Raw genomic sequence first — 66,386 nt, forward strand, 5'->3', positions numbered from 1 at the left:
GGAACCCTTTCCTTATTTTCTTTGTCCATTTGGCCACTGGAAAGGAGGAAGGGGTGGGAAACCCCAACAAAAGGACCTCCCAAATGCTATGGCTTTTGAAACCCCCACATTTTCATTTTATTTTTTTGGTTGCCCCTCCCCCTCAAGCCCCCCCATCTGAAAACACAACAAATTTTAATGGGGAATTAAAAAAATGAAGCAAAAATGTTTTAAAGTTTCCTGCAAAACAGAACAAAAAACATTGGCCCTTTCCAACCTGCTCTCTTAATAACGATATATCAGATCCTCAAATTGGCAAAGCTTCATGGAAATCAGTAGAACCAGGCTAATTTTCCCCAGCTGGGGGGTCTGGTCCAAACATTACTTTTGATTTACCTAGCGCATTTCATCTGTAGACCTTCAGGATCTTTACAAAGTCAGATGAATTTTACTTTCCCTGTTTTATGAATGGGGAAACTGAGGCACAGGGCTCCAGCTGGGGGGGAGGGATAGCTCAGTGGTTTGAGCATTGGCCTACTAAACCCAGGGTTGTGAGTTCAATTCTTGAGGGGGCCAGTTAGGGACCTGGGGCAAAAATCTGTCTGGAAATTGGTCCTGCTTTGAGCAGGGGGTTGGACTAGATGACCTCCTGAGGTCCCTTCCAACCCTGATATTCTATGATTGATTCTATGACTTGTCCAAAGTCACCCAGAAGGTCAATGGTAGAGTCAGGAATAAAATTTGGTGGCTCAATTCTTATTTACACTAAGGTCTATTTGCATGCTGGTGCAGGGGGCCTCCTTGGCTGGTATAAAGGCCTTGAAGCCAGCTCTTCATCTGGCTCCTAGTGGAAGGGAGGTGACTATGGTGTGTGACTGCACTACAGCTATTGCCTGCTTCCCGGAGGCCATGGCAAGCTGAGAGTAAGTTAGAGCAGCCTCTGGAGGGTTTGGCCTCTGCACGGTACTCAAATATGGAGAACCCAAAGGTGGTTCAAAGTCACCTTTGCCCCAGATGCAGGAATGGAGAAGCTGAGACTCAGGCATGAGAGCTGTTTATCCCCAGCCCCTTTGCTCTGGGTTGAGATCTCCGAGCTCATTCTGATTTGCAAGCAGTGAAGGCCTTTTGCGTTTGATAATTGACCAAATTGGGAATATAACCACTTCAAGCAATCAGCCTGCTAAAGATCTCTCTAGCTGTCAGAATGCATGAAATGTGACAAGGCAAAGAACATTAAGGGCCAGGGAAAAAGCATATGGTCTGTCAAGGGCTGTTGCTCCAGACCCAGGAAATACAAACCAATCTCTGTTTCAAATCTTCATCCCTGAAGTATCCAGTGACTCACTGCGCTCACCACTCCCATGTATCAAATGCGTGCAACTTCCAGCCACTGCTGGCTTATGGTGTGCAGGGAGCTGGGTGGAGAAGCTCAGGTAGCCTCTAATGAAACAGACATGGAGATATTGGTGGGAATCAGGCTTTTATTTATACAGTAAGAGAGTCCGTGTTTGCAAGATCCCTTGAGCATTTCTTCTGCAGAACTGCACAGACAAGCAGCGTTTGACTGCTGCCTCTGGGCTGATGGATGCTGTTGTGAGACTGGTATGGGGAAATGCAACAAAAGCTCAAGAACAGACCAAGTAGGTGCTCGGGTGCTGCATTTACACCAGGCCCATTACTGCCTGGATGGAGGCATAGAGAAGAGGCTTCTAATCTGGATTAGGGTGAAAGGAAAAGGCTGAATCAGCGCTGCTTGGGGCACTGCATTCCTATACCCCAAGAGGCAGAAATCTGTCCAGATCAACTCTTATCACAAGATTTCCTGACTGGCTGGTGTTATTTATAGTGCTGTAGTCCCCAGAGGCCCCGAAAGAGATTGCAATCCCATTGTGCTAGGCGCTGTACAAACTCAGAATAATCAATAGTCCCTGCCCCAAACAGTTTACTCTGCAGTGTGGCTAGTGTGCTGCTGTGCTCTGGCCATCCCTTGCTGCTGGACTAGCCCCTGGGAGGCCATCCCATTGCTGAGACTGCTCTAAGTTTTTTCTTGGGATTGGACCAGCTTCTGGGGGCCCTAGGTTGGGGAGACACAAAGAGAAGGGGGTTGGACTAGATGATCTCCTGAGGTCTCTTCCAACCCTAATCTTCTATGATTCTATGTCCCCCTCCATGGGAAGCAGTAGATACAGAAGAGCCAGTCTTCAGGATCTGGGCTGAGTCAATTGACAGAGGGAAATGAAGCAGGCAAAACCAGGAGGAAAGAGGTGTTTCTAGGCAGGGTGCCTCCTGGCACCGGCAAAACAAGCAGGTGCTTGGGGTGGCACATTTCTAGGGGTGGCATTCTGGCACTGGCCATCATAGGTGCTGACTCCGGGGCATGGGGAAAAAGTGACCCCGCTGCCCCAGCTCGCCTCCACTCCGCCTCTGCCTGCTCCCCTGAGTCAGCAGTGGGCCCAGGCCCCAGCACGCCAAGTGCGGGGGGCACTCTGCCGGCACCGTGAGGACCCTCCACAGGCAAACCGCGGAAGGCAGCCTGCCTGCCGTGCTTGGGGCGGCAAAATTCCTAGAGCCGCCCCTGCCCTGAGTGCGCCGCTGCCTCTCCGCTTCTCCCCCCTCCCTCCCAGGCTTGCTGCTTGGGAAACAGCTATTTTGCACAGCAAGTCTGGGAGGGAGGAGAAGCCGAGCAGCGGGCTCTCAGGGGAGGTGGCGGTGGTGGAGAGGAGGTGAGCTGGAGTGGGGAGCAGCTCTACCCCGCTGTTACTTTCTGCGCCCCCCCACCCTAGCTCCCCTCCGCTCCGCCTGCTCCCCTGAACGCGCCGCTGCTCTGCTTCTCCGCCCTCCCTCGCTGGAGAGGAAGGCGGGAGGAGCGGAGCGGAGGTGAGCTAGGGCGGGAGGTCGCGGGGGGGCCCCCAGGAAGCAATGGGGGGGGAAATGCAGCACGCCTGGGGGAGGAGGCGGGGCTGGGTATTTGGGGAAGGGGTTCGGAAGGGGTGGAGTTGGGGCGAGGCCGGGGGCAGGGGGGCACGAAAAAAAGGGAGGGCGGCAAAAATCCTAGAGCCGGCCCTGTTTCTAGAGTGGATCTGGCCCAGGTACAGAAGATCCTTCTAGGGGAAGGACAATAATTTGATAACCAGCATTTGTTGTTCTTGGGCCAGCTCCATGGCTGGTGTAATCCCGTTGACTGTGGCAGTGTTACTCCAGGGATTAGTCTGGCCCGACAGCCTTAATTTTGCTTGACACACTCTTGGCTTTTGTAGGTGGTAAGTTGGACCCTGAGGTTGCGTGGGCTGCTCGCCTTGCCAGGGTGATGGGGTCTGGTTTCACTCTGTGGCCAGGGCTCTTGGTTGCAGAGCCAGAGGTGGGGCGGCTGCTCCCAGAGAAATTCCTGTCTCCTGTTTTTTTCCCCCCACCTTCTCCCATCAGAGCCTCATCTCCGATACCCTATTGCGCTGTCCCCGGGATGACCCGACCCACATAGCTGGAGGTTTCCCTTTCACTCGGCCAACTCTGATAAGGAGACCAGAAACAGCTTTGACCTTTCAACTACAAATATCTTGGCAATGAACCTCAGGCGGTTCCATGTCTCGCCGCTCCCTTGATCACATGCTAGGAAATAAAACTGTTTCACTGAACCCTTAAGGACTGGACCCCAAAAGTCTAGGGCACCAGGAGCCTCGTTGCTTGCAGCAAATGTTCCCACAGCTCCTCAGCAAGTGTCAGCTCTGGCAGCCGCAGGGGGAGAGCTCCTGCATGTGCAGGATGGTGATGGCCATTCAAACCATTCTCTGCTCCGCCTGCCTGTGCTGCCCTGAGCCAGCTTGTAGCAAGGTGAGCAGTGGGCCAGATTCTCAGCTGGCGTAAACCGGTGTAGCAGCAATGATTCTGAAGTCAGGTTTAGGCTAGCTGAGGATCTGGCCCAGTGTTTGTAGCTCATGGGACTCAGGTCCCCATTACTTCAACCAAGGAACGGGTCAGCGAAGGGAAAATCAAATCCAGCCCAAAAATCCAGGAGAGAGCCAGACATGCCGTTTAATCAGTCTCATAAAGCAGTTGAAACTGAATCTCCTCTCACTCACCCTAGTGTAAATCAGGAGCAACTCCACTGAAATTGGTAAGCCAGCATATAGCTGATGTATGTGAGAGGAGAGTCGGGCATGAGAACATTTATAGACAAAGATGAAATCCGGCCAAAACTCTGATAATTCTGCCAGCGTCTGTAAGCCTGTTCCTATGAAGTCAATTGCCATTGCCTTCACTCAGGCCAGGACTTCACCCCTGGGGACTAAATTGGTGATCTTTCACTGATCTTGGCAGAAGGCAGGAGGAACTCTGCATACGTCAATGGAGTGACGCTGGCAAGTGCAGAATCAGGCCCGCAGGAATTGCTTTGGCCAAGTGCAGCTGGAAATGGGCTGGTTTATTTTAGGCAGAGCTTTCTTCTTAAATGGAAGCACATTGAGAAGTGCCCTTCAGGCTACATCCTCGGTTCTCATGAAATAGGAACAGCACACACCAGCCCATAGAGAGGGCCCCCAAGCCTCGCATGCTTTACTCTGGATGCCCCTGGGTCAGTTGAATGAGATTGTAACACAAACAGGGAAGTCAATGGAGCTGCATCTGTTTACCCCAGCTGAGGGCACAGCCCAAGCCCTTGTTTGCTCTGCAAGGGGCAATTCTGATCCCCGTAGCTTTTCTCATAAGCACAGGGCTATTTCCTTTCTCCCCCTACAGCTGTTGCATTGTGGTGGTTGGTGCCCTCCCATCCCAGGGGAGGCTGTAAGAAAAGCTATTTGTGAAATAATAATGATCTGTGTCTGAGGCTCACAGCACCCAGAGGAGGTAGGTCAGCATCACTAGCCCCATTTTACCAGTGGGGAAACTGAGGCACCGAAAGGCAGGAAGTGACTTGACTACAGCTCCCTAGCGAATTGGTGACAGAACTGGGGCTAGCCCCCATGAGTCCTGAGGCCCACTGCTGTGTCTTAACCACAAGACTAGATAATGTAGATCTTTTTGTGTCGACCACTGACACAGATTTATCTCATTTCTTACATTATTCAGCTACCGCTGTGATGATTATGATATCAATCCATAGACAGCTGGACAGATGAATAGAAAGACCGATCCTTCTTCCCCTTAAAAAAAACTAGTTCAAAGGGATTTTGGGGGGAGTGGGGAAGTGTTGGCAGGGGGCAGTTAACACCTGGAACGCTAACAGATGCAAGACACCATTACACAGATGATTCCTATTCTTGCATTCTTTCTTATTACCCCATAGGAGTGCAAAGTTTGCAGCCTAACAGAGTGTTTGCAAACCATTACGTTGTTTGCTCTGCTTGGGTTTATATCCCTTCCCCTCAACCCTTTGTCTGACTAGTCTATTTAGATTGTAAGATTTTCAGAGACGGAACAATGTCTTGTTTTATGTACAGTGCTGAGCACAAGGAGGGCCTGGTCTCCACTGGGCTCCCCTAGATGCTGCAATAATAATAATTAATGATGATGACTCTTTACAGGAACAAAATAGGTCCCAGACCACAGCAGCTTAAAATCTAAATAAACACGGGAGCGAATCCCTCTCTCAGGTCCAGGCTGATGACCCTATCGAACCTTTTCCCTTGGCTATTATTTTCTTAGTGTTATAGGGCCAGATCCTCAGCTGGTGTAAACAGGCATAGCTCCTTGGAAGAAGACACAAGAGCGAGGGGGATTTATACCATCTGAATACCTGGCCTGTAGTATCTGAATCTGATTTCACTCCGACTGGTGTAAATCAGCAGTGTCATGATTGTAATCACTGAAGTGACATGGTAACTTTCCTGGTGCAAAAAGAACAGGAGTACTTGTAGCACCTTAGAGACTAACAAATTTATTTGGGCATAAGCTTCCATGGGCTAAAACCCACTTCATCGGCTGCATGCTGCGGTGCAGTGGCCTATGGCCTCAGTTTAGGAAGATATTTCATCACATGCCTAATTTGAAGCACAGTGGTGGCATCTTAGACTACTTGTGTGTTTCCAGTTAAGCACGTGCTTAAGTGCCTTGCTAAATCAGAGCCTAAGTGAGATCATTTCAGGCCCAATATGTTTCCAGCTGATATTAAACCCAAACATTCACTGCTGCAGGTTAAGCCCATTAAGGGAGTTTGAAGCAGGTTCAAAGCTTGCTGAGCAGCAGGGGGCAAGCCAGAGGAATATGCCTCTATGACCTTTTGACAAGTTGCAATAAAAAAAAGCCGTCTTTTCTGTACTGTATAACACACAGCATTTTCAGATTAAACCTCTAAGGCAGGCATAGGGAAGGAGAAAGAAATCGGAATTGTGGATGACTTCTTTCCACACAAAGCCTGGGAAGTTCCCTTCCCTACAGTTTAATTGCTCATGTCTCCTCTGAAGGAGTGAGACAGAGAAGGAACAGAGGTTAAGGTTAATTAGGACCCTTTAAAAGGTATCTGGAGGATCAGCTCCTTGAAGGAACAGATCTCACTGCAACTGGTCAAAATTTTGGATTTTGATGAAATTCAAAATTCATTTTAAAAAATTGGGGAAAAAAATGATGAATTCTTGGAAAAATCTCCCCCCTTTAACATTAGACAAAAATTCAAAAGTTCATTGTATTTTTTTTTTATGGTGGGGGTAGGAGGGGAAAATTGGATTAAAAAATGCCTTTTTCCCCCACTTTTTTTTTGACCAGCTACAACAGAGAGTTTTTCTGCTACAGTACGATTCACTGTTCTCCAGGCTGTGTGATCACGGGACTAACCAAAAGTTTGTTCCCAGGAGGACACCTGAAGGCAGAGAACACACTCTGCCATGGATGAGCTTGGTGGCCGACTTCCATTTTAATAACACTAAACTGGACAAAATACTAGACTGTGTGGGGATCATTGGCGTTTACGAGTGAGTAAGTTGAATTGTTGATGAGCGAATGCCTAGGGGAGTGAATCACTTGGAGAGGCATTGTCTGATGGAGTAGTTATCTTGGGGGCTTGAGCACTGGCGGGTAGCCAGAGAGCTTAGACTGCAGCCCACTTGAGCAGGGACTGTATCAGCCTCTATGCCTGGAAAGTGTGTGGCACATTTTCCTGGCTAAGAAATAAGTATACTAACAATTTTGGGGAGGAAATGGCAGTGGCAGGAGATGGGTATGAGAGTTTTGGTCTATTGGGAGGCTGATATGGTCAGATAGTGGGCATCCATCTATTTTCTCTATCTGTCTAACCACATTTTAATGTGCAGTACACAGGGTTCAGTGTGTGTGTGTGTGTGTGTGTGTGAGAGAGAGAAAGAGAGAGGCCTGAATCGAGCCTTCTACCTGTCTGAACATCTCCTCTCCCCATAGCTTTCTTTTTCTTCTATCTATAGGGATTTTTATAGCACCCTACCAAGGGGAGTCAGTATTTTGTGGGATGGCATTGGCAGATGGTTGAGATCCACCGATTCTGGTAGCATGAGGCTCTTGGAATCCTGCTCTGGCTGGAGAGGTATTTTTACAAAGAGATGCAGTTTCTAGCTGCCTGGTTTTCGGGGAGATGTTTCTAGGCTGATAGGAAAAAGAATCCACGTCCTTATTTCAAAAGCATGTTTCCTGTGACCTAACAGATTGCACTCTTGCATCCAAAGGATGGTACTTAATGGGTCCCAGCTGTGATACCATGTTGCATTCGTCCCGCAGAGCCGCCGGGCTCGGTCTTGCTGAAATATTCCCTGGATGTTCTCCCCTTGGGGGCTTTTAGCTCATCGGAGTTCAGCGGGGGAAGTAAATTCAATAACTTCATAGAGGACATGAGCTCAGTATTTCTGGGGTGAGGCTTTCCTTAGGATTAATCCCACTTCCTTTGCTGCACAGAGCGGAGCCATGCCTATTAGCTACTAATGGCAAGGAGGCAAAGTGTCCCGGTCCATACATCTGTCCTGAGAAATCCAGGCCACATGTCCCCAGGAGCTGAATGCAAAGCAGAGGGGAAACTTGGCCCAGTTTCTCATGAACAAATAACACAATCAAATCCTGCCTGAGTCTTCAGGGACTAGCTGGGTTGTGAGACAGGATGCAACTGCGAGGGAAGGGAATTTTCTAGTAAGGAACAATAGATTTGATCCTGTATCTATCCAGAGTTTTATCATGCCACCTGTCACCGTAGTATCTGGGTGCCTTCCACGTCAAATCAATACCAATAGTGGAGTCCCTAGTGGATTTTGTGGAGTCTCTGGCACTTCTCCCTTTTCAGGGTCAAAACTTTGCTTGGCAACATTTTTCTTTCTTTCTTTCTTTCAAAGTTTAGGGGTCAAAGAGGGTGTCAGTGTTGTGAGTTTCATTCTTATGGTGGAAAGGGTTATTCAAAGAGGAAGATAATTGACACTGCTGATCAGATCTTTTCCCCCATGTCCCTCAGACTGGTGGTCCTTTCATTATATCTTACAATTCATTCACCAGACTGCAGACTCCATCAGAGTATGAACTGTTAATACTAAGGATCCCCAAACCCCTTATGGGCTAAATCTTGCAGTCCTTACTCTCCGTTGGTTTTAACAAGAGTTTTGCTTGAGTAAAGGCTGCAGCGGGTGAGCCTATACTGGGAATCACGACATCGACTACTGAAATGCAGCCACTTCTGGGGCAGAATGCAGCAGCTGCTTAGCAACGTGACACAACAGTTTATTAGAGGAGGTGAAGAAGAACAGTGTATCCCACTGAAACTGTAGGAGGAGTTTAGGGAAGCAGAATATATTGTCCAACCTGGAATTTGGCCTGCACACTGGAATTAGGTCTTGTAAAAAGTGGACCAGAGGTGGGCTTTTTTTGATAGGTGAAAGCTGCTGAATGTGGCAAAGCAAGACAATATCTTCTGGAGAAGGGAAACTTGAGTAAATGCAAAAAGACTTACAATTTTCAAAAGTGGACCCTGATTTCTGGTGTTTCATAGCTTGAGAGCCCCATGTGAGTCACTTACAGCTCAGCTCCCACTGTGACATTCTGGGCAGATTTTCCAAAAGAGCCAAGCACCCGATGATTTTTAACAATCTGGTCCTGCGGACTTGCTTGTCAGAAACGCCCCAGGCCTGCTGCTCTGTGTGAAGTCAATGGGAGTTGCAGGTGCTCAGCAGACACAAATACAATCATGACTGGGGGTTCGTGGGTGCGATGAGAATATGCAGCATAAAAATAACAATCAAGAATTTCGTTGACCTGCTCAGTTTGTGCCAAGGAAAAAGGGTGAAGTCTGTCAAATAGCTTACTAGCTGGAAATCAGTCAAGGGGACAAAGGATGAGACATACTTAATGACTAATAATTGTTAATTCATAATTAATAGTTCATCATTGATTATTCCAGATGTTTTGGCAGTCTACAAATATACAAGATATGGTCTTGGCCCTAAGAAAATTCAGTGCAATCCAATATAATAAAATGCAATGTTAAGCCTACAGTCATCAAATCATAGATGTGTAGGATTGCAAGGGACCTCGATGGATCATCTTGTCCAGTCCCCTGCACTGAGCATCCCTGACAGGTGTTTGCCTATGCAATGTAGTTGTAGCCGCATTCGTCCCAGGATATTAGAGGCACAAAGTGGGCCAGGTAATATCTGTTTTGGACCAACTTCTGTGGTGAGAGAGACAAGCTTTTGAGCCACTCTGAGCTCTTCTCCCGGGCTGGGAAAGGTACTCTGCAGTCCCAGCTAAAGGCAAGGTGAAACCTTGTTTAGCGTAAGTAGTTAGCACATAGTCTAAGGGCTCATTCATGATAGAGTGGCCCTGTAGTGGGGCAACTGCTCCACTCCAAGGAGAACAGGGGTTAAAAGCAGCCAAGCTAGGCTGACTGGGGAAGCAGCCACAGCTGGGGCCATGCCAATCAGGGCCCAGCTGGCCCTGATAAAAGGGCGGTGGGGCTAGGAGCCAGAGGAGTCTCTCTCCAGCCCTAGAGGGAGAAGGGCCAGCTGCTGGAGAGGCAGCTACCTGAACTGGAGCAGTGCTGGGGAGCTCCAGCCTGGGTGGGTAAAACCCCAGGCTGCAGGCCTTGTTGAAGGCCTACGGGGTACTGGAGCTGCAGAGATACAGCCTGGGAATAGGCAAAGGCAGCAGGTCCTGCCCCTTTGCCAATGATGAGTGGCCATTACAGACTGCAGTCTGCCCCAGTGAGAGGGAACTAGATGATAGCCACTGAGGCAAGGTGGGCTTAGAGGGTTGGGGGTTCCCCTGGGAGGGGAGACCCAGAGAGTGGGGGTCTTGCTGGGGCAGAAACCCAGGGTAAGGGGCATTGGGGTCTGGGAGGGACATGGGGGTGAGCCACCGGCAGGTGAGCCACCGGCCAGCAGAGGGTGCTCTGAGCTGGAAGTGAGCTAATTCCCAGGACAACCGCAGGAGGTGCCGCACTGGTGAGTCTCATTCTACTACAGGCCCATTAACACCTTTGCAGTCCTAGGACAAACAGAGGGTGTTAGTGGGTTACTGATTGTTGTAATAATAAGCCATAAATCCAGGGTCTCTGTTCAGTCTGATTTTCAGTCTCTAGCAGAGTTATGAATTTAAATTCCCAGGCTCATCCTTTGACAGCATTATACAGGTTTCATTTGAGGATGAGGACTAAGTCAGATATAGAGTGATTGCTTTGTGAAAAGTGTTCAGCCATGGGTGATTCTTATAATTTTTGTCTTATTTTTCCAGTGTGAGCTCATTCAAGCACATAGGGATTGTCTGGCTTCACCCACATTGTTGTTGCTAGGACATTTTTTAGTGCACTGGATGAGGTACGCCACATGTTGTAGTAGGCATCATGGCTCTTGAAAGGTGTGTTGTGTGGGGTATTGATCATTGTAGCAGTGGAGATTATGTCTGCAGCTTTTGCATCTGCTGTTCTGGCAGAGTCTGGGGCCTCTTTGAGGTGTTCTGTCCTGGCCTGTGGGGAGCTCATTTCTGATGATGAGCTTGGAGAGTTTAGGTGGGTGGTTGAAGGACAGAAGTGGGGGTTCAGGGAAGATTTCTTTGGTATATCTCCTATTATTATCCCAAATCTCCTAGAACTGGAAGGGACCTTGAAAGGTCATTGAGTCCAGCCCCCTGCCTTCACTAGCAGGACCAAGTACTGATTTTTTGCCCTAGATCCCTAAGTGGCCCCCTCAAGGATTGAGCTCACAACCCTGGGTTTAGCAGGCCAATGCTCAAACCACTGAGCTATCCTTCAGTGAGTATGGGAGTCCTATTGAGTATGGGTTGTAGTTGTTTGATACCTCCCCACACTGGAACCCCATATTGGAGTGTGCAGTCGGGGGGAGGGGGGATTAAGCAAGTTCTTGAGGGATATTTGCCTAATCTGTTCTTATAAACTTCCAATGATGGAGATTCAAATTACCTAGGGAGGGTGTGATCAAGAGGTAACCGTGTTAGTCTGTATCCACAAAAACAACGAGGAGTCTGGTGGCACCAGACTAGTCTTTAAGGTGGCACCAGATTCCTTGTTGTCTTAGGTAATTTGTTCCATTGCTTAGGTACCCTGACAATTAGGCAGTTTTCCCTAAAGTCTAGCCTAAACCTCCCTTCTACAGCTATGCAGCACAAACACACCATGGTGCAATGGGATACACCACAATACTAGGCCCGCCTGCTGAGCAATGAATTACAGCCCAGTGCAACACGATGCACTGCAGCATAACTTGGCTGTCTAACCGAAATCTAATCCAATCTCCCATCAATGTCATTGAAGAAGCCGGACGGTACTCTGATGCTATGCTCTGCCAAGTGTTGCGGGGGAGAGATTTGATGAATCGAATGGGGATGGAGGGCTGGGGGACTGGTGAGAAATGCTGCACTCTACCTCCTACCTGCGGTCACCTGCCCAGTATGTGTGAAATGACCGACTCGTATGGAGATCGGGATCTGGATCTGAGTTGCCCAGTTGCTGGGATGGGTGACGCTAGCGGCCTCAGTCAGTGTGGGAACTTGCTCCCGGCCAGTATGAAACCAGCCCAACCCTGATTTAATTGGGAGCTAAGTTCAGAAGCAGCCCATCGCGGTGCCCCTGGATAAGCAGACACAGTATGGCCATTCTTCTGCTTTCCAGACTGCCCCCATCGGCGCAGGAGCCATGCCCCCTCCCATGCCCTTCCTTGTGTCCCTCTTCTTCTCATAATCCCATGTGTGCCCTTTCCCCTCCTATGCCCTGCCCCTTTCCATGCCCCCAGTTACACCCCTGTTCCTTTTCATGTCTCTGTTCAGGACTCTCCTCCCTGCATGCCCTAGTTTCTCTCTTTCCCTGCTGCCTCTTAGGGGGGGAGAGATAGCTCAGTAGTTTGAGCATTGGCCTGCTAAACCCAGGGTTGTGAGTTCAATCCTTGAGGGGGCCATTTAGGGATTGGGGCAAAAATCTGTCTGGGGATTGGTCCTGCTTTGAGCAGGGGGTTGGACTAGATGACCTCCTGAGGTCCCTTCCAACCCTGATATTCTATGCCTTCATCCAGGCTGCTGCTTACAGCCTGCCCTGCCAAGACCCTTGTTCATGCCCCTGCTGCCTCCTCTGGCATTGCCCTTCCTTCTCCCATGCCCCAGTTTCTCCATCTGGCCTCCCTGCCTGGGGACCAACCAGATTTAGATCAGAACAGACATGCTGAGCCAGATCCCAGGAGGGGCCTGGCTTTCCACCATCAGTCCCAGGCAGGCAACCACACAGCCTCCATCTTGTGCCAGAGGGGAGAGCCACAGGGGACATCTTGGATAGATCAGAGTGTCTCCCGGCTGGAGAAGCAGCACCGGCTTGATTCAAGATGACATTCTTCAAGGGCACTTGTCTATTTTTGGAAGCGGCTGTGGCTTTTCCGGGAGCCCCTGCTCTCTTGGCCCACGCTACACCCGGCTGCTTGCTCCGGCTTTTCCGGGGGACTCAGGAATGCACAGGAGCACCTGGAGGCAAAGCCCATGTTTATTGTTCTAATAAATAAAGTACAGAAGGGTCTAGGGGGGGAGGGGACCTTTCCTTGGGTACGAAGCAGGGAGGAGGGGGAGGCCCAGGGCAAGGGCTGGAGAGAGAGGGGATGGGAAGGGCAGGGGAAGTCAGAGACCGGCAGCAGGAGGGAATGTGGGGGAGCCTGGGGCCAGATCATCAGCTGGTGTAAATCAACTCAGTTTTGACCCTAATGGAGCAACAGTGATTGACACCAGCTGACAATCAGTCTCTCATTTTTAAAGCAAGTCCATCCTGCCCACATGAATGTGGGACTCCAGCAACTGCAGAAAGGGACCTGAGCTGAGCGGAGCTCTGATGCCAGGTAAGAGGCAAAGCTCTAGGCTTAGGTGTGAGAAGGGGGAGTGGGCCAGCCCGGGGCTGATAATTTTAAATCTGTCAGATCTGAATCTTTGGGGGGTGGGGTGTGTTTGTGGAAACCCTCCAGGGGCTACAGTGGCCAGGTCTGACAGTGCCCAGCTGGTCCATGTAATTCAGCTGTAACAGCAACCAGGTCTCAGGCAGCTCCTCTCAGTCCATCTCCAATGCCCCATGTATCCTGCCCTGTGGGACTCACCCCACTGATGGGGGAAACCCAGCGAGCACTGGTTGTTCATAAGGATATTTGCTTCTCCCTCCTGGGTCCCTGATCTCATGGGCCTGTGTGCAGCAGGGACAACCCCATGGAGGCTGAGCTGCAGGGATGATCCTTCACCCGCAGACTCACTTTTGCGGCAGACTCTCTGCATGTTGTGTGTTAGAGGTACCTGTCACCACGGTAAAAAGGCACCGAGATGGGGTTGGCCTCGGGCCTCTGCTGTGCCTTGGACAGCCAGCCCAGCATTGGGGTCATGTGCCCCATTGAGAACGTGAGCAGGCTGCGCTCAGGTGGACGTATGCGTCTGGGAGCTCAGAGGGAGCAGGACAACTGGGTCCCTATGTCAGTCTGTGGCATCTGCTCCTCCCCAAGGGGGTCAGGTTCTGCTGGCCAGGGAGGAAAGGGGGGAGGTTACCCCTGATGGAGAGACTAGCACAGCTGTGGGGGTGGCACTGTAGTGATGCTACGAGAGAGCTGCGTTCGGTCCCTGGCTCTGGCGGAGAGTGTGACCTTGGGTGAGTCATTTCATCTCTGCCTGTTAGTTCCTCCACTGTAAAAGTGAGGTAAATAATCACGTCTTGTCTATTTCGATTGCAAGCTCTTTAGGGCTGGGGCTATCTCCTGCTGTGTGTATGCACGGGGGAGGCTCAGTCGTGGTTACATTCTAATGCAAACACTTAGAGGCAGCAGCAGTGTCATCTGGGGTCATGTTGCTAAAGGCCTTGGCCAGATCTGAGCACAACTGGCCCCTGTTAATGCAGCATGGAAGGAAGTGTATCCAGAACAGGGCAGAAGCGGTTCTCATTTATTTCCTTTCAACTACTTCAATGATCCCAGCATAACCCACTGATGAGTTTGTGTACTGGGTCCCCTTCTGTGTCAACCCACAGAGGGGACCCATCAGTCACAGCCATGGCGAGGGAGCCTTAGCTTAACTGGTAGCAGCTCCTCGTGTTCCTGTTTCAATCCCTGGTGTATTAGCCAAGATGGCATCCAGGATGAAGGTGCCGCATGTTATCATGTCAGAAGGTGATTTTTCTAGCTCCCCAAGACATAAACTCTTCCTGGGAGCTGAAATCCCACCTGGAATTCTCCTACCAATCACTGGCAAGAAGACTTCCACCATGGGAACTTTGGGTTGGTGAGTCCATTTCTCTCAGCCAATAGAAATGAAGCAGTGACTGTATTCCTTGCTTAACCTGAGTGCCCTGGGAATGGAGGAAAATTGGGTCAGCTCATATCCAAGTCACTAGAGAACCAGGCAGTCGGTGGCTTCATTCAGTATCCATCAAACTCAAAATCTGGGACTTGTTCCCAGTGCCCTCCCATCAGCATTGATTTCCTGCAGGCTGCAGCAATAGGAGGCTATGCCGGAGCAATGGGAAACTCTGTGCCCAAGTGTCAGGGACCCTGCATCCTGGGGAGTCCTAGAAACATGGGTGAGAATGATCTGATCTTGAATGTCCCCTCCTTTCCCACAAAAAATAGTGTGAATTTAGTGTAGCCAAGAGGTGCTGCATTGAGAGGAGAGCTGGCTGAAAATTTTTCCATGGAACAGTTTTCTATTGGAAAATGCAAATTTTATCAGAATTGAAACATTTTGTGGGAATTTTTTTGATTGCAATGAAATTTTTGATGAGGGGGAAAAAGAATGAATCACTTTGACCTTTCTTGATTTCATAAGGTGAAAAGATTTTCAATCATTTTTTATTTGACTTTAAAACATAAATTTTCATATATATCTTATAAATGATATTTAAGAGAAAATATTTACTATTTTACATTTTAACATTTCAACATGATTGTAATGAAATGACCTTTTCATAGATTCTGAGGCCTGAAGGGGCCACAGTGGTCATTTAGTCTGACACGGGCCAGAGACTTTCCCCAGAATAATTCCTAGAGCAGATCTTTGTTTTATTAAAAAGATTTATGCAAGAAAGAATACAGGTTCCACTAGAAACAAGAGTGACTGATGGAAACAAATGGTTAGAATATAATATAAATCAGAAAACATGAACTAGGGCCTACCCCTACCTCCAATCTTGACCTAGAAAAGATCAGTGAAGGAGAATCCACCATGGCCCCATAGTAAGTTCCAACAGCTAACAAATGATTTGACGTTTGTTGAAACAAAACATTTTGATAGTCCTGATAGGAATTTGTTCAGAATTCTTGTTGCATGGCAAATTTTAACATTGCTGCTGCTTGTTGTTTCTGGCTTGGAATGACTTCCCTCCTCCCAAATGTTGGAATTTCCCTCAAGAAGGGAAATTCTGTTTTTCCACCCAGCTCTAATTGAGAGTCCCTGGGACTGAGTCCCCTGCTGACAGGACCAGTCCTGCATCCACTGATCTCAATGAGAGGGTTGCCATTGTCTCCAGTGGTTGAAGGACAAGTCTCTCCTCCCCCCACCCCTTTCCCCAGGACAGGTAAATTGGGGCAGAGGTTTCCCCAGGGCACCCTGCCAGTCTGCATCACCCCAATGGCTAGGAGCTCTCTCTAGGGGAGCGCAGGCAGAGCAGATCAGGCCAGGATGATTTTTGTGATGTGGTCACCTTGGCCTGACTAGGCTCATTAACTTGTTTCACAGAGGCCACCTGATGGTGCCTGCTTTCAGAGTCAAAGCAGCAGCCTCATCTGCCATTCCTGTCTCTATTCTGGGCATCAGTTAATCATAGAATCATAGAATTCAAGATCAGAAGGGACCATTATGATCATCTAGTCTGACCTCCTGCAAGATTCAGGCCACATAAGCCGATCCACCCACTCCTTAAGCAAGCGACCCCTGCCCCATGCTTCGGAGGAAGGCGAAAAACCTCCAGGGCCACTGCCAATCTACCCTGGAGGAAAATTCCTTCCCGACCCCAAATATGGCGGTCAGCTGAACCCCGAGCATGCGGGCAAGACTCTCCAGCCATACCCTCTGGAAAAAGGCTAACAATATCCTATCATTGATCCATTGTACTAGTTACCAGTGTGGCACTTAATTGACCTATTGACTAAGCCCGTTATCCTATCATACTATCTCCTCCATAAACTTATCTAGCTTAATCTTAAAGTCATGGAGGTCCTTCGCCCCCACTGTTTCCTTCGGAAGGCTGTTCCAGAATTGCACTCCTCTGATGGTTAGAAACCTTCGTCTAATTTCAAGCCTAAATTTCCTGACTATTTATATCCGTTTGTCCTCGTGTCCACATTAGCACTGAGCTGAAATAATTCCTCTCCTTCCCTGGTATTTATCCCTCTGATATATTTAAAGAGTGCAATCATATCTCCTCTTATCCTTCTTTTGGTTAAGGAAAACAAACCGACAAGTCTCCTTTCATACGACAGGCTTTCCATTCCTCGGATCATTCTAGTGGTCCTTCTTAAACATGGGAGACCAAAACTGCACACAATACTCCAAATGAGGTCTTACCAATGCCTTATATAACGGGACTAGCACCTCCTTATCCCTACTAGAAATACCTCGCCTAATGCATCCCAAGACTGCATTAGCTTTTTTAACGGCCACATCACATTGCCTACTCATAGTCATCCTACGATCAACCAGGACTCCTACGTCCTTCTCCTCCTCCGTTACTTCCAACTGGTGTGTCCCCAGCTTATAACTAAAGTTCTTGTTAGTCATCCCTAAATGCATAACCTTACACTTCTCACTATTGAATTTCATCCTGTTACTAATACTCCAGTTTACAAGGTCATCCAAATCTCCCTGGAGGATATCCCGATCCTTTTCCAAATTTGCAATACCTCCCAACTTGGTGTCATCTGCAAACTTTATCAGCCCACTCCTACTCTTGGTTCCCAGGTCAGCGATAAATAGATTGAATAAAATCGGACCCAAAACCGAACCTTGAGGAACTCCACTGGTAACCCCACTCCAACCCAACAGTTCCCCCTTCAATACGACCCTCTGCAGTCTCCCCTTTAACCAGCTTCTTATCCACCTCTGGATTTTCATTTCGATCCCCATCGTTTCCAATTTAACCAGTAATTCCTCATGCGGTACCGTATCAAACGCCTTACTGAAATCAAGATATATTAGATCCACCGCATTTCCCTTGTCTAAAAAATCTGTTACTTTCTCAAAGAAGGAGATCAGGTTGGTTTGGCACGATCTACCTTTCGTAAATCCATGCTGTAATTTGTCCCAGTTGCCATCAGCCTCAAGGTCCGTAACCACTCTCTCCTTTAAAATTTTTTCCATGACTTTGCATACTACAGATGTTAAACTAACAGGCCTGTAGTTACCCAGGTCACTTTTTTTCCCCTTCTTGAATATAGGAACTATATTAGCTAATCTCCAGTCAAACGGTACAACCCCCGAGTTTAGAGATTTATTAAAAATCATCGCTAACGGGCTTGCAATTTCACTCGCCAATTCCCTTAATATTCTAGGATGTAGATTATCCGGGCCCCCCGATTTACTTCCGTTTAGCTGTTCAAGTTTGGCTTCTACCTCAGATACTGTAATGTCTACCCCCATATCTTCATTCCCATCAGTCCCTCTATCACTATTCCTTAGCCCTTCATTAGCCTCATTAAAGACCGAGGCAAAATATTCGTTCAGATATTGTGCCATTCCAAGATTATCCCTAATCTCCACTCCGTTTAAAGTTTTAAGCGGTCCCACTTCTTCCTTCTTGGTTTTCTTCCTATTTATATGGCTAAAAAACCTTTTGCTATTGGTTTTAATCCCCTTCGCTAGGTCCATCTCCACCCGGCTCTTTGCCTTTCTCACTGCTTCCCTACACCCTCTGACCTCAATAAGGTAGGTTTCTTTGCTGATCCCTCCCATTTTCCACTCCTTGTAAGCTTTCTGTTTTTTCTTAATCACCCCTCTGAGACGCTTGCTCATCCAGCTCGGTCTAAAACTGCTACCTACGAACCATTTTCCCTTTCTCGGGATACATGCCTCTGACAACTCCTGCAACTTAATACAGTAGCCTCTGTCTGCATGAGGGATGGACATAGCGGAGCGGGTGAAGTAAGAACCGCTCCCTGCAGGGTTTCTGATGGCTGATAGTTTGGTGGGTGGCAGGGTGGTGGCTCCAGGCCAGGGTGCCCATCTTTAATTTGGAGCATGGATGCTGAAGGTGTATTGGTGTGAACCAAAGCTGAGCACGGCAACTTCTCGGGTGGTCCTCACTATAGCTGTCCTCCTGGCTCCCACTAAGGAATGGCCTTCCCTCCAGTCTCTTTACGCGCAGCCCCAGCGAGCCACAGAGGAGCTGAGAAATCTTAGGTTATTCCCCAACATGATCCCCTCACCCCACCTCCGGGGCTCTCAGCATGAGATTCCCCCCTCCCGGGCCCTCTCTCGGTATGTCTACATTGCAGCTGAGGGTGAGCCCGCCACCATGGGTAGGCAGACTCCTGGTAGCTTTGCTGGTAGCAGCACAGGAGGTGGCTCGGGTTAGCCCACCTGAAGCCCTGGGTCTGAGCTCAGGTGACTAGCACGAGTCTCTGCCAGGGCCGCAATGTCCACGTTGCTATTTTTAGCTCAAGGGGAGCTAGCCCAAGTCTGTCTACCCGGGCTGGGATGTTTTCTCCCAGCTGCCGTGTAGATGTTCCCTCAAAGCTGGTACCAGCCCCATTCTGTGCATTCCCCATCCCAGAGCTGTGGTGCCTGGACTCTCCAGCCATGGGGGTCTACAGCGCAGAGCCCCGCTGCGTCCACGGTGATAAGGGGTCATTTGGTCTCTCTTCATCCTTTCCATTTTCTAGTCACTGCCAGCTAGTCAGTCACAGGAAACTCTTGAGTTGCATTAAGCTCTCCCTGAGGATCCATCTCCTTTTCCCAGATGCTGCCATGTTGCTCCGGGGTGGGGTTTGCCTGTGATTCCCTTTCCCCTGCACTTGTACAGCCAGCTGTATAGTTTTTTGCTTCCCATTCTCCTTTCTCCCCTACCCCCCTGCAACCATCCTCTCTCCTCCTTACTGACTGCCTTATCTGCTCCTCCGATCTGACCTGCCGGTGCACTCCGGACTTGGCGCTGCGCTGACCCAGGGCTGGCATTGCTGCCGAGTGCGGCTGCCTCTGGGCTCCCTCTCCCGTCTCCCCCTTTGAAAAGCCCCTGTCATGCCACTGATTAAAATAAACACAGCCAGTATTTTCATTCCTAATCCGATTCTGAATTCCCCCTGACCCTAATGCTTGGGACCAAAAGGAGTATTATGTGACAGAAACGCATTCCTCCTCGCTCCTGGCCTTTCTGGAGACAGTGGAGAGTGCAGGCCAAGCCAGTATTGAACTCGTAAAGCCGGGATGATGGGAAGTGTGAGCCCAGATCGGCAGACAGGCTGCAGATTAGCTAGCACAGACGAGTCAGAAACGGCTAGACCCCCAGTAGCGGCCAGCTGGTTACAGTTACCTCCCTCCTGCTCAGAGAGAAGTCAGGAATCAGAGAGATGGGGGCTCAGCACAGCCTAGATTAGGTGGCATTTACCTGGGGAGGTGCTTATATGGCCCTTTTTGCTATAGCTTCTGAGCATCTTGTAATTGTTAATGGATTTTATCCTCACAATAGCCCTCTGAGGCAGGGAAACCTTATCCCCATTTTTCAGAAGGGGAACTGAGACAGGGTTATTTTAAATGACTTGCCTAAGGTCGCAAAGGAAGTCTGTGGCGGAGCTGGCAATTAACCACATCTCCTGTGTCCCAATCCCAGTCCCTTAGCTACTAAAGCTTCCTTTCTACTCACAGCATGGGAGAATTTCAGAAGGGTTCAGAGGTTGCTTTGAAGATGCTTCCCACAACTCTTTACAAAACTGGGCTTAGAAGCCTCTTGAGATGAAGCTTTTCAGCAGACACACTTGAGGGCATTCAGTAGTGTGGACTCTGCCTATCTCCTGTAGAGTCAGATACTGTATGGTCTTTAATTGCTGCTGGCAGTGAGATTTGTATGTGGTTTTTTTTAATTTATTTTTTTGTCTACTGTAGAGCTGGGCAATTGTTTTTAGCCAAAATTGTATATACAGACTAACATGGCTCCCCCCTGATACTTGACAAGATGTTTTTGAGTTTTCAATTTGCCAAAATTTTCAGAATTTTTTTTGACCTGAAACAACGTGCCCCCCCCCCTATTTTTTGGATTCCTATTGAACCAAAAAGAATCTACAGTTTGCACAGATCTAGTCTACTGACTTTCTGCTATTATCTGGCTACCAGTGGTTTCAACACAGGTCCCTGGTCCTGGCTGAAGCTGGGAAGAGAAAGAACTGTAACCAAGTTTCAGTCCACGTTTCTGGTCTAAGGTTGGGCTAAATTTTAACCCATCCTCAGTCCTGAGATCTCCAATACCTTTTAACAACATCTCAGAATTCCCAGAGCAATGGGTGCCTGGGGACACATTTCTGGAAGACTTTTCTCCTTAACTCTTCTTACAAGCTGCACCAGGGAGCTGGGAGTTTGCTCTAGAGCAATTGAGTGACATTGCAACTGATGAAGTGGGTTTTAGCCATGAAAGCTTATGCTCAAATAAATGTTAGTCTCTAAGAAGGTGCCACAAGGACTCCTCATTCTTTTTGCTGACATTCCACTGAGTTGTTTGTTCTCTAGACAATCTCAGGTCCTGAATTGCTTGGTTTTTTTCAGGGTCCAAACTTCCCCACAGTTTCAGGGGATAGAGAGTCAGATCTGATGTTCTGGTTCTGATCTATTCTAGGGATGGACCCGAGCTGCATGGTCAGATCCAAATTCGCAGCTGGATCCTTAGCGCCTGACTTCAGTGGCCCTACATTGATTTACACTAGTTGAGGATCTGGCCCGTGGGGCCCTGCTCCCCTCCCACAAAGCATATGCATTTGAACTTCCTATAAAATTGGAGAGTGTTGGGATCCAGGCCTGCAATTTGGGGCTATCTCTGCTCTGAAGGGTTTTGACCCCGGGTGACCCTTTCAAGCAGCCTGCTCTGAGGTTTTGAGTTTGCAAGGTAATATGAAACCAGTTGAGTTTCACCTTGTTTTGCATTTCACTGCAGCCATTTTACACAGCCAGTAAATTTGTATGTGGTTCCAGACGCTGGAGACAGGAATCTCTCTCTGCCTCTTTGCGTTTCCTACACATGACCCTGCTTTCTGCTGCAAACTGTCCTTTTCTTGTCCTGCTGTGGAGAAGGACACAGCTGAAAAGGACCATGGCAATGAATGGATAGCATGAGTGTCGCCATGCAAACCTCAGCAGCAACACAGTGGGTATCCAAGTGCATTGCACTGAGTGAGGATGTTTGTGCTTGACTGGAAGATCCCATGTGCCACAGAGAATCTAGCATGGGGGCAAGTCAGTGCTGCTGGGATAGTGCCATCAGGGCTTGCCAAACCACCACATCCTGGGGCAAATAATGATCTTAATTCACAGCCAGGCAACTGACCATGGGAGTGGAAAGAGATGTTTCCAACTTAGCTTTGATACAAGGTAAAATGTCTTTTTAAAAATTTGAAATATTATTACCAGGAAGAAATACACTGAGGGACCTATCTCCAGCTGGGGTCTTCAACAGAGCTTGGCAGATGGATGGCAGCTGATGATCTGGCTCTCTGTTTACCAGGTGTAGAAGATGGAGTTAATTATTTTTCAAGCCTGTGGAGGATTTGGTAAGGGAGGAAGAACGGTTTAATGGGTAGAGTAGTGAACTAGGACCAGGAGGCCTCCATCCAGTTCCCAGCTCAGCCAAAGACATCCTGTATGGTCTTCGGCAAGTCACTTAAATCTACCCCGTGCCTCAGTTTCCCATCAACAAATTGGGGATAATCCTTCCCTACCCGACAGGGATGTTGACTCTAAATGCATGGATGATTCTAAGTTGCTTTTATGTATTATGGTGAGGAGGACCGAGATCATTCAGATTTGGGGAAGGTCTTTGTCAACCTATTTGGTTCCTAGGATGAGAGAGCAACATTTCAGGACGTTCCTGTTCTTCCCCCATTGGATGGATATTGTGGCTGAGAAGGATTTAAACAAACCTTTGGCAAAGCAGGGGGAAAACTGCTTTCAAAGGTCCTTGAACTGCTGTAAACACTCACCCAAGCCTTTGAAACTGAAAAGTACTTTAATGTGCCCTTTCCTGGGATGTCCCCTGACTTTACAGGGACTAATGGGCGGAGAGATGCTGGGGACTCAAACCATAAAGTGTTTATGGTGCAGTGGCAGCAACAGCCCCTGGCTGAGCCCTGATGAGGGTCTTTCTCCATTGCTGCAGCAGAGTTGATGGAGGGACAGAAGACACAGAGGCCCAACCCTGCCAGTTCTCCCAGGTGAACCTGCCAGTGTCCAGCAAAGAGCTGGGAATTTTACACCATGTGACAATGCTAAACATTCACCGCTTCTTCTAACACTGAACAAGGAACTCCACTAGAAAGCAGAATTTAGGGTGAGGGGAAAGCAAGTGTAAAAAATCAGGACCGGCGGGGGGTGGGGTAATAGGAGCCTATATAAGAAAAAGTCCCCAAAATAAGGACTGTCCCTGTAAAATTGGGACAGCTGGTCACCCTAGCAGAATTGCCCCCAAAGGGCTCTTCTTTACTGTTGAGATTCTGCACCTCAACCCTCCTACGTGCTGCTGATTTAAAGAAACAGTACACCTCCATGCAGCGCAGTTCACTCTCCTGCCCCAGCCCTGCCAGGTTGAATGAAAACCATCTTGTCTAGTAGCTTTTCCTGAGGACCTCAGTTTCAACACACTGCACAAACATTGATTCAGCCCTGTAAGTGAAATGTTAATATCACCGGGGAAACTGAGGCACATTGTGACGCCCTTACAGCAGAATGTGGCTGCTACTTAGTGCAGAGAGATCATGGTGTTCTGTGGTCTGAACTTGATTCCCATTGGCTTCCAGGTGGTGCGTGAAATGTTGGGTTGGACTCCACAAAGATTTGGGACCTGGCTAACTCAGAGGTATCTCCCTCCCTGTGTAGTACTGGCCCCTGTTGCAATTAGTGCCAGGTAACAGCCCCCTGGGTTTAAAAGAGAAGGGGTTGATCAAAGGCTGTTTCTGATGAGTCATCTTGTCTTTAAGGTGCTTGTTTCTGGCTGTCACTCAAGCAGAGCTGGGATCTGCTAACTTTGTGGGCAGCCTGCAGGACTTTTCTTTCCCCAGGTTCTTTTAGTGGAGGATTGAGAGACTGGGGTTGATCTGGGAAAGGGGTGGATACCTGCAATTTCTGGCCAGCGATGAGTTAAATGGGCACCCCCTCATTCTGAGAGATGTCGGATTCAAAGAGGACAAGCAGGTTTTTGGGTCAAGGATTTATCCTTCAGTTGTGTGTGTGAGGGGGTGGTATGTGCTTATACCTATACAAATAGCATTTATTTCAGTTTATACCGATTCTAAGCACCTGGCAAAAGCTGTCTCTTCCCCAACACTAAGACAAAATAATAGGATGAATTCATGGGTTAGAAGATTTTCAAAGCAGTGTATGATTTTTCACACTTAAAAAATAAATTCTGGAAGTTATGTTCAAGTCCCTCAAATTGCCTTGAAAATCTGATCCAGAATATCTGCCATCTATCTGTCTTCTTGCCTTTTCCATTTGTAGTCAAATAATATGGTTACTAAACAAAAATGAAACTTTTTAGTAAGACCCAATATTGCAATGTATTGACCTCTTCCCAGAAGGGTAGAGCACCCTCCTTTTTACTTAGATTTGCAAGCTTCTGGGGGCAGGGCTTGACTTTTTCTAGTCCTCTCTTTTTTTTTTTTTTTTGCGCAGTGTTTTACAGCGCCCAGGACAATGGGGTCCTGGCCCCTGACTGGGCTCCTAGGCACTACCGTAATACACCTAATAAATAGTGTACAGTGCTACCAGCACAATGAGGTTCTAGTCCATGATCCGGGGGGTCCCATGCACTACTACAATACAAATGATTAATAATAATTGGGGGCAGATCAATGGGGCTGTGACGATTTACATCAGCTAGGGATCTTTCTCAATCAGAGCTGGGTCATTTGTTACCCCTCTGAACCATTCAGCAGCTTGCAGGAGTGGGCCCCCCAAACTATGAATGACTCGATAACAAGCAGCTGGAGCTTGGGCTAGGTGGTTGGTTCCTCCCGCCCCCCCAAGAATAAATCCAATGGAATGAATAAAAGAAATAAAGACCAACTGTTTACATTTGTGATAGAGGAATCTGACTGGACAGCTCGCCCACTGCTGTCACCCAACAGTCAGACTGGGTGGATAGCACCAAAAATATTTTTGCCACCATCAGCAGCAATCCTCCTTTTCCACTCCATTCCGAAAGGGGCCGGGCTGAAATTTAATTTGCACCCATCATTTTGAGGCGGGTGGAGCACAGAATGAACCGGACCCATTAATTTCACGTTCTGTGGCATCTAGTTTCATGTTTTTAAAAAGAAGAAAAAATGAAACTGGTTTAAGTTTTCACAAAGAAAATTCATAGCTCAGCAAGCACATAATGCAAAGAGCTCTAAGAGGTGCTGGAGTGGCTGAGTGAAGATACAGGCTGCATCTGGGTGTCTAGGATAATCACATAGGAGAGAGTTCTTTCTTTTGCAGCCATGCACAAGGTCTCAGCCAGAATCGGGACCCTTTTGTGCAAAGCACTGTACAGTCAGAACTAGTCTGCACTCGGAACAGATACCGATTTATCTAAACTGGTTTCTAAACTGATTTGTGCCCACACAAGAGATTGGAACGAAACTGATGTAGTGAATAGAATAGATTTATAGATACGAAGGCCACAAGGGATCATTATTATCATCTCTAGCCTGACATAACAGATGCCAGAGAATGTAATTCTTGTATCAAGGCCAATCATTTCTGACGGTGCTTGAGCTAGTTACATAGGTGCAATTTCTGGCTGTTGACTGGACCTCACATAGGAAGGCATAACCCCTGCTCTAAAGAGCCTACAGTCGAAAGAGTTCTTTCTTTGTCCATGTTTGCATTTGCAATGCATGCGCCAGCCTGTCTGATGACTGGGAAGCTGGGTGGAGGCCCCAGGAACAAAAGAGCCACCCTCCCAGCTGAGGGAAGGGCCACAGAATTTGCCAGATTGCCAGTTTTAGAGGCTGAAGACCCCTGTTTATCCTCAGCTCAAGGACACCGTGGGGAATTCTGGATCTTAATCTTGGCCTGATGTTTGTGGCTGTCCCTTTTCTCTCTGCTGAGCTGAATCGACACCCTGGATCTGAACACCCCCAAATGCTGAGATGGTTTGGATTCTCCTATCAAAGTCATGGCTGAGATTGTAAATGTTTTAGGGCCGGGAGCAGCTTTTTGCTCTGTGCTCACACAGCACCGAGCACAGTGGGGTCCTGCTCCACGATGAGGGTCCCAAGCCACTATTGCAGCATAAATAACAATTCGTGGTGGGCTCAGGGTCATCTCCGATTCTGGCTGAGGAGGGTCGCACGAGCTCGATGGCAGAAAGGTCAGGTTTCTGGAGGCTGTGTCCTGGAAATATCAGCTGACTTGAAACAAGGAAGATAATGTTTCAATGGGAAAAGTCCAGGCTGAGTGTTTGCTTGCAGACTGATTTTCTGTGCAGAGATCCACGGGTGACATCTAGTGGTAGAAAGACACCAGAGAACGAGGATGAAATTGAGTGCACAGAATTCCAGGGCAAAGAGTGAAAGTCTGATGTGATGGAAGCGGATGCCTGAAGAAGTGAATGCTCTGTAGCTGGGCCCTGAGCCTCACCCATGCAGGAGATGGTAGTCAGTGGGGAAGTTACCTGTATATTCTGTGTGTGGGGGAGGGATAGCTCAGTGATTTGAGCATTGGCCTGCTAAACCCATGGTTGTGAGTTCAATCCTTGAGGGGGCCACTTAGGGATCTGTGGCAAAAATTGGTCCTGCTAGTGAAGGCAGGGGGCTGGACTCAATGACCTTTCAAGATCCCTTCCAGTTCTAGGAGATTGGTATATCTCCAATTATTACCTTGAGAGAGGTGTCTAGTGTTTTGAGTGTGTCTCTAGGGTCTGGGATGTAGCCTGGCTGCCTGGTGTTAAGAAGGGGACATTCATGCCCCATCAGCCTGCAGTGACTGACAGTCTGAAAGCAGCAAGGCTGGAGATGGAGGACTGTTTGGAGGTTCTGGAGAAGAAACATGGCCCCTAAACTCATTGCTCCTACCTGGCTCATGATTTCCCTTTGACCAGATCATTCTCCCCTGGGAAAGAGCCTGGGGTTGGGGGATAAGCACAGTCTCACCAAACACAGGTGTTCAAAAACCATGACTCAGGCCCCAGAAATCATGAGCTTGGTTTCAACAAGCAGGAAGTTTGAAAAAAATGGTCAGTGTTGGGTTCTGTTTATTCACCTTCTGGCTTTGGTGGCCTATGTTAGTAGACACTTTTTCAAGCTTTTCCAGGAGGGCTAGAAACTTCTGTATCTTTAGTCCCAATTAATAAAAGCTGAGATTCTCACCAAATCACCTGACTCCAGGAGCTGGGGCTTTAAGAGTAACCCCATATTGTGAGATTTGGGATAAAACCATGAGATTTGGCACACTGAGCTTTCTCTTTATGGGCCTGTTTCAAAGTCCATTGGCATCAATGGGGTCTTCTACTGACTTAAAAGGGGTCTTGATCAGTCCTTTTATTTATTTAAGGTGGGTTTTTCAAAGGAACCTGTGGGTATTAGGTACCCAAATTACATTGAAGGTGAGTACCTAATTCTCTTAGATAGCTTGAAAACATCAGTCTCAGTCTGACTCTCTCTCAATCCTTTCCTCCCCTCCCTCCCTTTTCTCATCTGTACAGGGAAATTATTTACTGCCCCTTTAACGTAATTAACTTGTAACAATCCCAAACTGTTAGCAGCCCGGTCAGTCCCTATAATTTATCTTTCCACTGAGTCATTAACGTCCCCCCAGAGGCTGCTCATAAAGTATCCCTGGCCAAGACAAGCAGGCCACAAATTTCCCTGCGTCTCTTTCTCCCCCCTCTGCCCCGCTTCCCTTTTGCTCTGGATTGAAGCTGACAGCTGACCCCAGCCAGAAGCTGCCATGCGTTGATCCAAGCTAGAGCCTGCTCCTTGTTCTTAGACTGAGTTCCGGTAGCTGCAGACACAGGGCTGTGTTGGGGCATTCCAACTGCCCCATTCCCCATGGGACTGAAGGGAGGGGGAGGCTTGGGCAGAACTAAGTGTGAACATTTTTTGCCCAGAACCTTTTGGGGGGTGAAAAATGCAGATTCAGGTCAACTAAATCATTCTGCAAATGGTTGTCAGGTTGGGCAAATTGTTGTGGTTGAGAACAATCTCCAAAAAGTCAATGTTTCATTTAAACATTTTTCATAACAAAATGTTTTGACTTTTTGTTTTGAAATTACTTTTAAATTTGATGGGGAAAAAATCCCTCCCATCCAGTTTTGCAAATGTCTTCTCCTGGGTCACTTGACCCTGAATGGCCATATTGGGTCAGGAGAGAGGGGATCTGTCCCCTTCTCCCCCAGATTTTTAGGTCCTCTCTATATCAGCATCAGTGAAACTGACTTTCAGACCTCTGTAAGAGCATTTATATTTTGGCTTTGCTGGGGCTTATTTTGCTTTAATTCCTAATTGATTATAGTAGACTGAAATAAGCCTGGCTCAAACTGAAATAAGAGTGTCCACTCAGTGTAACTAAACTGGTTTAAAACCACACCATTTTGATTATTATTTTGATTGACAGGGAGTGTTGCCCAGTGGATAGATCACTGTCCTGGGACACAGGAGATTGGGTTTTATTCCTGGTTCAGCCACTGGGCTGCTGGGTGACCCGGGCCAGTCACTTCTTCTGTGCCTCAGTTTCCCCATCTGTAAAACCGAAATAACTGACATCCTTTGTAAAGCGCTTTGGGATCTACTGATAAAAAGTGCTATATAAGAGCTAGGTATTGTTCTGTTAGCGCCTAGGTACCTTAGTCACAGTGCAGCCAGTTGTCATGAGTATCACAGTGTTTGTTTGAAAATGAAAGCTGCAACTCCTGGAATCATGTGATCACATGACAATCACAGCTTTCATTTAAAAAAAAAAAGTAAATTTCTAGCATTCAGACTGGTTGCAGAGAAAACCATGAAAACATGACCCCTTAATGCTCCAACCCCACCAGGCAGATAAAAAGAGCTACACATCTACTGTTTATTAAATCTCATGATTTTAAAGCCAATTTCATGATGAAGGTGGGGCTGATTCATCATTTGTTGAATGGTTGGGGTTGGCAATTCTACAGTCCTGGCCCATTGCGCTAGGAGCTGTACAAACCCAGAACAGAAAGTCGGTCCCTGTCAAAGAGCTCCCAATCTTATCTAAACAAAGTTTGGCTTTCTGACGTAGAAGGGTCTGGATGGAACTAGTCACTTTGGCTGGTTTCAGTGACAATATACCCCATACCCCAGCACAACAGGAGCTCCGATACCTCAACTGCTTTCCACCCTCAGCCCTTTATCCTGTGAACAGAAGGCTAGGTGGGAGATTTCTCTTTCAGAACAAGCCCTAACTTCTGTTTAATGAGCAGTGACACAACCACCTGGATTTGTTTTCAATGTGGTATTTTTATGTCGTAATGCTTGTAATAATTCTTCAGCTCTCTGCCTATATCTAATCATCTGCCACATATGGCAGTTTCCATCTGAGGATCTCTCAGGCACAGGCACCTTTTGAAACACACTCTTCTCCCTGGGCGCAGTTATCTCCCAAAGTTTCAGAACATGTTTCATTTGTCAATTTCCCAGCCTAATTATCGCAATCACTGTGTGATTATATGCCTCAATTTGGCAATTACCTTTGCTTACATTACTTGGGTAATTGAGCGAGACATTTACACGGTAAAATGCTATATGGAAAGTTATTCTATGCCGTAAACCTTAGCTACCTAAGCCAAGAAAATTGAGGCACTCAATCCCTATTAAGAGACTGCAATAGCCATGGAAAGAACAAGAAAGCAAGACAGTACCATCTCCCCAAAACACCTGCCAGGCTATGAGCACAGTTCACGCACCCTGGTGTAAATTAGGAGTAATTACATGAGGCCTGATTACCCTTTCACTCCAGTGTAAATCAGGAACAGAGCTGGGCAAATAATGGATTTTTTTGGTTCATTTGCCATTTCAAAAAGTATTTTTTTTTTGGTGTCAGACCGAAAATAGAAACATTTTCAAAATTTTCAGTGAATTGAAAAGTTGAAGAAAAATTCATTTTGGGTCCAACAAAATGTTTCATTTTTTGATGTTGACCATTTAAAAATATTTTTAATTTAAAAAAAAAAAAGGCATTTTTGAAATGGTATAAATCAGGAGTAACACCATTGGGCCTGACCCTCTCTCCCCACTCACCCAGGTGTAAATCAGGAGCAACTCCACTGAAGTCAATAGTTACAACCATGTGAACCTATTGCAAAGTCAGTTAGGCCCCATACCCCAGCACAACAGGAGCTCCGTTACCTCAATTGCTTTCCACCCTCAGCCCTTTATCCTGTGAACAGAAGGCTAGGTGGGAGATTTCTCTTTCAGAACAAGCCCTAACTTCTGTTTAATGAGCAGTGACACAACCACCTGGATTTGTTTTCAATGTGGTATTTTTATGTCGTAATGCTTGTAATAATTCTTCAGCTCTCTGCCTATATCTAATCATCTGCCACATATGGCAGTTTCCGTCTTAGGATCTCAAAATGATTTACAGATAGCAGAGCCAAATACTTGAGTTTCACTCGGTCTTCACATCAGGCCTGAGGATGAGCCAACCCAGCTGCCAAGGCCCCTGAGCAAGTTGGTGCCTAGGAGCCCTGCAATTGCAAAAGGCCCCATATGCTGCGGCATTGACTGTCCTGGAGAAACACGTCCGTGCATCCATTGCAGGGAAAGCCCCTGATCAAGAGCAGAGACCTCCTTCCTCTGGGCCTGCACCACATGGCAGAGATGGCATCGTATCTCCTGCACCTTGAGGAGGCCCAGGCTAGCTCTGGGATGGACTGGGAAAACTAGGAGGTGGGAGAGTTCTCCAAGAGTTTAACCCCACATGAGTGTGAGATGAGGAAGATGCAGGAGATTCACACTGAGCCTGTTGGTTTCCTGGAACAAGGGTGACCCCCCGCCCAATCTGGAGCTGAGTGGGAGGGTAGGAGTGAGGATGGAGGGTGCTACAAGCCACCAGAAAACCCCTGCTCCCCTCTCAGAAGACTGCTTAATGTCCTGGTATTCATGTGGAGAGTACGTGGCTGGTGTCTCAGGGAAAAGGGTGTCGCTGGGGATGTGATCCTGCTGGAGAGGTGTGGAACGGGCTAGGAAGCTTCAGAGGAGGTTGCTGGGCTCTGAAGAGAAGGGGGCACATTGAGTTGGGGTCCTGTTGGAGAGGGGCTGTAAGTGACTTTGCACTCAGGGAAACTGCCCTCTGGAAGGAGATGGTTAAACCGAATCCAAGGTGGGAGTGTGACTCCAGCAGAGACCTCAGCCCAACCCTGTCTGCACTTTGGCAGCAGAACTTGTCACAGGATTCGGGGCCTAATTTTATCCCACTGCTGTTTTTTCACGTTTATGCGCTAAGATGATTTCATTAAGCTGCTCAGTAAATGATCAGTGTGATGTATCTTCCCAATTTGTCACAGCATTCCCTCCGGGTAACTGTTTGGAAGGAGACTCTCAGGAATCCTAGAGCAGGTGAGGCTGCATTGGCAGAGGAAACATTGGACTGTAGAGTTCTCACTGGGGAAAGATGATGGGGAAAACATCTCAGACACCAAACATACGTCAGGTTCTTTTGATGGGCCTAGGTTACCTTCACCAAACCTACAGGAGAGGGGGTTCTGGGGACCCCTATGGGGAGTTTTCTCTGGATTGTTACATTGAAGGGAAGATGGTGAGTGGTCCACTTGTCATAAGACCAGCCATACTGGGTCAGACCAAAGGTCCATCTAGCCCAGTATCCTGTCTTCCAACTGTGGCCAATGCCAGGTGCTTCAGAGGGAATGAACGGAACAGGTAATCAGCAAGTGATCCATCCCTTGTTAACTAGTAAGCAGCTCTGTAAGGGCATCCCTAATCAGGCCTGGTGGGAACTGAACCAATCTCCTGTGGGTCTAAAAGTACATGCCTCTACTTCCTGGGCTCCAGGAACAGCTGGGTTTGTTTAAAGTGGTAGTCTTCTCATAAATGTCTTTATGTGGCCCAGCCACTGGAGTGAGACAGATTGTATTAGCCTGAGCTATAGCCCCATGCTCAGAAGTGGAGCTGGTTGGATATTTTCTGACAGAACCTTTTTTTCCCATTAGAAAATGCCAATTTCTCAAAAGCAAAACATTTAGCGGAAAGGTGTCGATTTTGCTCAAGTTTAGTTTCAAAAGAAAAATAAAAAAAACCAAATGTGAGAAGGTCAAAGCGTTCTTCTTGTCACTGAACATTCTGATTGGTCATTTCAAAATGATTTTCCTTTTCTGTTTTTTAAAGCTCGTATTTTATAATAGAATATAACATTTTTTTAAGTCAGAAGCAGAATGAAATATGTTCAATTGACTTGAAACAACCCCCAACACCACCACCAGAATATCCTTTCTCAGGAAATTCTGAATTTTTTTTGTTTTCATTCCACTTCAGAACTGAAAAAAAAAAAAGTCAAAATCATGAAGTTTCCTGACTACAAATCCAGCTCCCATCTGCCCAGAAGCTCCATCTCTGTGCTGGTCCAAGGCCTCCCTGCACCCCTATGTACCCAGCGGCTTCTCACCCGGGGCGTGCCAGAGGCCACTCTATGCTGTAACAGGGGTTCCCCCAGCAGGGAAGAGAAGGAAGAGTTGCTGCAGCCCCAGAACCTTCACAAACCCATTTGGAGCTCCAGGTATGTAATGAAATCCTCAAACCAGGTGAGTTTTACAGCGAACGTTTCACCCCTCAGCGCCGACATGACCAAAGAACACAGCTTGGGGAAACTGACAAACTCGTCATATCCAGCCAGGCAATTTCCTAACTTCTGAGCCTGCAAGGTGAAGGGAACAGTGCTCTGTCCTTCTAAAATCTCCTCTAAACACTGAAATTTCCCAAGGAATGAAATTTAATGCCCAACAGCAGAACACTTAATTAGCAGGTGGCAATAATCTGACTTGTAAACACTATGCCCGAGAGAGAGAGACTAGCTCCTGTATTCCTGAGGATTTAGGAGCTATACACAACTGTCATCGTTTAATACCCTGAGAACATATCAGAGGGTTTAAAGGAATTTTCTTTCTCTCTCTCTCTCTCTCTCTCTCTCGTATTTAATGTGCCCATCAGTGCAGTATGTAGGCATTATATTCTGTGTGTATGATAGGCCTGAATCAATCCCTCCACCTATCCGAACACTTCCCTTTTCTGAGGCTATTTGGCTCTGGATCTGAACTTTCTACCTGGGGCCCTGCCCTGTTTCATGTTCAATTTAAATTTAGTTGGGGATTGGTCCTGCTTTGAGCAGGGGGTTGGACTAGATACCTCCTGAGGTCCCTTCCAACCCTAAGATTCTATGATTCAAGATGCTCTGCAAGGTTGGGGGTGATAAAACACAGACCCCCTCTTGCTTGTCCTGCTCTGATGCCTACTCACCGGGTGAAAATTTATTAAAGGGCACCCATCACCTCCTCTGTTTGGTTTGGGTCTCCCGCTTATCTGACTTGCATCCGACGAAGTGGGTATTCACCCACGAAAGCTCATGCTGCAAAACGTCTGTTAGTCTATAAGGTGCCACAGGATTCTTTGCTGCTTTTACTGCTCATCTAGCACATTCACAGGCTGTGACTCCCCCCTACTCCTCTTGTTCTCTGCGCTGCCTCTCTGTTCCCACAGAAAGCTCTCTGACAGTCATATGGTTCTCACTGACCTACTTTGCTTTCACTCTGACTCCTAAAAAAACATCAGCAGATACAAGCAAGGCAAATATAACCAAAGTGATCAGAGAATAAAGGGGATGCAGCAAATCCCTCAGATAACAGGGAGAATGATGCACTTGGGTTTTTCCATCATGGATGAATCCCTGTTCAGAATTTTAATATTGTGATGAAAAGCTGATGCACAGGATGCCTTGGGTTTTATGAGTGGAAAGATAGTCCTATAACAATAATTGATTAATACCTAGCTCTTTCATAGCACTTTCCATCAGTAAATTTTGGGTGCATCATCCAGTTCAGATTAAGAGCTATAGATTGTTCTAACTAACAAAGCTCTTATATTTTGCAACACCTTTCACAGACATTATAGACAGGATGGAATTGCATCAGCCACCTCTGAAATGCAGCTATTAACAGGTTTCAGAGTAGCAGCCGTGTTAGTCTGTATCTGCAAAAAGAACAGGAGTACTTGTGGCACAATACACATCAGCTAAGGAAATGGAGAATTGAATATCCAACTGAAACAGTCTATAGGAAGATTTATGCGGTCCTCCATTATTTCAGTATCTGAACATCTCAGACGGGGGAAATTTTGGGAGGCAAAATGGAATGAATGAAACTTGTAATTGGGCCAAGACGGTGGAATTAACACTGAGACATTTGTGGGAAATGCCATGGTATCTTTACTGAAGACTGATGATCCAGGCCATGTGTATTTGTTACTCTAGTGTCTCTTGCCTTATACTTAGATTGTAACATCTTTGGGGCAGAGGTGGTTCTTTTTGTTCTGTGTTTGTACAGCACCTAGCACAACCGGAGCCTGATCCATGACTGGGACTCGTAGGCAATATGGTAATAGAAATAATAAATACATACTGGTGCAGGAAGTGAAACCAGATATTATAGGGATAACAGAAACATGGTGGAATAGTAGTCATGACTGGAGTACAGGTATTGAAGGTTATGTGCTGTTTAGGAAAGACAGAAATAAAGGCAAAGGTGGTGGAGTAGCATTGTGTATCAATGATGAGGTAGACTGTAGAGAAATAAGAAGGGATGGAATGGATAAGACAGAGTCTGTCTGGGCAAAAATCAAATTGGGGAAGAAAGCTACTAGAGGCTCCCTTGGGGTGTGCTACAGACCACCAGGATCTGATTTGGATATGGATAGAGACCTCTGTAATGTTTTTAAAGAAGTAAACACTAATGGGAATTGTGTGATCATGGGAGACTTTAACTTCCCATATATAGACTGGAGGACAAGTGCTAGTAATAATAATAGGGCTCAGATTGTTCTAGATGCAATAGCTGATGGATTCCTTCACCAAGCAGTTGCTGAACCAACAAGAGGGGATGCCATTTTAAATTTGGTTTTGGTGAGGTAGTGAAGACCTCATAGAAGAAATGGTTGTAGGGGACAACCTTGATTTGAGTGATCATGAGCTAATTCAGTTCAAACTAAATGGAAGGATAAACAAAAATAGATCCGTGACTAGGGTTTCTGATTTCAAAAGGGCTAACTTTAAAAAAAAATAAGGAAATTAGGGAAGTGGATTGGACTGAAGAACTTGTGGATCTAAAGGTGGAGGAGGCCGGGAATTACTTCAAGTCAAAGTTGCAGAAACAATCAGAAGCCTGCATCCCAAGAAAGGGGAAAAAATTCATAGGTAGGAGTTGTAGACCAAGCTGGATGAGCAAGCATCTCAGAGAGGTGATTAAGAAAAAGCAGAAAGCCTACAAGGAGTGGAAGATGGGAGGGATCAGCAAGGAAAGCTACCTTATTGAGGTCAGAACATGTAGGGATAAAGTGAGAGAGGCCAAAAGCCTTGTAAAGTTGGACCTTGCGAAGGGAATTAAAAACCAATAGTAAAAGGTTCTATAGCCATATAAATAAGAAGAAAACAAAGAAAGAGGAAGTGGGACTGCTAAACTCTGAGGATGGAGTGGAGTTTAAGGACAATCTAGGCATGGCCTAATATTGGGGGAGGGATAGCTCAGTGGTTTGAGCATTGGCCTACTAAACCCAGCATTGTGAGTTCAATCCTTGAGGGGGCCATTTAGGGATTTGGGGATTGGTCCTGCTTTGAGCAGGGGGTTGGACTAGATGATCTCTTGCAGTCCCTTCCAACCCTAATAATCTATGATTTAAACAAATACTTTGCCTTAGTCTTTAATGAGGAGCTTATGGATAATGGTAGGATAACGAATGAGGATATAGAGGTAGATATTACCACATCTGAGGTAGAAGCCAAACTCAAACAGTTTAATGGAACTAAATCGGGGGCCCAGATAATCTTCATCCAAGAATATTAAAGGAACTGGCACATGAAATTGCAAGCCCATTAGCAAGAATTTTAATGAATCTGTAAACTCAGGGGTTGTACCGTATGACTGGAGAATTGCTAACATAGTTCCTATTTTTAAGAAAGGAAAAAAAAGTGATCCGGGTAACTACAGGCATCTAACAAAGTGGGTATTCACCCACGAAAGCTCATGCTCCAATATGTCTGTTAGTCTATAAGGTGCCACAGGACTCTTTGCTGCTTTTACAGGCCTGTTAGTTTGACATCTGTAGTATGCAAGGACTTTGAAAAAAATTTGAAGGAGAAAGTAGTTAAGGACATTGAGGTCAGTGATAATTGGGACAAAATACAACATGGTTTTACAAAAGGTAGATCGTGCCAAACCAACCTGATCTCCTTCTTTGAGAAGGTAACAGATTTTTTTAGACAAAGGAAACACAGTGGATCTAATTTACCTCGGTTTCAGTAAGGCATTTGATATGGTTCCACATGGGGAATTATTAGTTAAATTGGAAAAGATGGGGATCAATATGAAAATTGCAAGGTGGATAAGGAACTGGTTAAAGGGGAGACTACAACAGGTCCTACTGAAAGGTGAACTGTCAGGCTGGAAGGAGGTTACTAGTGGAGTTTCTCAGGGATTGGTTTTGGGACCAATCTTATTTAATCTTTTTATTACTGATCAAAAAAAAAAAGTGGTGAATAAAGTTTGTGGATGACACTGGGAGGGTATTGCCAATATGGAGAAGGGATAGAGAGGGATAAGATCTGGAAGATCCGGTATGACCTTGTAAACTGGAGTAACAGTAGTAGGATAGAAATAAGTAAAAGGTCATGCAGGGCATTTTATTAGGATTAATAACAATATTTTTTTTTCATTTGTTGTGAAGTAACAGGAGAAGTAAGGAGAGGAGAAGGACGGTTGGTATTGGGATGATCAGGATGAGACTGCAGCCACCAATGTGATATGGGCCAAGATGTAAAGATCTGAAGTTTACAGATTCAGTGCTGAGTGGGATAAGTAAGATAATCCCTCCTTTCTTAATGTCTTTGTCTTACACAACACTGTACGCACCCTGACTCTCTCCACGTCTGACTCCTCTTGAAGAGCTGGGCAGGCGGGCTGGCTCTGCTGTGCTGTGCACCACTTAGTGCAACGGGACAATGGGCAAACTTCTGGAATATAAATACTAATGAGGAGGAACAAGGAATGGCGCAGGACGAGGGGTAATCCTGGTTCTTTGCCCTTCCCTAGCCCCTTCCACTGGGAGGGCTCAAAGTGCTATAGCCCTCTCAATGCTTCTGAATCTCTCTTTGCCTTTTGCATCCTATATTTCACACAGGGCTAACTGCTACCTTCATTCTGCAGGTTCCATAAGAAATGTGATGGAGTCCTCTGTGATACCTGGCGTGAATCCTAGGAGTCCTAGAAGAGGACACGGACTATTTTGTGCCATCTCCTCATAGCACATGGATTAAGCTCTTTGCAGGCCCCCGATCCAAACACTAGTCCCTCAACCTTACCTCCTTGCCTTGCCAGCGAACCAGAGGCATAATGGGACACTCACTGAGTCCGCTCACACATGGCACAGGAGGGAGGAGCTCCATCGCTCGGCGGCTGGCCTCACTCCCATCCTGTGTGGGAGGAAGAGCCAGTGTTGGGAAGCAGCTGATTCCATGCACCAAGGAGAAACCAGCCCCCTCACCTTCCGCGGAGTGTCACCGGGCAGGAGGGCTGCTTGGCTCAACCTCCATCACGGTCAATTTCATTCTGTGCTCCCCTGCCCCCACCCGCAGTCTGTGTGCGCATGCATGGTAGGGAGCGTGACTGCAGGCTGGCTCCCAGAACCAGCTGGCAGCAGGTGGGAGCTCTCACAGCAAAACCCAGGCAACAGAACTGACACACACACAAAGAATCCAATAGCCCATGACAGATGGCTCCAGCAGCTTGCATCCTCCCCTCACCCCCCATCTTTTCCCTTTCTCTGCTTTTTTTCATTCACTTCCCCTCTCCTTTCTTTTCTTTCACGTCTCCTCCTCTAGACTTTTTCTCTCATTTCTTTTTCTTATTTCAGCCTTCACTGCTCCCTCTCCCCAACCACTTTTTGCTCCCTCTCTTTCCTCCTTCCTATCTCATCTCTGTGCATTTATTTGTTTTATGAAGTTTGAGCTGCTGGAAGGACAGACCTGCAGACATCCAGGTTGGGAGCTGCACGGGAACCAGAATTTCCATTCTGCAGGAAATTCCATGATTTCCTCATGTATTTTCTTTCCAAATCAGGGGGGGGAAAAAAGTCAAATTTCAAACTTCCCCATGAAGTGAAATGTTGTTTTGGGCCAATCGAAGGGTTTCATTTCAATAAAAGCCAAAGGTTGGGTTACAATTTTTAAAATTTAAGCCTTTTTTAAAATAACAAAATAATTTTTTTGCAACAAAAACTCATTTCAAAACCCCAAATCGAAACATTCCATTCCCAAACTGTCAAAATGGAAGAGCCATGGGGACGGAACAGGTCAGTGGCCAGGCTGGGAACAGAGTCCTGTGTCCTAAGCCACATGGGCGGAACTTTTTGACCTTGTCAAAATGCTTCCTTTCTATTGTTTTGAAAGTAAAATGTTGTTGAAATTGACACGTTCCTGCAGAAAATTTTGATTTTGACAAAATGGCATTTTCTAGCCATCTCTTTGGCCCAGATCCTGAAAGGTATTTAGGCTCCTAACTTCCACTAAATCGCTGTCTCACAGTGCATTTTAGCCCTATTCTTTCTCCACTGTTCTTCCACCTTCCCCTTCCCCTTTCCCAGCATCGCTTATTCTCTCCCAACTGCCCTTCTCCCAGGAAAGACTCCTCCTCTCTCATTGCCCATGTTACCCTGCCTGCAATGGCAGTGAAGGGTTAAAGGGAGCTCAGTTAGCCTGTTCTGTGGCACCTGCTGGCAGACAGGTCGTTAAGGATTAGACCCAGCTGGGGAGAACCAGCCTGGGTAGTTCCTATAAAGGAAGGACTGCAGGGAGTTGAGGAAAGCTGCAGTAGGGAGTGTGAACATTAGGACTGGTCTTGCGGGGGAGGGTTACAGGAGAGAAGGGAACATTTGGAGCTGACTAGGGAAACTGAGGCAATGCTGCATGAGCCACAAAGTGGCAAAGGAAGCAGGCGCCTCCAGCCCCGGATCTGTTCTGTGAAAGGAACTGGGAGGCAGATGAAGGTAGGAAGTGGCCTAGGGAAGCAGCAGCAAGTCTGGGGGAGCAGCCCCTAGTTGCTTAATCCAGGATCCCTGGGCTGGAACCCAGAGGAGAGGGAGGGCCTGGGTTTCCCTGCTGATCCCAAAAGATGGGCTGCAAAGCTCCCCTCCCACCAACCCTGCCACAAGGGGAGAAAAGGATTATTGATCCCTGGGTGGAGCTGAAGGCCTGGGTTAAGGGCATTAGATTTATTGGGCTCTTTATGGCCCTGGAAGGGGTGGGGACGATAAGCAACCTGGCTGGGGTGTGAGATGGGACAAACCACTTTGGGGCGTGGAGTGGCTGTTGACAGATGGTAGCAAGGTTAAAGAGGCTGGGGAAATTGAGGCACAGAGCAGGGATGCAGCTTGCCTAAAGATGCACCTGGCAGGACAGTGGCTGAGTTGGGAGCAGAACCCTGGTGTCCCAAGTCTCCTGGCCACTGCATCATGCTACCTCCCGGGGAATGAGAACCGTGATCTTTGCTCTACTCCTGTATCCCTGTTCCAGACCTCCCCGATGCCTTTCCAGCAGCTGTTCCTGAGCCTACTGCTGCCTGCTCCGGCTTTGCGCGCTGGCTGGGAAAGGCTGTAAATCGCAGCTAATGAAGCTGTAATGGGAGAAGCTTAAAGGAAAGGTTGACAGGGACCTTGAAATCATCCTGTCAACATGGTTCCTCTTTAGTCCCAACTGCCCGCTGCCCCCATCAGGGTGATTTAAACAGACCCTTTGCCACCCTCCCCAACTGGTGCTGTCGAGGAGGCAATAAATTCCCTGGTAATGATGGTCTGGCATGAGCCATAAAGCGCTCACTGATACAGGGCTCCCACTGATCTAAAGTGCTGTCCATTTGCTTCTTAAGTGCACTCAGCAGCCCTGCTCTAGACAGCGGATCCTTCCCTCCTCGGGGGAGCCTGGCGCAGTTAAATCCCTTTATGGACAGGCTGAGCCCTTAATCAAAGTCAGCGTCAATCCGCCGAGGTCAAGCTCCACAACCAGGGAACTATGGGATTGGATTCACCTGAGCAGGAGCTGCCATTGCCCTGCTCCAGAGTCTTTCTTGCACCTCGTTTCCAAGCATCCTTGCTTTGTGCCTGCCTGAGGAGCCTCTTCGCTCGGTCCTGACGTGGGCCACCAATTTCTCCAGCCACGTCCCTGTCCAACGCTTGATGCGTGTCAATATCCACAGAGAGCCCCTGCAATGCGGCCGCCTCTGGGGGCGAGGGCAGCAGCCAGGTGGACAACTGATGCAGCGAACAGTCATCCATTGTATGAATGGGTGAGCTTTCAGCCCAGTCCGAGTCCTTGTGAAAAGAACCTTGTGGTCTCAAATGCCCCTGGTTTGTAAGACCCCATTCAAAAGGGAAAATGCCCTGCTGGGGCTTGAGCTTGTGGCCCCATTGTGGAGTGGGGAGGGGGTGGGAAGGAATTGAAACCTGTTGCGTAAGCCACTCCCCCTGGTTTAGCTTCGGTCTTTGCAACAGGGAAGATCATTGAGGGCCTGGTTGTGTCTGGCACCTGAGTGGATGCACAGGAGGGCATGGGACTAAGGAGTCCTTGATGGCAGGACCATGCATAATTGCAGGCCTTGCACTGGTTAAAGGGGCGGCAAGAGGGTGTGTGTGTGTGTGTGTGTGTGTGTGTGGCAGGAGGGATTAGGCCATGGTCATCAGTGGGACACCGCTGGGTGCTGCAGGTGCTTGGCACTTCTCAAACCCTGTATCTGAACAGGGACTGTCCACCTATCGCTGAAAGGCAGCTGGGGGTGCGACGCAGCGGCAAGTCTGTGCTGCTGTGAAACGGGAGGAGAAATGAAGACTACAGTGGGATGTAAGAATTTGGCTGGGACAATGGAATTGCTGGTATCGCCTCTGGTGGACAGGACCCTGAGACCTTTCCTATCCACAGGTGGTCGGGAGTCAAGCCTCTGTTCTACATCTCCTCACACGACCTCCTGCAGCATGGTGCCCCTAGCACCACCCTGCAGTGGTGGTTCGGGGGGAGATTGCCACATACTGGAGGATAAAGACTACTTTCTCCAGCACCTAGGTAAGTGCTCCTTGGAGGTCTCCCGTTGGAGGTGACTTTGGAACAGGGATGCAGAGCTGGTAGGGAGTGAGGAATGTTCTTTATGATGCACCCTGTGAGATGTCTACAAAGAAATCCAAATGGAACAGAAGGAAGGAGGGGGGGTTAGTGTCGTTTTTGCAGATTTCTGAGATGGGTACAGAGGGTTTTTTCCAAGTTGCTGAGGTTGGGAATAGAAAGGGGACCAGAAAGTGAATAATGGGAGGCGGGAGACATGCCTTGTACAGGTCTGAGCACAGCTGCTGGGTCTCGAAGAAGGGAACTGCTGAGCTTAAGCATGTTCTTACGAGGAAGAATGTCTCTGCTGGGGTGACATTACATGCTCCATTGCAAGGTCCAAAGCCAATAGAAAGACTGGAGGTTAGACTGAAGGGACTATCGTCCAGATCCTTCAAGATGTGCAGGTACCTAACTCCCATTGAAAGCAATAGGAGTTAGGTGTCTAAGCACCTTTGGAGGATCTGGGCTATGTCTTGGTTATATGTTTATACTGTGCCTAGCACAGCGGGGCAGGAGGATCTAGCAATCAGTAATTTCCCCATTTATACTGGCTAAACAACTGTATTTAAACATCACACTCAAACACAGACTGAACTTTGGGGGGCTAGAACTAATGGGGCCAATCCAAGCTAGACGCATGTCCAGAACTAGCCTCAGTTACAGTTGGTTGTTCCAGCCCAATTTGGCTCCGTCTACCCTGATCTGCCAAAGCACGTTAGAGCCCTCTCTGGCCACAGTCAAGCTCAAATTGTGTGTAGAACCTGATTCTTCTCTCACTTATGCCTGTGTAACTCTGACTTCAGTAGAAAAACATCTTGTTAGAGCTGGGCAGGAAATGTTTCTTCAAATATTTTTGCCATCCTGCATTGGAGGGGTGGAGGAGGGGGGAGACAGACAGACAGACCGACCCACCACTAAATAACAGCCAATATCCCAATGGTAAGGGCACTCACTGAGAAACTCAGATTCTAGTTCCTGTCCTGCCTGATTCAGACCAAGGCCTTGAACCTGCGTTTCCCCTATGGGCGCCCTACCCACCTGGCCGCTCTGGGTTGTCTGTCTCTTTTATTTTCACCAGAGATTTCATGCTTGGCCTGAGAAACCTTCCTGGACTAAAAGCTTCACCAAAAGAGATTTTCCCACAACGTTTTTAGTTTTGACAAATCCGCATTTTCTGACAAAAACCCACTTTGTTGAAAAATTCCCAACGTGCTCTGCTGGGGATCCGCTCTGGCATCAGAGGAGAATCAGGCCTGGGGACTTTGTCTTTGCTGGTGCAGTGCTAGCAATGCTGGGAACGCTGGTGTGGACAGGATGCGGGTTGGTGTGGTTTGGTTGGTTGGTTGCTTTGGAACCATTAGCTGGGCCTGCTTTGGGCAAGGTTAGATGGCACAAGGGTAAAAACACCACCCCTGGGCTACACCTGCTCCTGTGCACTAGTGCTAGCAATGTCAGAAACTCCTCGTTGTAGATGCAGCCTTAAAGTCAGATGATTTGCAGTGTGGACTGGCAAAGGGGACAAAACACAGACCCATCCATCAGTGTTTCATGCACCTCAGTGCCATCCTGTCCCATAGCCTATCCTATCCTAAACTGGGGAAAGCCCTTAATACACCAAAATCTCCTTCCGAGTTCAAGTTCCTTCCATCCGCTCTCCCTTCCGAACACTTTTGCCTTGTTGTAGATGATTCTTTCCAGGCCAAGAGCTGGGATGGGCTTTACCAACCACTTTGTCCTTTGAATGAACCCAGGATAACTCTCTAGTCAGGTGATCAAATCCTCTGAGTAGACCGGGAACAGCTGTGGTGTGAGATCTACAGTGAAAGCTCAGATCATCTGAACCTACCTGCAGTCGGGGGGTGATGGTAAAAGGTGCTCGTGGCTTGCCCAGCGTAAGCTGATATATAAGTGTATCCCACACACCTACTGGGTGTGGTGTTCTCCCATCTAGTGGCACTGCGACCACTGAGAGAGAGATTGAATCTGCTCTACAGCCTCAGCTAACAGCCTGTTGGCTTTTAGCTCATGCAGTAGAGATTCTTGCACTAAGCTCCAGAGGTCCCAGGTCCGATTCCGCCCACTGATGGCCGGAGTCTGTCAGTGTTACATAAGTACTCGAGGTGAAACTCCCCAGAGAGAGAGTGCTAAAGGTGCCCTTTAGAAATTGCACCCGGAGCCGTGCAGGGTGGATTCAAGCCCTTTCCTTTGCCTGACCTTTCCAAGCTGCTTTTGTGTTTACAAAACAGTTGCACAAAAGGAGGGTGGACACTGAGGCTCACCCTCTCAAGGCCATTGCGGGCAGCCTCGGACTAAGGCGATTCTCCGTGTAAAACTCAGGGACTGGCCAGGAAGAGAGGGCTGTTAAGCAGCAAGAGAGTGCGAGGCCCTAGAGAGGAGGTCTGGCTAGACTGCAGTCATGGGCTTGGATTGTAGCTGCAGTTGACATACCTGAGCTAGCCTGGGCCCAAGCAGCACGGGCTTTACGGTGGCCGGTACACCCCCACCCGGAGCCCTGGGTAATTCCTCAGGCTGGCCTATGCCATACTGAAGCTGGTGGTGCTGTGGCTTCAACATCCAGGACCTGAGGGTGTGGAATTGGGCCCTCCCTCAGTGATTTGCCCCAATGAAATAAATAGGATTTGTTGTGTAGGAAAGTCCTGTTCAACGTGATCATGAGCAGAAGCTAATCTTTAATAGCTGTCCAGGCTCATCTCTGGCCACCAATGTTCATGTGGCAGGTGTTTTCCAAGAGGTTCAGTGCATGTCGTGGGCCAGATCCTCAGCTGGGAGAAGCCAACAGAGCTCATGAGACATCATCTCGTCCAACTCTGCTAGCAACTCCGTGAAGAGGATCCTCATCTAGGAGCTGGCAGCCAGACTCCGAGCTGATGTCATGGGAATAAATCTGTGCTCTGATCCAGTGACCTGTCCTTAAATGCTTTAGGACATTGGATGAGCTTGTTCTACTGATCCAGGGCAGTAGACGGCAAATCATTACCAACCGACGGCTGTGGAGGGGCCTGTGTGAAACGAATCTGTGGTCTCAGTTCAGTCCGTCTGATCTCATGTACATCGACTGCGAACTCCACTGACTTTGTGGATGCCTGGTTGACACTGGTGCATGTGAAAGGAGAGTTGGGCCCCGGGTGTCCCCATCAGAGAACTGCAGCCCCACACCTGGCATTCAGCAGCACCCTGGGATCAGACAGGCCAGTGGTTGAGGATGGAACGGACATGAGGAGTGAGCTGCCTTCTGCTTAGGAGTGGACTCTGCATGTCAGGGGATGAGTCTTGCTAACAGGTTGGGTCTGTACGTGCACCCTACTGCTGCCATGCGGGGGATAAGCAGAGTTCTTTCCATAGTTGTTAACCTGGCACCTTGCCCTGGCGCTAAATTCACCACACAAACTAATCATGTTGCATCACTCTGCTGAGAGTAAGGGTGGGCTTGGGGCTAAGGCCTCAAAACATCCAACATGCAGAGTCTACTAAGGACTGTTGCACCAGCTGGAGTGACCATGGCGATGGCCTTGCACCAGGCATGGTATAATGGAGTTCGTGAGATTGTTACATTTTGCATGAAGTCTGGCCTGCCTTCAGCTGCTCATTTTATTCAAAAATGATGTTGCATGCTCTGCAGCCATGTTGCCAAGATGGACAAAATCACACCAACTCAAACTCTCCAGCAATGCACAAAGGGGTGCACATCCCAACCCCACCTGGTGCTGCTTGTGGGGTTTCCCTAGAGATCTGTGGATTTGCAGGATTGAGCCGGATCTGGGATTAGTAGTTCTGCCTTCAGACCCTGGCTCTACCACAGATGGCCTGTGTGACCATGTGCAATCTCTCTATGCCTCAATCCTCTATCTGTAAAATGGGGATAATACGCCTCATTTTCACCCCTTGTCAAGTTAGATGGTACACACTTCAGAGCGGAAGCTGTCTCTTGCTGTGCGTATGGACAGAGCATAGCACAATGATGTAGCTGATTCTCCTTTGGGGGGCTACCCTGATATAAAGAATAGTCATCTGGCTTGGTGATTTAGTCTTCATGTTCCAGCCAACTCTTGTTTTACCAGAGCGGGGTATCAAGTATCAACTCCCTCATCACCAGCTCTGTTCAGCTGCTGAAACGTAAGGCTTTCTGTGCAGTGGTTAAGGAGAATGGAGGGTCTGATTGCTATGCCCCAGGGAAAAAGAGACAGCAGGAGTGATTGAGGGACCAAGGGTAAGTCTACACTGCCCTCTTCCTCCCCCCAAAAAACCCACCACCTGCAGCCTGGAGTCTCACAGCTCCGATCTACAGATTTGGGCTCATGCTACCATGCTAAAAATAGCTGTGTAGATGTTTGCTGAGGCTCTGAAACCTGGCAAGGGAGTGGGTCTGAGAGCCCCAGCTCCAGCCAAGTGGGAATGTCTATGGTGCTATTTTCAATGCCGGAGTGTGAGCTGCAGTCTGTGGAGCCTGGCTCTAAGAGCTGCTGCTGTGTTCTTTTTGGCGTGGGGTTTTGTTGTTTGCAGTGCGGACAATACCCATAGATGGGGAAAGAGAAAGCCCTCCTGGGAATCCTTGTTGTTGTTTTATGGCCAGTTAGCCAGTGCCTTGCCAGCCAGAAAAGAGGATGGAGTTGAAGGTGAAGCTCTGGTCCCTGCTCTCCTGGAAATATACAAAGCAGAATCCCAGGGAGATGGAGAAGAAGGTGTGACGTCAAGATGAGGCTTAAAATATACCTTGGAAAAATCACATGACAGCTGTGAAATATGAGCAGTCTTTTTGAGCCAGGCAGACGGCTTTGGGGAAGGGTGATAAACATCCATCAGCCAAAGCTAGGGGCTTTTTCTCCCAAAGCTCCTCAGTTCTGCTTTTGCAGCTCCCCTGCTCCTTTCCCCAAGATTCTGGCAGCACCCAGCTAACCAGCAGCGAGCGGTTTCCCTGTGCTTCCTCTCTCAGCTGCACAGACGGGTTAGCCGGTGCCCATCTGCCCCTTGCTAACTACGCTAGCTGGTTAACAAGCCTCCGGCTGTTCCTGGGTGACGTCTGTTAAAGTAGCATCGACCAGTGAGCAGCTGCAGGGTCGTGTTTGGCTGGCCTGGCTGGTTAGCAATCGAAACTCAGAGCCAAGTCTCGGTGCACAATTAGTTGGTTAAGAATTGTGATTGTGGGCCCAAGTTCACTGTAGCTGTCTCCATGGTTTGCTATTATCTCTAAGGGGATGGAGGGTAGGGTAAGAAAACTACTAATGGCCCCGACCTACTGTCTGGAAGATCAAGAACCGATACAAACCTCAGTCTGAACTCAAACTGGATTTTTTTTTTGAGGTTTGGAAAAATTCACATAAATTTCCTTTTAAAAAGTCATTTTTTTCACCTGCCTGTCTTGATGCAAAAGGTTGAATTCCCCCGAGATTGCCCGTTGCCATGACACTTGCCTGAAATCCCCTCCCCCCCAGGGGAAAAGACTCGTCTCACAAAGCTTTCATCCCAGTTTTGAAGCCCCAGGAGGTTCAAAAGAAGGCAATTTGACTGATTTGTCAAACCTGTGTACTTCCGATCCTCTTATACGGATCTAAACCATGGATGCTGCTTGAACAAGACAGCAGGAGGCCTTTCATGCGTGTTGCCAGCAGCAACCGTTGAGCAGAAGATGGTTTGATTTTTAGCAGGAATAGGGATCTATTATTGAGATGTGGCCTGGAGAGGACTGAAGTCCTCACTAGTCATTGCCGGCTCGTGCTTTGTGGTCAGGTACCCACCTCGGTGATAGACACTGTGCATTGAGGCCTGAAGATCGGGCTTGAAGTCAACAGGAGATTTGCCTGGCTATGGACTGGCAGTGGCCACATGATTGTCTGCAATTAACCTGGCTGCACCAGCTCAGTAATAACCCTGTGGAGCTTTTATGCGCCTTGAATGAAGCCACGCACTGTGGCTATGGATGTTCGGTGCTATGGACCCTCATTGTTGTTGTTGACGTTCTGATAGTTCCAATCAGGTTCCCGTCAATGTTCAAGGTCTAACTCCTTGTCCCAACTGTACCAGGTTTTTCCAGATTCTCTTGTCACTAGTTATCCCTTAATTCAACTGAGCATTTGTGTTGCCTTGTGGTAACTTAAGTCCCTTAATGCCACACTGCCAAATTCTGCTCTTGGGTAAGCTGACACTGGTGAGGAGCACAGACTAAATACCTTGCTAGAGAGGCTAGGCTGGGGAAGCAGAGCACCCTAGTGGATGGCACACTGCAGTGGGACTGAGAGATGCAAGTTCTGTTCCTAGCTCTGCTACTAGCCTGCTGGCTGAACTTCATCCCCGCTCTGCCCCTCAGTTTCCCCATCTGTAACATGGGGCTAATTATAACTATCTATTTTGTTAAGTACTTTATGATCTGCTATTGAGAAGTGTTGTTATAAAAGCTGATTATTACAGTAAGGGGTGAAATCCTGGCTCCTCTGACGTCAATGGGAGTTTTGCCATTGACTTCAAGGGAGCTAGCTAGGACGTCAACCGGTGACTTCAGGGAAGTAAGTATTGATTCTCACCAGTGTAAGTGAAATCAGAATTTGGCCTTCAGCCTCTTCTAAGTTAATGTGACCCCCTTTTTCCCCAAAGCCCCCCCTCTTCTGAGAAGGGGCCTTGGGAACATTCAGATTAACCGATCTGGGTTCTACTCCCAGCTCTGCCATTGGCACACAGTGTAATCCTGAGTGAGCCATTTCATCTCCTGGTGCCTCAGTTTCCCCATCTATAAAAAGAGGTTAATGATACCGACCCCCTTTGTACAATGTGTTAAGAGCCATAGATGAAAAGTGCCAGTGGGGAATGACTAGCCAGGCCATAGTACTGCAGAAAAGGGGCTGGAGGTTATAGTAGCTCACAAATTAATTAGGAGTCAACAATGCGATGCTGTTGCTAAAAAGGCAAATGCCATTCTAGGGAGTATTACCAGGGAATGGGAGACACAGGAGGTAGTTGCCCTGGTCTGCTCAGCACGGGGGAGGCCTCTCCTGGAGAACTGCGTCCAGTTTGGGGCACCCAACTCTAAGAAAGATGTAAAGAAACTGGAGAGAGTCTAGGCGAGTGGAACAAAAATGAGCTGTGAGGAAAGGGTGAAAGAACTGGGCATGTTTAGTCTAGAAAAGAGCAGATTGATAAGTCTTCATATATGTAAAAGGTTGCTATAAAGAAAATGGTGATTCCCTTCTTCATGTCCACCGAGAGGAGGACAAGGACTTTCCTTAGGCTGCAGCAAGGGATATTTACATTAGATATTGGGGAAAAACTATAAACTATGTATAAGGGTGGCTAAGCTCTGGAACAGGTTCTGTCTGTCTTCCTTCTCCTAGTCTATTATCGTATTTAGATCGTGCCCATCAACATGCTTCTCCAGCCTCCTTTCTGAGGAGGATCCGTCATTCTCCCGTCACACGTTCCCAATCAAACCAGCACTTTGTATTTTCCTCCCAAAGATCGGAAATTTGATCTTTTAAAATCATTCATTATTTACGCCCCCTCTTCCCTATGACCGCTTGAAATTGCTGTGAATGAATGGCTGGTGGCCATGTGATGCCGTCACCATGGTGATAGATGGCAAGAGAAGATGCAGGGAGCAGGATCACATGAGAGCAGCTGTAAACTCGTCGAGTTATTTATAGGCTGCTGTTTGTGCATTTATGGAAATGCGTCTATATTAGACTATTGTATTCAGTCTCTGCTGTGCCTCCAAGGTACTGGTCTTTAAGGAGAGGCATTACTCACATGGACTCTCTGAATTAATTCAGCGGGTTCTTGGTGACGTACATTAACTGACATTGGAAAAGTACAAGGCTCACTGTAATTTTCTCTCTCAGCCCATCTTTAACCTATTCCAGCCAGACTGATCAAAGCCAAATTCCTTATAGTGTCCTTTTACAAAAAAGAAATGTTAACCATGGATGCAAAGCCGTTTGCCTGGTTTTTGCACCGTTTGCTTCCCTCACTGGTATCACCATCTTCATCATCATCAGACTGTTTCTTTGGTCTTGCTATTAGGCCTCAGTCTGGGGTTAGAACAGGTTATGGGAGGCTCCTGGGTTTAGCCCTGGCTCTGTGGGGGAGTGGCTTCTATCCCCAGCTCCAACTATCACTCCGTGTTTAACTCTGGGTAAATCACATAACCGCTCTGTACCTCAGTTTACCTAGCTGCAGCATGGATCCAATCAGCTGCCAAAAAAGGGGTGTTAGTTAAATAATATCTATGCTTTGAAATCCTCACCTGAAGGAGGCTATAGAAATGCAAAGCCAAAGCTACTGTATTTATTTGTTTTCCCTAATTATAATAACGGGACCATCCTGTTCCTCTAGCTGGTTATACACTGATCATTTATAAGGACGATCTATGTTCAATCTAAAATGGCATGTCAACAATAATAAAATAGCTCTCCACAATCCCTTCTCCCCTTAAACTTGCAGGTCCCTTCCTCCTAACACACTCTGCTCAATCAATCAGAAAAAGGCTGAGCAAAGAAACAGACTTTGCAGTGTGCTCTGAAGCTCAGTGAACTTGCGCTGTAGCCGATCAAGGAGATGCAAATGGCATAGACAAGAATGCCCTTGGCTGAAAAGACTCTGCCCTAGCTAGCCCCAGTGTGAGGGGCCATCCACAGTCCAAGGAATGCTCAAGGACAAGACGTGGGGTTCTCTCAAACCTGCTCCCCCACCTGGTCTGAACTGTTGGCTGAACACAGAAGCAGAGCGGGGGAGTCTCCCGCCGCTTCTCCATTTCTCAACTCCTGCAATTTTGGGGGCTAAACATGTGGCCAGAATATAACTCTATCCTGACTCCTTACTCCGATGATGTGGGGTGAGAAAAAAAGACCAGGGTGAATCGCCTCCATGACCTGAGCATCCTCCAGACTTTCAACATTAGGGGGCCAAGGTTCTGCTGGTGGAACATATGGCTGGAGTGGTGGCTGGTGTGGGTATGTCGGTAGTGCAAGCTACCCGCCGGCTGGGTTTCTCTGGGTGGGGACAGCCTGCCAGGGCAGCACAGAAAGGAGATGGGGGACAGATCCTTTGGTCCAATGTCTCTTTTGGGCAGATGCTGCCAACATGGTTCCTACATTCAAACCTAGTGGAGTATGTCAGAGGACTCGGGGGTGGTGTCCCACATGGGCATATCTGAGTCCATCCCTTGCACCTAGGCCCATTGCTGCTTTTTTTCTGGCATACCAAGAGTCATGCCCTAAATAGCTGATTAAACTCTTCATTCACCACATCCCTCTCCAGTGCCCCTACGGGCCCCTTGTCTCTCTCACACAAACGGGCCAGATGCTCAGCTGCTGTAAACTGGCATATTGGAGTGATGCCAGTTTACACCAGCTGAAGATCTGGCTTATTACAGTGAAGGGAAAGCATGGATCCTTTAGTTTAAGAAAACGTGTCTACATCACACAAGCACCCCCACAACCACCCACTATTACCCCATTGGTAGAGGGAGCAAGGCAGAGATTCTGATTTCAGTGACACCATCTGCCCCAGGGCAATTCCACTGATTTTAACTGGGAGATCAGAATCAGGCCCCCAAGAGTTTAAGAACAGGCATGGACAGGGCCGGTGGGCAGAGTCATTAGAAGTCAGTGGTAGAAACCCCATAGTTCTACCAGGGTAAAACAATTCAGGGGTTTTGGCCCCACTTCAGCTTCCCAAACACAGTCTGGGTGTCAAGTTTCTGCTACAAAATGAAGGCTTGAATGCACACTGAAGGTTCTTCATGTGGACTTCTTTCTTACCCATCTGAGAGAGATTGGAGGCACGTGGTAGGGTAATGAGGTAAAGTGGAGGTGCACAGTAGGGTAACATGTCATTGCCTGCATTGTGGATGCACAAAGGATTCGGTCTCCAGGGATGGCAACCCAATATTTCTAGATGCTAGGTCCCCAAACATCATCTGGGGGGTGGGCCTTTTGTCCCTTTGGTGGGCTCCACCCCCATCCCAGGATTTAAATAGGCTGGCATGTTTCACCCCCCACTGCAGAAAAAAACACCGACATCCACCCTGCAAAGGGATACAGATAGAATAAAGTGATGCTTGTCAGTCACCTTGGTGGGTCTGACGGGACTTTGCACAAGGCTGCTGAATTTGAGCTGAGTACCTGCACCGGAGTCGGTTTGGATATTGCTGACTCTGAACTTTGATTTAATTACACAGAAATAGAAATTCCTCAATGCATTGTAATGCGTCCCAGTCTGAGTCGTAAATGCATCCTGGCCTCTCTCCCATGTGCTTTTTATAACTTTGGTTTCAGATGACAAACCTGATTGTACAACAGCCTTCCTGGACAGAAGAGCTAGAGCTGTAATGGGGCCAACTCCATCTTGACCATAATTCCCCTGACTTCAGTGGAGTTACAGCAGGGACACATTTGACCTGAGCTGTCACTGTCTTACTTCTAATTAGCACCCAACAGTAGTTGGCTCAGCGGCATGAAAGGCTGGTTCAGCTCAGGCAGAGCATTTGCTAGCCTGATGCAAAGTCAATGGGACTCTTTCTGCTGCCTTCAATGTGTTTTGGAGTGGGCCCTAACAGAACTGTGGTGCATGCTCAGATGTTGAACTATATCCAGCTATGATCAGGTTATCAGAGTCCCCCAATGAATGGTCACCCAGTCTGTCAGAACTTTGGATCCCGCATGCATCCAAGCCGGCTGACACTGAGTGGCTGGGCTTTAAGTCCCACCTGTGACACAGCCAGGTTGGGAAAATGAAGGTCACGTGACCCAATCAAGCCTCTGGGGCACATAGAGGAGGCGGCCTTGGGCCTCTGGGAAGAGAAGGAAGCACAAATCTCACACGACTGTGAAGCAGCCCCTTATATAACAGATGATGAGACTGATTCTGATAAGTAAGTTGGAGGAATGTGGGCTTTGCAGAACTACCATTAGGTGGATACATAATTAAACAGCCACAAACAAAGAGTAACTATTAATGGAATGATGTCGGATTGGAGGGAGGTGTCAAGTGAGGTTCCACAGGGATCTGTTCTGGGGCTGGTGTTAACATTTTTATTAATGACCTGGATATAGGAATAGAGAGCATGCTGAAAAGATGTGCAGATGACACAAAGCTGGGGGCACTGCCAACACTTTGGAGGATAGAGCTAAGATTCAGAGGGATCTTGATAAATTGGAGAACTGGGCTATAGATGACAAAATGAAATTCAACTAAGACAAATGTAAGGTAGGGAAGAAAAAACTAATGAACAGATACAGAATGGGGGATAACCGGCTTGGCAGCAGCACTGCTGAGAAGGATCTGAGAGCTGTGGTGGATCACAACCTCAGCAGGAGTCAGCAGTGCGATGCTGTTGCACAAAAGCAAATGCAATTTTAGGTTGCATTAACAGAGGTATAGCATGCAAGTCATGGGAGGCGACAATACCGCTCTACTCAGTGCTGATTAGGCCTCAGCTGGAGTACGGTGTCCAGTTTTGGTGACCAATGTCTAGAAAGGATGTGGAGAAACTGGAAAGGATCCAGAGGCGAGTGACAAAGATGATGAGAGGGATGGAACACAAGCCATACGAGCAAAGGCTGAAGGAACTGGCTATGTTTTGTTTGGAAAACAGGAGATTAAGGGGGGACATGATAGCAGTGTTCAGACACTTGGAAGGCTGCCATAAAAAAGATGGAGAAAAGTTGTTCTCTCTTGCCACAAAGGGCAGGACAAGAGGTGATGGGGTCAAACTACAGCACAGCAGATGTAGATTAAACCTCTGGAAAAACATCCTAACTGTAAGAACAGCAGGACAATGGAACTGACTGCCAAGGGAGCTTGTGGAAGCTCCTTCGCTGGAGGTTTTCAAAAGAAGGCTGGAGACATCTGTCTGGGATGGGTTAGACACAATAAGTCCTGCATCGTGGCAGGGGTTTAGACTAGAGGTCCTTTATGGTCCCTTCTAACCCTCTGATTCAAGTTATGGGAGTGGATGCTCACTTAAAAGCAATGTGAAGGAGGCTAGGAGGAGCTGCGGTGGAGGCACTGAACAGTCCTGGGAGGGCTTCAAGATGAGACAGAAGGTGGGCTGACGAGACAGACCAGGCCCTCCGAAAGGAGGGGTTTGGCCCTGTCTGAAACTGGCTTGAAGTCTGTGTGGTTTTGTGCTTGTTTTAGGATTGGTATGCCCTGGAAGGGGTGGGATTTTGTTAATGGCTTAGGAGGAGGCCAAGTCACTGCAGTAGCCAAACCATGCTGTGGAGTTTCTGAGGAGCCCTGCAGAAGAGAAGCCGAGGCAGTGCTGCTGCAGAGCTGCCTCTCACCAGGAGGGGGTTCTCTGGAGGTGGTCACCCTGTTATACTCTTCATTAACTTCAGTGGCCTTTGGCTCCGGCTGCAAAGGTCCAATAACACATGCGCCTCCTCTGATGTCATATGTAGAGAGAGGCGACCAGGTCACCAGGATCCACATTGGTTAGTGCTTTATGGGTCAAAATGCAAACCAACAGCCTGACTCCCACCTGGAAAATAACCAGGAGCCAGTGCAGACTCCAGGGCATGAGTTGTTTTCGCTCTGTGAAGCAGCCCCTTATATAACAGATGATGAGACATGCCGGGTACTAATTTTGCTTTCACATCTGACTTACATCAGTGTGTCTCCTTGGATTTCAATGGTATTATTCCTGATTTAGCCTGGTCTGGCAGAAGTGGCAGGCCCAGAGGTGGCAGGATAATTTTGCCTGGAAAGCAGCAATGGTGGTTGAACCATCATGCCAACAGCACACATTGCATCTCATTTATGTTGGTTTAACTCCATTGACTTCAGTTCAGTTACTCCGTATTTAAGCTGGGATGAGTGAGAGGAGAATCAGGCACCATGGGGTTACTCTTGATCTACACCAGGGTTAGTGAGAGGGAATTGGCCCCATGGAGTTTCTCCCCTGGGTCAGAGAGAGGGAAATCAGGATCAAGGCCTCTCGTGTTTGATGGATTTGATCATTCTCCCCATGAAAGTGCATGTGGGGGGAAGAATCAACAGTTTTGTGCCTACTGAGCTGAAAATGTGTGTAAAGAACGAAATAGAAAAGCTCTGCTGCAGAGTTAGAGAGAGGTTTGGAACAAGAAACTTGGATAATTCATATGGCCCATGAACTCAGGAATTGATCGGCCTCACTCTACTTTTCTCTCTTATCATGACTATAAGCTCAGAGTGGCCTGGGTATACAAGGACTCTGGACTGCTATATTCCACATACTAGCAACTGGCAAGTTTCCCAGCAGCCTTTGTTAGAGAAGAAGGCTGCTTTTGTGATTAGGGTACTGGGCTGGGACTCAAGAGATCTGGGGCAATTCCCAGCTCTGCCACAGACTCTCTGTGTGACCTTGGACAAGTCACATAACCTGGGCTTTTCAAAAGTGCAGACGTAAACCAGAGCTGGATTCATCCTTAGTCCCGTGGGCCTCGTTTCCCCGTCTGTAAAAGGGAGATGGTAATACGTCCGTTGGCTGTCTATTTCGATTGTAATCTCTTGGGGGCAGGGACTCTGTCTTGCTATGTGTATGTACAGTGCCTGGCACAAGGGGGCCCTGGTCTTTATACTGAGTGACAAATTAGTCCAACACGAGAAGCCAAACTCGGGTTGCCTGGACTAAAGAGCGGACATAAAAAATGTTCAGCTGTGCCCCCCCCCTTTTTTTTGTATAAACAGCTGGAGGCCTCATTATAACCCATCAATGGGAACCAGAAGTTTTCAACAGAACCATTTACCTGGATAACTTTATGATCTGTATGGACATCTGTAGCTGAGGTAGAGGGCCCTTGTGGAAGTCAGGAGATGTGGTGTCAAATTCTGCAGTGGCACCAGTGTAAATGCAGGGTGGGGTCTGGATTCAAAGCCCATTAGCTTTGGATCCATGCCCTAACTCCATCGACTTTCAAGGGGAGACTCCAGATTTACACTGGTATTCCTGAGAACAGATTTTGTCCCCTCAGTTCTAGTCCCAGCTCATGTTCCCTGCTTGTGCCTCGGTTTCCCCATTTGGGAATGTGAATAATAACTTGCCTCCCAGGAGTGCTGTGCAGGTACTGGTGGCCTGTGATATTAAGCAGGTCAGACTAGATGATCTGGGGCTGCTTCTGGCCTTAAACTCGATGACACTGAATTCGGTGAGGTTCAAAAAGTACATGTGTTTTTTTTCAGATAAAAGGTGCTAGAGACTCTCAACATTGTCATCACGACAAGTTAGTGGCAATCTAGTCTGATGGTTCAGGGAAGAAACTGTTGCCACAGCGATGAGGAAGGACTCCATGTGCAAAGCTGCCCCACTGGCTAGCTGCATGAGGGGAAGGTTCTGCCTTTCTGGGAAGCATCAGGCATTGACCTCGGCTGAAGGCAGGATACCCACCTAAAAGGTCTGGCACCGTAAATTCATCTTCTTGTGCAAACACCGCAGCCAAATCGTTTTGCACTTGTGGGGGGGGGGGAGGCTATTTATGAAAAAGCCACAGAGGTCCCAGAAGGGGTGGATTTCGCTCCCACGCACTGGTATCTCCAGCTGTCTTCTCAGCCGATCTTTGTCCGCTAGCCCAACGCTTCTCACTGACGCGCATCTCCAAGTGACTCAAGCCTGCGTCACCCCCTCCCAGCTAAAAGATTGTCCCCCCTCCCCTTTCTGTGAAAGGGAGGGGAGCGAGAAAGCAGCGCTCACCCAGGCTGTGGCTGGTCTCCTCGGGGTCGGAGCAGATCCGGGCACAGGCAGAGAGGTGGCTGGCGCGCCAGGGGGATGTGACAGCACTTGCCCAGGGACTGAGCAGAGGCGGAGATGTGGCTGTGTTTCCACACGGGCTGAGCAGAGCGGAGTGGGACCTGCTCGCACTTTTCACCGAGCCGCAGCAGCCCGGAGCCCTCCAGCTTCCCGCAGCGGGGAGGGTACCGGCGTGGGCCAGCCGCTGCCGCTGGAGGAGCCCAGCGCAGAGATCTGGGGAGTTCATCCGTGCGTCAGAACGCGCCGCGCCGCAGGCCAATTCCCAGGCTCAGGAGCTGGTCAGTTGCCCCGGGGCTGGGCGGGTGTGTGTGCCGGGGCGTGGGAGAGCCGCTCTGCTCACCTCCCCGCATCCCCGGGGAGCGCTCTGCTCACATCCCAGCAGCTGGGCAGCATCCGAGGGGAGAGGTAAGACTCACGCCTTCCTTATGCCACAAGATCAGTAAGTGCCCGGGCTTTTGTCTCTTACAATGTCCTGTATCGCCGCAACTTCCCCTCGGTGGGTCTCCTCTTCCCCTTCCCAGGGAGCATCTCTTCAGACAGGGGATCGCCTGTTTTATTCCACCATTACAACCCGCCTCCACCCCAGTTGCTAGGCTACGGTGCTGAAAGGGGAATCGAACCTCTTTGGGGAGAAGGAAATCAGGGAGGGGCTGGTTTAAGGGGGTGGGGAGGGAGAGGAAGGAAATAAGGGTCAACTGGAATCTAAAAATACCCACAAAGGACAAGGCGAAGCAGTTACACACGAAGGACTGGTTGAGAAAGTCAGAGAGAGAGATGTAAAAGAGTAAATGGTTTTCGCAGTAGCTGGGGCAAGCTGGCTGGTACCTCTGGTGGGGCCGAGTGGAATCCACAACCCAGCATCAGGAAATAACCCTGCAAATTCCCAAATGCCTCCGCTGAACTACATACAGGCTCCAGGCTTGCCATCGTGACCTTGACTATAACATTGAGGAGGGAGGCAGAAAGCACACCCTAGCTACCATAATGAATATTTAATTTCCAGCCCCTGAGTTGTATTTAGTTATTTATTTGCATGCTGTGAATTCAGAGCAGGAGTCTTATTTGGGGGGGAGGGACGGCAGAAAATTGGCAGTAATATTTGTGTGTTCATTGGATTAAAGATGCCAGGAGGTGCAGGGATGGCCCATTTCCCCTCCTGCATTTGTGCTTTTCAGTAAATCGCTGGGCACTCCCAAGGACACACGTTCCTCTAGGTCTCACATTCTGGGCCAGATCCTCAGTTGCCGTAAATCAGTAGAGCGTCATTGCCCTGGGTTAAGCGATGATGGCTTGCACCCGTGAAGACCCGTGAAGACCGCACCCCCTGCTTAAAAGCTGGATATAGTTCAACATCTGAGCATGCACCACAGTTCTGTTAGGGCCCACTCCAAAACACATTGAAGGCAGCAGAAAGAGTCCCATTGACTTTGCATCAGGCTAGCAAATGCTTCCACATCCTGGCAAACTCACCTGGGTCCGGGAATTGACAGGTGGGAGCGGATAAGGCGGGTGAGGTGGTATCATGCATTGGACCAGCTTCTGTTGGTGAGAGAGACGAGCGTTTGAGCTTACACAGATGTGGTGAAAGTAGAAATTCAAGAAGTAATGGGTGTAATCTGCCGCAAGGGAGATATAGGTTAGATCTTAGGAAAACCTGTCTAACTATAAAGGCAGTTCCAAGGGAGGCTGTGGAATCCTCTTTATTGGAGGTTTTTAAGAGCAGGTTGGATGTCAGGGATGGTCTAGGTTTATTTGATCCTTCCTCTCAAAGTCCCTTCCAGTCCTAAGTTTCTATGGCTCTGTGATTTAAAAAATCACTTGGCCTAGGTGTGGCTTTGAAAGTATCTCACCGAACATGCTGTGAATAGGTCAGGAAAACTGGACTCTAGTTTAACTGGGTCTGTTACAGGAGTGGACGGGTGAGGCTCTGTGGCCTGTGAAGTGCAGGAGGTCAGACTAGATGATCATGATGGTCCCTTCTGGCCTTAAAGTCTCTGAGAACTGTAATGTCATTGATCTAAAGGAGACCAAACTTCTGGGCCTGGGCCTGATCTACCATGCTCCAGTGTAAATCAGGAGCAGCTTCCCTGATGTCAGTCCAAAAGCTGCTTGCACCTTTCCTGGTGTCAATCTGGAATATACCATTAACTCCGGGGTCATTCTAGATTTATACCAATCTGAGAGGAGAATTTGCTCCAATGGGGTCACATCAATGTAAACCCATTGTAAGGTCAGAATCTGGCCTATTGCAATCAGGTGGACCAGTGTAAATCTGCAGTAAGTCTACTGAGTTCAGTGGCGATGCTCTGAATTTACTCCAGTGTGAGTTAGATCAGTCTGGCCATTACTGTTTACACACGAAGAGGTTCATTGTGTTACAATAGGCAAAGATGACCAGAAATGGGGAAGCTGTGATTTGGGATGCATCAGCTGTATTAGAACTCCATTCACGTGCAGTTGTCCAGGAGGAGTTTGCTGTCAGGGTAGGTCATTAATCTGAAGTTAGTGCTGTTAGCTGGGGAGGCAGTGCTCCTCTGCTCCAGCTCAGAAAATATCAGCTTGTCAGTGAATAAAGCTTGCAGCGTGCAAGGAATCATATGATCATTGGCTCTAACTGGCTTCAAGTTCAGTGTCATGTTGTTGCAGCTGATGTATGTTTGCATATTACCAAATGAGAGATGAAAGGAGACCAAATCAGATGATTAAACTTGTCCAGACGCTTCCTGACTAATGAAGTATGAAAATCCCACTTCTCCGAATGTTGTTATGGGATGATAAACACTGAGATACTCCTTTAGAACCACCCCATCTGGGCTCCTGGGGGCTTTATCCAATGGACTCTCAGTAAAGAGCTAATAATATTATTGTACATGGTATCACCTTGCACCCCAAATCAGGGCATATGCATGAAATGCAGCCACCTGGGTGGTGGAGCAGGAACTCGAAGCATGTGGGAAGGTTTTGCTGACTGAGCCCCTACTGTTAGTTAAAGGGCTATAGCATCATTAGTAATGTCCACGCAGAGGACACAGGATTTCGTTGTTTAAATCTATCCAGGTATTTATAGGCCTGTTGTATATGAAGGTCGGATGCCTCAGGGCAAAGGGAATGTAAGCTGCTAGCCAATCAGAATGGTAACATTTTGTCCCCCCTGTGCCCTGGGGTAAGTGCCTGGGCAAGAAAGAATCAGGATCTGAGTGCCTAATTCTCTTTAGAAAACCGCCCCCCCCCCCGATGCCAGGCACGCAGCTGATCCACCTCAGAAGGATGGTTTGTCCCTGTTGAGATTTGACCCCCGCCCCCAGTTTCAGCCAAGCTGCTGAGGTGCACCTGATGGTAGCGAAGTCATCCCCTGCTGCTGCTAAAGCTAGCAAGCCTGCCTGGAGCGCAGGCTTTCCTGGTGAGTCAGTGTAAATCAACTAACACACTCACCCCGCAATGGGGGACAGAGTGTGCCCACCATTTGTTTTGACTGAGTCACGCTAAAAGTCGGCCTGTCATTTTTGTTGTTGCGTGTGTTGGTTAAATGTAACTAATTAGCATAGATGGTCTGGGGGTGTGGGGAGAAACCCTAATGAGTCCAGATGGCAGTGTTCCAACAGGGCGAGCTAGGAAGGAAGGAAGGAAGATCAGATCTGGAGCCTGGCATCCCTGAAAGCAGCAGCCCTTCTCGTTGTCTGGCTGGCAAAGTGATGTGGCTTGGATTGTACGCGTGGTTGTTCTGAGAGAGAGGAGACCAGGGGATGTGCAGTAAAAGCAGTGCCAGGAGATGATTTGCTTCCACAATCTGGGCAAAATTCTCCTTTTGGGACTACATGGTGCAGTTTGGATGCAACATTCCCTTGTTCTGTGTGTGCACAATGCCCCCCTCCCCCCTTGGGAGTTCTAGGGCTGAGCTATCTAGCTCTCATCACTGTAGTATCTGGGCACCTTTGAATCAGCAATGGATTCTGTCCTCGTGACCCCACCTCCACCCCCCCATGAGGAAAGGAAGGATTAGCTCCATTCTGTGGCTGGGGAGCTGCAGCACCGGTAGATTAAATGATTTGCCAAGGTCACCCGCTGAGTCTGTGGCACAGTTGGGACTTGAACCCATGACGCTGCAGTCCTGGTCTCATGTCCTATCCCATAGAGTTTGCTTTTTGAGAGGGAGACAGAGCTTGTGATTAGGGCTTGTGGAACTGGGGTTTAATTTGCTGCTCAGCCATAGACACTCGGTATGACCTTGAGCAAGTCACTCAGGTCCAGCTCCTAACACCATTGATTTAATCTCTTTGCTTCAATTTCCCACCTGTACAACTGGGATCAATCACCCTTTGTCTCCTCTGTTTAGGCCAGAAGCTCGTCATGGCAGGTTCTCTCTCCTCCCATGTGTCTGCACAGTGCCTGGCACAAGGCGACCCTGATCTTGGTTGGAGCCTCTAGGTGCTGCTGCAATACAAATAATAGTTCGGGAGAGCTGGGGTGGATAGGGACGGAACGGGGCCCAGATCCACCACAGATAACCGTGGCCTTACCCACTGCTGACACTCCCTTGCCCCTTGTGTCTCTGACCTTCTCTTCCCTGTTACCTTGATAAAGTGACTCTTGATTTTTCATGGACTCGCTAGTGAGTTGGGCACCTTCTGGCCTCTGAATCCGGCCTTGGTCCATGTCTTTGGAGAGTTGAACACTGGAGCTGCACAGGGTGCACCTGGGAGCAAAATGAACATGGTTTAGTGATTACAGCAGAGGGCTGTGAGGAGTCAGGCCTCCTTCTCTTCCCTACCCTGCCCCTGACTCACTGTATGATCCTGAGCAAGTCATCTCACTGCTCTGTGCCTCAGTTTCCCTTATAGAGAATGGGACGGTTAGTATGTGAATGTTTCCTATCCCCTAACAACATTTTTACAGGGAGCGAAGGAAACGAACGTATTTCACTCCAGTAGCACTACCCCACCCTTGGAAAGTGCTTTGAGGTCCTCTGAGGAAAGGTGCTAGAGGTAGTCAGTGTTGCAATGGGAAATTCTGAAAAACAAAGGCTGTTTCTTAGTGCATCAAATATTCTGGGGTCAGAGACTCCACTGGTATAAATTAGCATATCACCACTGCATTCATTTTATTTACGCCGGCTGAGAAGCCAGCCTCTGGTGTCACAAGGAGAGGCACTGGACAGCTCTGCAGGGTGAAGCGAGAGAGGATAGATGTGGGCACCAGTCGCTACAGGGCATAAGAGGGACATTTTTTAAAAGAGTTGAGGCCTGGCTTCTCTTTTCGTGGTGCAAACGCCACTCGGGTACATGTCTCTGCACCATAAATTGTGGGCACAAGTCTCAGCATTTGCATCTCTGACCAGCCCATTTTCATGTACAATCAGTAGAGGGACGACTACTCATATTTGCACCCGGAGTTCAACTTGGAGGCAAAAATCTAGCTTAGGGTTTTATGTTGCTGCCCACCTCTGTAGCGTCTGGGAGCATAAAAGGCAAATTTTGGCAGGTGCCAAAGAGGAGGCTGACATTCTGGAAATGTGGCCCCTTGGTACAAAAGGAACAAGGCCAATTAAAACTCCCTTCCTGCATAAATGGCTTCCTCTTTAAACTTTGATAAGCCCATTAAAGCAGCATTTAGGGCCTGATCCTGCAGCCATACAACTCAATGGCAAAGCACCCCAGGATCAGGCCCTAATGTCCTTATTAAAAATGCCTTTTGCTGCTTTGATCTGTTTCCCTTCCGCCTAGCTTGGGGCTGACATTTTTCGGCAGTGCCTATCACCCTCTGAGCGAGGTGGCTGGGAACACGTTCGCACGCTGGCATGTGTCACAGCAGCAGTCACAGGCTTAAAGGTGCAATGTCAAAGCGCAGTGGGCCCCAAATGAAATCTGCCTGGCAAAAAACCACGTCGCTCAGTTCTTCCTGATCTTGAAAAATGTCTTGCCTCCCTTCCGAATGAGGTCAGTGACTGATCTGAGTTCTGAGCACACGCAAGGGAGCTGTGCCACAAGGAAGCAGAGTGGAGTGGGGCATGAAACATAAGTGTGGAGCCTTCCATGCCAATGGGTCTGGCTTTCCACTGATCCCCAGAATGGGGGCAGATCCCCGGGGATCATGAGAAGGCCCTGCAGCCTGCTCTGCAGAGGCGGAACCCATGACAAAAACAATGGGGGGGGGGTGTCTCATGGCAATTTTCTCCCCCTTTGCTTCCTCCAGCGGGTTTTCCTTTAGGAGAAAGTGACGGCGACCAGAAGTTTATAATCAGTCTCTTATTCAGGCAAACCCCCATTATAGTCAATGAGAGTTTTGGCTGAGTAAAGAGCTCCGGAGTTGGTTCCTGTAATCGGTCGGTCGGGGCTCGACCCTCCAGCGGGCAGGAGGGGAGCCGCACCGACTCACTTCTGTTTGCCTGCTAGCCTGTAGGAGTCACTAAGAACAACGTTAGATCGCCGGGCCCTCTGGTGCCGGCGCTAGGCAAAGCGCAGAACAAATAGGCCCTGGCCCTCTGGAGCAGGGCCGGGCAACAGCAGTACCAATAAGCCCTGGCCCTCTGGAGCAGGGCAGGGCAACGGCAGTTCAATAAGCCCTGGCCCTCTGGAGCAGGGCAGGGCAACGGCAGTTCAATAAGCCCTGGCCCTCTGGAGCAGGGCGGGGCAACGGCAGTTCAATAAGCCCTGGCCCTCTGGAGCAGGGCGGGGCAACAGTAGTTCAATAAGCCCTGGCCCTCTGGAGCAGGGCCGGGCAACAGTACTTCAAATAAGCCCTGGCCCTCTGGAGCAGGGCGGGGCAACAGTAAGAGGCAGAGCTCAGACTCTCAGGCAGGGCTGAGCACCAGTTCAGTCTGTAAGCCCAAGCCCTCAGTCAGGGCGGGGCAGCAAAACGGCAGCTCTAGCTCAGACCCTCAGGCAGGGGCTGAGCAGCAACAGGCAAGTGCAAGCTTTTATGCCAGAGCGCTGGGTTGAGGGGGAGACTGCCACCCGTGAGTGGGGTGGCAGGGGGGGACACAGGCCCACCCACTCCACTGTGTCCCAGCCCGGGGCCCTAGCAGCAGCGTGGACCCGCTGCAGTCAGTGGGGATCCTGGCCGCAACACACTGACATGGGCACATCCGTGCCCTCAGCCGGACAAGGGTCGGCTACCCCCGGGCTACACTCCATCTCCCCCTCAAGGCCTACCTCGTCCGTCACACCCGGTTCAGGCCAGTCGGTCTGCATCGGCTCCGGTGGAGGGCTTGGCGGCAGGTCCGGCAGCTCCTCTGGGAAGTTGGGCCAGGACTGCTCGGGCGGCTCCTCTGGGTAACAGCAGGGCCGAGGGGGCTCCTCCTCGTAGCGGGCGCTCGGCAATCCTGGGGGCTCCTCCCAGTACGGGCTCCGGATAGGCTCCGCGGGCTCCTCTGGGTAGTGGGCGAGGGGAAGCTCCGGCCAGGCAGGGCAGTTACCTTGGGCCGAGGAGGGCTCCCAGCCGGGAGCTCCCGCAGGCACGTCTGCTCTCGGCGACGGCTGGGTGCTGACTGAGCTTGGGCGTGCGCCTTTTCTACTTCCTGCCCCGCCCCTTGACTTCCGGGGGGCGGGGACTGGGGGCGGAAGTTCCGCCCACTGAGGTGTTGGCAGGGCAGCTCCCTCTGCTGGGCAGGAGGGGAGCCACACCGACTCACTACAGTTCCCTAAGAGGGGCCACACAGACCTGTGACTCTCATGAGTCTGATTCCTCGACTCCTTGTTCAGTTCCTGTCAAACTCCTGCAATCGAAGCTCTGCTCTGCCGCCGGCTCCCCTCTGTAACGTTGAGCGGGTCTCTGGGCCTCCGGTTCTTCCATCTGCGAAGTGGGGGTAATGACTCTGGCTTGCCAAGCTCACTGGGGCACTGGGAGGGTGAATCTATACGTGCCCATACAGAGGTTTGAAGATAAGGCTGGGAAAGAGAGGAAGGATGGTCCAGTGGTTAGAGCGCTAACCTGGGATGCAGAAGACCTGGGTTTGCCCCCCAGCTCTGTTACTGGCTCCCTGTATGACTGTGGGTGGGTCCCTTGGTCTCTCTGTGCCTCAGTTCCCCCTTCTGGACAATGGGGATAATAGCCTTGCTGTATCTCCCAGGGGTGTTGGGAAGAGAAACACATTAAGCAGAGGTGCTGGGGGCCCTGTCCATACTGATGGTAGGTGCTAAGTATAGTTATTCTTCTCTGATTTTGGGATCCCTCGCTCTCTGAGTTACATGTGGCAGGCTGACTGGGACCACACCATGTGCTTATTCAAATGATAGAGATTGCCAGTTCGCAGCTGGTTACAAGACTTGTTTCTAAGGGCCCGCTGGCTAGGGGTGCACAGGCATGCTGGATTTCTAGGCCTCGTCCGCTGGACACTTTGCCTGGCAGAGGCAGGATACCCCTCCAGGGACAGATTTCCTCTCCCTGGTCATCTCCGAGGCTTCTGGAACCTAGGAGGAATGAGGCTTCCACCGGGGCAAGGTAGGATGAAAAGAGGAGGTGGCCTGGGGTGGGAGGCTGGTTCAAGTGGCAAGGCAGCAGCCTGGGAGTCAGGCAACCTCGATATTATTCCCAGCTCTGCCACCAGTTAACTGTGTGACCATGGGTAAGTCCCTTCCTTCCTCCCTGCCTCAGTTTCCCCACATGTAGAATGGGGCCAGTGCTACTTTCCTTTGTAAAATGCTTTGAGATCTGCTCAGTATTATTAGCAGCATGCTGAAGCAGAGGGGTCTGGGAAGGGTTTGGAGAAAAGTGATCTACTCCACAGCAGTGTCAGAGGAGTTTTCCAGGCCCAAGGTTTTAACTGGTTTCAATAACTCGCCCATGCGCAGGCCGGAGGGGCTGCTGTAATCCGTGCCGCCTCCCAGGTCAGGTGGGCCGCACTATCCCATCAGGCAGTGGCCCAGCCCAACATGCTGCTGTTGACAGAACGCTGAGCCAACATTATATAGATCTCTGGCTACTGCCCTGAGAAACCCAGGGAGGCAACGCACAGCACAGCAACTCCCTCCTCTGCTAAACAATTCATAACGGAGCAGGAAGCCTGGCTTAATGGGGCTTGTTAAACTGGAACACGCGATGTCAGTGTTGTGAGAACAGTTCAGCGCCCTTAGTGCTGTGGCAAGTGCGCGGAGCCTTGCCCAGAAGTCTCCAGTCCTTGGGCAGCTATTTTGCAGATCACGTTCCCTTGTAAACGCTCACATTTCAGGTGGATGGAAGGCACCAGAGTGGGTCCCATGGGGTATGTCCCCACTGCAGTTAAACACCCATGGCTGGCCTGGGCTAAGGGGCTGTTTAACTGCAGCGTAGCTGCTCAGGCTGGAGCCTGGGATCTGGAGCTCCGTGATGGGGATAGGTCCGAGAGCTCAGACATCTCCCCCTCAATGAAACAGTCCCTTAACCCAAGGCCTGTAATCCCAAATCAGCTGACTCTGGCTAGCTGTGGGTATTTAGTTGCAGGGTAGATATACCCATAGCTACTTGGCCCCTCTGGCTGTCCATAGAGCTAGGACAGCGTAGGCAGCCGCAGCATAAGCCGCTCCTGCTCGCCGTTAGCACCTAGGTGCCCCAGAAATCCTCAGACACCAGCCAACCCTGCATCCTGTGCCTTTAGGGCCTGATCCAAGCCCCGTGAAGTCAATGGGAGTTTTTCAGTGGCTTTTGGATCAGGCCCCTAAACTGAAATTTCCTGGTTGAAGGTGGGATTTCAGTTTCTTAAAAGACAGGTCCGTTCTGGGCAGCAACTATGAAAATGGCTCATGTTCCTTTACTCTGTACCACAGAGGGTGACATTCACCCCTGTTTGGAGGGCCAGCATAATACCTACGCACCCAGGGATGGCTCTAGCAATTTCGCCGCCCCAAGCACGGCGGCACGCCGTGAGGGGTGCTCTGGCGGTCGCTGGTCCCGCGGCTCCGGTGGACCTCCTGCAGACGTGCCTGCGGAGGGTCCGCTGGTCCCGCAGCTCCGGTGGAGCATCCGCAGGCACGCCTGCGGGAGGTCCACTGGAGCCGCGGGACCAGTGGACCCTCGCAGGCACATCTGCGGGAGGTCCACCGGAGCAGCCTGCCGCCCTCCCGGCGACAGGCAGAGCGCCCCCCGCGGCATGCCGCCCCAAGCACGCGCTTGGCGCACTGGGGTCTGGAGCCGGCCCTGTACGCACCACTTACGCTCTATGGTCAAGATCTTCAAAGGTATTTAGTCACCTGACTCCCATTGAAAGTTATTATTAGAAATAAGGTCGCTTTTGTAACTGCTAGGCCTTCAGAGTCCCAGCTGGACTGTGACCGTCAAGCTGAATTTCTTTCCAGCTCCTATGTCATTCGCTAGCAATATAGATTCTGCAATCAGAGAACAGTTAACAATGCTGTTAACAATGCACGAGCCCGAGTAGGCTGCCACTCACTTACCTAGAGCTGTATTGGCTCTGCAGGGTTGGCAGGAGTGAAAAGTAATGAATAGAGATTAATATTTGTCACGTAAAGCCAGCAGATTTGACTCTAGAGTGGATGTTCTCAACTTGCAGATCATGAACAGTTTCCAGTAAGTAACCACCACCCTGCCCTTCCCATATCACTAAATGAGAGGGGGTCCTGGCTAGATCCCAGCTAGATGAGAGAGTCCCCAGGAGGGGGCATAGTACAGAAAAGGGTTTCCTGATTGAGAACCCTTGTAATAGACTGAATCCCAGCAGGGAGCAGATCTCTTGAGTAAGAAGGTGCCATGTTCCTAAAGGCACTGCTGACCCTATCTTAATTTTTATGTTCTGAATTTCTTTGCT

General features: G+C 48.7%; 2 long non-coding RNA genes across 4 annotated transcripts; one reads left to right on the plus strand and one right to left on the minus strand.

The window, feature by feature from the left end:
- Nucleotides 1-9,894: 9,894 nt before the first annotated feature.
- LOC120403051 lies at nucleotides 9,895-51,675 on the plus strand. 3 transcript variants are annotated; one of them, XR_005597442.1, is made up of 7 exons: nucleotides 13,194-13,235; nucleotides 31,064-31,115; nucleotides 32,049-32,289; nucleotides 36,980-38,816; nucleotides 39,695-40,111; nucleotides 40,741-40,881; nucleotides 49,366-51,675. It is a non-coding gene; the product is annotated as an uncharacterized LOC120403051 (long non-coding RNA). The 3 variants fall into 3 exon arrangements; XR_005597441.1 differs by lacking the exons at nucleotides 13,194-13,235; nucleotides 31,064-31,115 and adding an exon at nucleotides 9,895-9,968; XR_005597443.1 differs by lacking the exons at nucleotides 13,194-13,235; nucleotides 31,064-31,115 and adding an exon at nucleotides 27,035-27,142.
- A 5,421-nt stretch (nucleotides 51,676-57,096) lies between these two features.
- Nucleotides 57,097-63,112, minus strand: LOC120405265. Its single transcript, XR_005598459.1, has 4 exons — nucleotides 62,800-63,112; nucleotides 60,223-60,344; nucleotides 59,943-60,082; nucleotides 57,097-57,190 (listed from the first exon to the last, which is right to left on the minus strand). It is a non-coding gene; the product is annotated as an uncharacterized LOC120405265 (long non-coding RNA).
- Nucleotides 63,113-66,386: the final 3,274 nt, after the last annotated feature.

Source organism: Mauremys reevesii, linkage group 4 (genome assembly GCF_016161935.1).
Source record: "Mauremys reevesii isolate NIE-2019 linkage group 4, ASM1616193v1, whole genome shotgun sequence".
NCBI lineage: Eukaryota > Metazoa > Chordata > Testudines > Geoemydidae > Mauremys > Mauremys reevesii.